Source organism: Trachypithecus francoisi, unplaced genomic scaffold, assembly GCF_009764315.1.
Source record: "Trachypithecus francoisi isolate TF-2019V2 unplaced genomic scaffold, Tfra_2.0 Lachesis_group12, whole genome shotgun sequence".
NCBI classification, from domain to species: Eukaryota; Metazoa; Chordata; class Mammalia; order Primates; family Cercopithecidae; genus Trachypithecus; species Trachypithecus francoisi.
The window spans coordinates 54,433,812-54,505,900 of record NW_022681457.1 but is presented as its reverse complement, the minus strand read 5'-3'; the positions used below and the strand labels follow the sequence as shown (position 1 = coordinate 54,505,900).

Here is a 72,089-nt window from a genome sequence, read left to right as displayed (position 1 = left end):
CTACTTGGAGTGTCTGAGTCCCTGAATAGAATTGAGGCCCAGAGAACGTTGCTGCTTCAGTCACTAAATTATGCCAAAGTTCTAGAAAAGTGACTGCACAAAGTAAGTACTTAAGATATGTGTGTTGAATGAATGAACCACAACCAAAACATTGCTAGATATCTGAGTCAGCATGGAAACTCTCTTTCAGTGCCCTGATCTATCTATATCAAGGACAAACACCGGCTAAAAAAATATATCAAACCTCCTTACAAAATCTAAAAACAGATTTGCTTTTTATATGCTTTCAATACAAAAAGTAAAGGTTGTGGCAAAGTATTTAATTATTGTTTATACCTTAGTGCAGGGGCCCCAACTTTCAGGTTGTGAACCAGTACTGTTCCATGACCTGTTAGAAACCAGGCTGCACAGATTCTCATAGAAGCAAAAACTCTATTGTGAGCTGTCCATTCAGTGGATCTAGGTTGTGCACTGCTCATGACAATCTTGGTCCATGGAAAACTTGTCTTATAGGAAACCAGTCTCTGGTTCCAAAAAGTTTGAAGACTGCTGCCTTAGTAAACATCAGAGAGCTTATACTACAGAAACTCTGTACATGTAATGAATGTGGAAATAATTTTCTCCAAATTATACATCTAAAAACCCATGTTCACATTAAAAAAGGTTTAGAGATGTAATACATGTGAGGAAGTAGTAAAAAAAATCAAGTCTGTGGGATGCGGTGTCTCACGCCTGTAATTCCAGCACTTTGGGAGGCTGAGGCAGGCAGATCACCTGAGGCCAGGAGTTTCAGACCAGCCTGGCCAACATGGTGAAACCCTGTCTCTACTAAAAATGCAAAAATTAGCTGGGCACGGTGGCAGGTGCCTATAATCCCAGCTACTTGAAAGGCTGAGGCAGGAGAACTGCTTAAACCTGGGAGGCGGAGGTTGCAGTGAGCCGAGATCACACCATTGCACTCCAGCCTGGGCAACAGAGCAAGACTCCAGCTCAAAAATAAATACAAAAACATCAAGTCCAGTGTCTCTGCCTATAATTCTAGCATTTTGGCAGGATGAGGTAGAAAGATCACTTGAGGCCAGAATTTTGAGACCAGCCTAGGCATCATAGCAAAACACCCTTCTCTATAAAAAAGAAATAAAAACTCATTATAAAAAAAAGGAAATAAACATCAGAATATCACACAAAAAAGTACTAACACTTCAAAGTTTTATGCTAAACAAGAGTATTTAAGATAGGAAACAATCCAAAATCTAAACAATTAGAAAACTTGTTTGTATGTTTTAAAGAATTAAGACATTAATATTTGGACAGATATATTTATATTCAATGAATAGTTATTCTGTATTGACAGTACTTGAGATTTTTGAAAAGTAATGATTATTGATGTAGTTAAACTCTCACATCAGTGGATGTAATGCCTACATTTCTAGTGTTTATAAGAAAACATCTTGCTACATGTTTTGAGACCAGCCTGGCCAACATGGTGAAACGCTGTCTCTACTAAAAATACAAAAATTAGCTTACCCTACTGTTGCTGCTTCAGAACTATGAGAGGCCATTCAGTATTAGGGGGGCATCATTAGTATGATGGAAGCTTAGTGGGAAATGTAAAATTCATGAAGAAAATCTTTTTATTTTTGAGACGGAATCTCGCTTTACTACCCAGCCTGCAGTGAGTGGCACGGTGTCAGCTCACTGCAACCTCTGCCTCCTGGGTTCAAACGATTGTCTTACCTCAGCCCCCCAAGCAGCTGGGATTACAGGTGTGTGCCACCACGCCTGGGTAATTTTTGTATTTTTAGTAGAGACGGAGTTTTGCAATGTTGGCCAGGCTAGTCTTGAGCTCCTCGAACTCCTGACCTCAGGTGATCTGCCCGCCTCGGCCTCCCAAAATGCTGGGATTACAGGCATGAGCAACTGCGCCCAGCCTCATGAAGATAAATTTAAGGAAAGTTGCCCCTTGTTGTTGACTCATAACAGTGATGCAAGTCACCATGAGGTGGGTGTTCAGGGCATCATTTTTCTTTACTAATGTAAGAGAGAAACATTCTGAATGTTTGAAATACATAATTATATGAATTTCTCCTCATTAAAAAAAAAAACAACGGACCAATTTCCTAAAATACCAATGTCTTTTTTTTTTTTTTTTGAGACGGTGTCTCACTCTGTCACCCAGGCTGGAGTGCAGTGGCCGGATCTTGGCTCACTGCAAGCTCCGCCTCCCGGGTTTACGTCATTCTCCTGCCTCAGCCTCCCCAGTAGCTGGGACTACAGGCGCCTGCCACCTCGCCTGGCTAGTTTTTTTATTTTTATTTTTTAGTAGAGATGGGGTTTCACCAGGTTAGCCAGGATGGTCTCTATCTCCTGACCTCGTGATCCGCCCGTCTCGGCCTCCCAAAGTGCTGGGATTACAGGCTTGAGCCACCGTGCTGGCTTTTTTTTTTTTTTTTTTTTTTTTTTTTGAGATGGAGTCTCATTCTTTCACCCAGGCTGAAGTGCAGTGGCATGATCACTGCAACCTCTGCCTTCTGAGTTCAAGTGATTCTCCTGCCTCAGTCTCCTGAGTAGCTGGGACTACAGGCATATGCCATCACACCCGGCTAATTCTTGTATTTTTAGTAGAGATGGGGTTTCACCATATTGGCCAGGCTGGTCTCGAACTCCTGACCTCGTGATCCGCCCACCTCATCCTCCCAAAGTGTTGGGATTACAGGCATGAGCCACCACGATCGGCCAAAAATGTTTCTTATTGGCTGGGTCCAGGTATGAGAGTCATCATTGTGCCTGTGAGCTTGGTCCAAAAATGAATGACCATCCCACCTGTGTCAAGATTCACATAGGAGAGTCGCAATTCCAACGTCAAGTATGTTTGGCTATAAAATTGGGGACCTCACTAGTGAGCTATGTCCATGTGTAAGAGTAACAATCCTAACTTTCAGCTGGATGTGCATGAGAGCCACAATGTGTTAACTCTACCACTTGAGAGTTTTATGTGATATGCTTGAGAGTCACAAATCTCTCTGTGACTTTCATACAAGTATGAGATCCATGACCTTACCTATTTCCTTAAGGCTAGCTATGAGAGTCAGAATGTTTCCTGTTCGCTGGGTCCAGGTGTGAGAGTCATCACTGCCTGTGAGCAAGGTCCAGCTAAATCTCATGGTTCCCCCTGTGGGCTTGGCTCAGGCAGAAGAGCTACATCACCTGAAGTCTGGGCCCATGTATCTGTCACCATCTCTCCTATGGTCGAGGCCCAGCGGAAGAGTCACATCACCTAGGCGTGGGGCCCAGGTATATGACAATCCCCTGTTTGGTAGGTCCCAGGCAAGACAGCCACGTCACCTAGGTACTGGGCCCAGGTATGTGTCACATTCCCTCCTGTTGCTTGGGCTCATGTTGGAGATTCATATCACCTAGGTTCTGGAACTAGCCGTACATCACAATCCCACCTATGGCCTTGGCCCAGGCAGAAGAGTTACATCACCTAGGTACTGAGACCACGTGTATGCCACAATCCCCGCTATGGGCAGGTCCCAGGTGAGAGAGCCACATCGTCTAGGTGCTTAACCCTGGTATCTTGTCCAGTCTCTTCCGTCAGCTTGGCCCAGGTTAGATATATACCTCCCATAGGTGCCGAGTCCGGGTATGTGTCACAATACTCCCTGTGGGCTGGGATCAGGCTAAAGACTCACATTATCTAAGTGCTGGGCCCAGGTATGGTCACAATGCCCCTTGTGACTTTGGCCAGGCATGAGAGTCAGAACACATAGGTGCTTGGTTCAACTATATGTCACTATCCCATTTGTGGCCTTGGCCCAGGTGAGAGAGTCGCATGACCTGTGGGCTGGGCCCAGGTATATGTCACAATCTCCGCTGTGGATTGGGCCCATGCAGGACAGCCCCATCACCGTAATTCCCGAGCCCAGGTATATGTCAGCCCCCTGAGAACTTGACCTAAAAAAGGCTCAAATCACCTCAGTACTTGGCCCAGTTTTATGTAATCCCACTTGTGGCTTTAGCCTAGGCAGTGGAGGTGCTAAGAAATCTGTCAAAATCTTTTTTGTGTTTTAGGTCCGGGCAAAGTGTAACCATCATCTAGGTGCTGGGTCCAGGTACATACCACAATCTACCCTCTGGGCAGGATCCAGGAGGAAGAGCAACACGACTCAGAAGATGGGTTCAGGTATGTCACAATTACCTGGAGGCCGGGTCCAGGCAGGAGAGTCACATTACCTAGGTGCTGGAAGCAGGTGTATGTTACAATCCTCCATTTGGACAGGGACCGGGAAGGAGAGCTCCATCGCCTAGCTGATGGAAACAGACGTATGCCCCAATTTCAAATGTGGGCAGGGATCAAGCAGAAAAGTCACATCCACAGATGTGTCACGATACTTTCTTTGGGTAAAATCCAAGCAAGAGACTCACGTCACTTGGATGGTGAGCCCACCAATGTGTCACAATCTCCCCTGTGGGCAGGGCACAGACAGGAGACTCACATCACCTTGGTTCTGGGCCCACTGATATGTCACAATCCCACATGTGGGGAGAGACAGGGCACGAGAGTCACCTAACCTGGATGCTGGGCCAGGAATCTGTCACAATCCTTTATGTGGGCAAAGCTGAGGCAAAAGAATTATACCACCTTGGTTCTGGGCCCAGAAATATGTTACAATTTCTGCCCCAGAAATTCTGTGGGCGGGGCCCAGGAAGACGTGTCCCATCACCTGGGTGCTTGGCCCAGCAAGAAGTTACAAATTTCTTTGAGAGTAGGACCAAGGAAGAAAAGGAGATGCATGGCATAGGTATTGGCCCCCGTAATGTGTCACAGTCCCCACTGTGGGCAGAGCCCTGGCAGGAGAGGCATATCACCTGAGTGCTGAGCCCAGCAATATGTTACAATATCTCCTATGGGCAAGACCGTAGGCAGGAGATTTACATCAACCGTGTGCTAGATCCAGTGATAGATCACCATGCACCCTGAGGACAAGGCCCAGAAAAGAGTCACATCACCTGGGTGTTGGGCCCAGCAATATACCATAATGCCCTGTGTGGGCAGGGCCCAGGCAGCAGAGTTATATCACGTAGGTGCTGGGCTCAGCGATGTATCACAATCTCCCCTGTAAGTACAGCCCAGATAGGAAAGGAGAGTCACATCACCTAGATACTACGTCCAGCAGTATAGCAAAATCCCCCATTGTGACAGGGCCCACACAGGAGAGTCATATCACCTGAGAGCTTGGGTCCAGGTATATCTCACAATCCTATTTAGGAGCCGGACCCAGGCAGGAGAGGCACCTCACTCAGGTGCTGGGCAAAGGTATATATCACAACCACATCTGTGGAAAGGCCCAGAGAAGAGCTTAACAATCCCACACATGTCTTGGCTTCAGGTATGAGAGTTGATGCCTGTGAGTTTGGTCCAAGTACATGAGTCAAAGTCTCAAGTGTTAACTGGATTTGTGCATAAGATCCCCAATCCTGCCTGCAGGGGACTGTTTCAGTAAAGGAGTCACAGCTTCACCAGCAATAAGTTCTAAATCCTGGTCTGAGAGTCATTATCCAACCTGTGGAGAAGATTCACGTAGGAGAGTCACAATTTCAACTTTTGACTGAATCCAGGTTTCTCCATGTTGGTCAGGCTGGTCTCGAACTCCCGACCTCAGGTTATCTGCCCACCTTGGCCTCTCAAAGGGCTGGGATTACAGGTGTGAGCCACCGCACCCGGCCACATGACAGTATTTTAAAACTAAAAACAAGAAATTGATATATTTTTAATAGTTTTTCAATTGTTTATAAAAATTTATAGTTTTTGAATGATATAAGTTAAACAACTTGAACATGCAGATAACTGTTTCATCTGGATATTATTAATAATTTATTTATTTTATTTTTATTATTTATTTATTTATTTTGAGACTGTGAAGTCTCGCTCTGTTGCCCAGGCTGGAGTGCAAGAGCACAAACTTGGCTCACTGCAACCTCCGCCTCCCGGGTTCAAGCGATTCTCCTGCCTCAGCCTCCTGAGTAGCTGGGACGACAGGCACATGCCACCATGCCTTGCTAATTTTGTAATTTTGTCAGAGACAAGGTTTCACCGTGTTGGCCAGGCTGGTCTTGGACTCTCTACCTCAGGTGATTCACCTGCCTTGGCCTCCCAAAGTGTTGGGATTACAGGCATGAGCCACTGCATCCAGTCTGTTATTTTACTCTGTTTGTTTTAAAAATTGTAATTCATTTATCCTGAATATATCACTGGGCCCAGAACCTAGGTGATGTGACTCTCCTGCATCGTCTCTGCCCATAGATGGGATTATTAAATATACCTGAGCCCATATAGGTATACACATGCTACAATGACTTGTATACCTGGATGCAGCCAAGAGAAGAGATTTTCACTCTCATAGGTTAGCTCACAACAATGGATAAGGTCCTGGGTCTCCTACTTGTACCAAAGTCAAAGAGAATGACAACATTCACACATAACATATAAATTCCTCAAGTGACACTGAAAGTGTCAATAGGGACAACCATGCTGAAGAGATTGTGACTCTCCCATGCACACCCAGCTGACTGTAAGGATTGTCACCCTTCCAGATGGACACAGACCACTGTTGAGGTTTTGACTGTCACACCAAGAGTGAGTCAAAGGTTGGAATTGTGACTCTTACACATGGATCTGGTCCACAGGTGGAATAATGACTCTTGGACATCAGGTAGAATTGGGGCTCTCATGCAGGGATTCAGTCCAGCACTGAGACTGCTTTGCATTCTTGGACCCAACCCACAGGAGATATTGGCTCTCATACATAACCCGGGACATGTGCAGGATCGTAAATGTCATCCCTGGACCTTTCTGCGAGTGTAATTGTGAAAGATACTTTTGCCCAGAATCTGAATGATTTGACTCTCCTGCCTGGGCCAAGCCCACAAATGGGATTGTGACATATACTCAGTCCAAGCACCTAGGTTATGTGACTCTCCTGCTTGAGCCCTGCCCTCAAGGGAATTTGACATATCATTGAACCCAGCACCTAGGTGATGTGGCTCTCCTCTCCTGCCTGGGCCGTGCCTACAGAGAAAATTGTGACATATTCCTCGACCCAGCACCAGGTAATGTGATTCTCCTGCCTGTGCGCTGCCTACAGAGGACATTGTGACATGTCGCTGGGCCCATCAACCATGTGATATGAATCTCCTCTCTGCCTGAGCCCCGCCCTCAGGATTGTAAAATATTGCTGGGCTCAGCACCCAGGTAATGTAACCCTCTTGCTTTAGCACTACCCAAAGGAGAAATTGTGACATCTCTCTGGGCCAATCCTCTAGATGATGTGAACCTCCTCTCCTGCCCCCTCCCTGCTCTGGGACTGTGACACATTACCAGACTCAGCACCCAGGTGATGTGACTCTCCTCTCCTGTCTAGGACCTGCCCAATTGGTGATTGTGACACATCACTGGGCCTAGCACCTAGGTAATGTGACTCTTCTCTTTTGCCTGGCCCCAGGTTGCATTGTGACATATCACTGGGCCCAGCACCCAGATGTTACTCTTCTTCTCCCTGGATTTGCTCACAGCTGGGATTCTGACGTGTACCTGAGCCCGGCATCTAGGTGGTGTTAGTCTCCTCTCCTGCTTAATACCTGCCCTGGGTACTGGGCAAGGCGATAGGTCACAATGCCCCCTGAGATCAGGACCCAGGCAAAAAAAAGTCACATCACCTGTGTGCTGTGCCCAGTGATGTGTCACAATGTCCCTTGGGGACAGAGTTCAGGAAGGAGAGTGACATCACCTACATGCTGCATCCAGTGATATATCACTTTCCTGCCTAGGCTCTGCCCACAGAAGGCTTTGTGACAGATCTATGGGCCTAAAATCTAGGTCGTTTCACTTATTTTTGGGGGCCTTTATGCACAAAAGATTGTGACATATTTCTGGGCACAGTATACAGGTGAGATGACACTCCTGCCTGGGCCTGGGCCACAGAAGGAATTATATCACTGGTTCCATCCCCTAGGTGAGGTAACTCACCTCTCCTGCCTGGGCCCTGCCTACAGGAGGAATTGTGACATAACACTGGGCCCAGTACCTAGGTGATGTGACTCTTTTGCCTTGTTCCTTCCCACAGGTGAGAGTGTGACATACCTGGGCTCAACTCACAGCTGTGAAAATAACTCTCATTTGTGTACCCAGCCAATAGGAGGGATTTTGACTCTCATAGATACGTTTAGGGCAACTGGTAAGGTCCTGGGTCTCCTACTTTTATGAAGATAACAGAGGATTATCACACTCACACATATCATATAAAGCCCTTGAGTGCTACAGAAAGTGTCATAACAACACAGGAGCAGGCTCACACCTGTAATCCCAGTACTTTGGGGGCCGAAGCAGGCAGATCACCTGAGGTCAGGAGTTTGAGACCAGTCTGGCCAACATGGTGAAACCCCATCTCTACTAAAAACACAAAAATTAGCCAGGTGTGGTGGCACATGACTGTAATCCCAGCTACTTGGGAGGCTGAGGCAGGAGAATCACTTGAACCCGGGAGGCGGAGGTTGCAGTGAGTCAAGATTGCGCCATTGCACATCTCGGCAATGACACATTGTCATCCAGCCTGAGTGACAGAGCAAGACTCTGTCTCAGAAAACAAAAAAAAAACAGCACTCAGATGATATTATGACTCTCATATTCACACTCAGCTGCCAGAATTGTCGCCCTCAAACATGGACACAGCCCACTGGTGAGGTCCTGGATCTCACAGGAGTACACAGTTGGAATTGTGACTGTCGTACATAGGCCTGGCCACAGGTGTGATGCTGACTCATTTCTGGAGACAGCACACAGGGACAATGAGGACTTTCATACCTGAACCCAGCCAATAGGAGAGATGTTGACTCTTGTACCTAGGGCAATGAGTAAGATCCTGACTCTATACCAGCACAAGTTTCCAGAGCACACAGCAACTGTCTTGCACACTGTACAGAGCCCTTGGGTTATACAGAGTTTCATAACGTGGCCCAGGACACAGAAGCTACTGTGACTCTCATGTGCACACCCAACCAACAGTAAGGATTGTCACCCTCTTTCATAAACCCACCCCACTGCTGAAGTTCTTAATCTCACACTCCAGCCTGGGCAACAAACGTGAAACTCTATTTCTAAATAAATAAAATAAAATAAAAAGTACTGTCATTACTTCTAGTTGACATAACACAAGAATTCAGCTGTTGTTGCTGTAGAAACTAGAAGTCACGGTTGATTCCACTTTACTTCCGGTCTATTTTACACAATCAAAGTAGCACACCAAAGCCGGGAATGCTACACCTTGATTGCAAACACACCAGTGACCTTCTAGTAAGAATATATGTGTGAGGATATTAACTTGAAATTCTTGACATCTTTTGTTGAAGTACAGACTTCTATATGACAAATAATAATAATAATAAAAAAGAATTTAACACTGCAATGGAATCAGAAAAGTATTCTAACAGTACCTTCTAATCAATTATTATTTTTTCATCACCAGAATGGTTGTGATAGAGTGGTTGCAGTAGTGTAGTCATAAATAACCCATACTGTGTATTTCATCATTTTTGGTATACGACCATAAGACTTTTATGCTTAAAAAAAAATGTTTCCTTGCTAGGCAGAGTGGCTCATACCTGTAATTCTAGCACTTTGGGAGGAGGCAGACAGATCACCTGAAGTCAGGAGTTTGAGACCAGCCTGGCCAACATGGCAAAACCCCATCTCTACTAAAAATACAAAAATTAACTGAGCGGGTGGCAGATATCTGTAATTCTAGCTACTCAAAAGGCTGAGGCAGGAGATTTGCTTGAACCTGGGAGGCGGAGGTTGCAGTGAGCAGAGTTCATGCCACTGCACTCAAGCCTGGGTGACAGAGTCAGACTCCTCCAAAAAAAAAAAAAAATTTCTTTTCCTAATTCAGGAATTTAACATGATTTTCACAGCCTCACATTTTCAAAAATGGTTTATTCTAAAAAAGAAATGTGATTAAACCACATTTTCCCCCAAAAAGAGTAGAGTAACAAATTATAGCGTACAGTCAATAAATAAAATATAAAGATGTATGCATTTATTTTAGCTGCACACTTGGGGATAAAACACTTTTTGGGCTATAAACCAAGAGCTTTCAGAGACATTAGCTCATAAAACTTGGGGGTACCTGGCATAAAAACATTCACCTATATACCTAAAAGAGACATAATTCTGTGTCTTTCACTCCTAATTTCAACTGTTAACCCAAAACTGGAGAAATGTAACATGCCATTATACCACAAAGCATTTTATTATTTTTATTTTAGATTCATGGGGGTACATGGGCAGATTTGTAACATAAGTATACTGCATGATGTCGAGGTTTGGACACTTAATAATCCCATTGTCCAAGTAATGTACCTCATACCTGATAAGTAGTTTTTCAATGCTTGTCTTGGCATTTTTTTTGTTTTAGAATTCCCAGCGTTTGTTTCCATGTTCACCCAATGTTTAGCACCCACTTATAAATGAGAACATGTAGCATGTGAAATACTTATATACCGTGCAATACTAAGAAACCACAGAAAAAGACGTTCTTTGCAGCAACATGGATGCAGCAGAAGGCCTTTATTCTTTTTTTTTTTTTTGACCTCTGAACTTTTTATTGGCCTCCTGTTCCCCAAAGGGTACCCTGCTTCTGCTGACTCAGACAGCACTTTGTTGATCTCAGACAGCTCTTTGCCATCAACTCTCTGGTGGGTGGTTTTCTTTTGGATGATTTGCATGGAGTTGCTGCTGTCCAGGGCATCACCAAGATTGAAGTTCTCGCCATCTTCCAGCAGGCGGCCGTAGGTGGCGATCTCAGCCTCCAGCTTGACTTTGATGTTCAGCAGGGTCTCCTACTCCTGGGCCTGGCGCTGTCTCTCTGCCTGGGTTTCTGCCAGCTCTGACTACAGGTGCAGCAGGATCCCATTGAGCTGCTCCATCTGCAGGGCTTAGAGGGCTTCCACGTTCCTCAGGCTGTCCTCCAAGCTGGTAGAAGGTCTTTATTCTAAGCAAATTAACAAAGAACATGAATCTAAGATTCACGGGTACCTAGTTTAATTCTGTCTTTTCTATGGTGAATAGCGCCACAGTAAACATGTGAGTGCCAGTGTCTTTTTGGTAAAATAATTTCTTATTCTATGGGTATATACCCATTAATGCGATTAATGGGTCAAATAGCAATTCTATTTTAGTTATTTGAGAAATCTTCAAACTGTGTTCTACAGGGGTTGAATTAATTTGCATTTCCACCAACAGTGTATATAGATTCCCTTTTCTCCACAACTTCAACATTTTTATTTTTGTTTCTTTAACTTCTAAGGTGTTAGTTATAATTTTTTTTCTAGAGCCCTGTGTCTAGAAGGGTGCTTTCTACATGTTCTTCTAGGGGTTTTAATAGCTCAAAGTCTTGCAGTTAAGTCTTTCAACTATATTGTGATATATTGTTTACATCGTGAGAGGTAGGGTATTTTTTTTTCTTCTGCATATGACTAACGAGTTTTCCCAGTATCATTTCTTAGACAGGGAGTTATTTTCTTTCTATTTCTGTTGACTTTATCAAAAGTACGTTGTGCGAGTGTAGCTTTATATCAGGGCTCTATCTTCTGTTCCATATGGTTTGGCTCTGTGTCCCCACCCAAATCTCACCTTGAATTGTAATAATCCCCACATGTCATGGGAGGGTCTGGGTGGGAGGTGATTAAATCATCGGGGTAGGTTTTCCCATGCAGCTCTCTGGGTAGTGAATAAGTCTCTTAAGATCCGATGATTTTATAAAAGGGAGTTCTTCTGCACATGCTCGCTCTTGCCTGCTGCCATGTCTTGCTATCCCTTTGACTTCCATCATGAATGTGAGACCTCAGCAGTCACATTGAACTGTGAGTCAATTAAACCTTTCTTTTATAAATTACCCAGTCTCAGGTTTGTCTTTATTAGCAGCATAAAAATGGACCAATACAGTCTATGTGTCCATTTTTGTACCAGAACCATGTTATACTGATGACTGTAGCTTGTAGCACAGTTTGAAGTCAGGTAATTCGATGCCTCCTGGTTTTATTTTGTTTGTTTGTTTAATGTTGCATTGCCTATCTTGGCTTTTTTTTTTTCAATTTTATAACTTTATTTGATGTATTTGACAATCAGTGATTAGTTCTCATCCACATTGACTGTAGATTTTTGAAAGTGGTAACAGGTACATAGGTAACCAAAGTATAGAGCTTATTTGGTCAATCTTCATCCTCATTACGTTTTCTGGACAGCCACACACGGATTCGGTATGAGACATTCCTTATTCCTTTGGCCCAGACAGCTTTGTTGAGCCTGGTATCAATGCGCACATCTGGAGTTCCCATTTCCTTCATGGCAAATTTCCGAATCTCTTTGAGCGCCCTAGGGGCACGCTTCTTGAAGCCCACTCCATGGATGTGCTTGTAAATGTTGATGGTGTATTCTCGGGTCACCACCTCGTTGATGGCAGAAGGGCCCTTTTTCTTCTCATCACCATTCTTTGCGGGAGCCATTCTGCCGGGTCCAAGTTGGAAAGCTATTTTGGCTTTTAAAAAAATTCTCCCATATACATTTTAGAATAGTTTTTTTCCTAATTCTATAAAAATGGCATTGATAGTTTGATAGGAATAACAACCTGCAGGTTGCTTTAAGCGGCATGGACATGTTAATTATATTAAATCTTCAAATTCATGAGCATGAAATGTTTTTCCATTTATTTGTGTTTTGTCTGATTTCTTTCAGCAGTGTTTTGTTGTTTTCTTTGTAGAGATATTTTACCTCATTCGTTTAATGTATTCTCAAGTACGTTATATTTTCTTTGTGGCTATTGTAAACAGAACTGTGTTCTTTTATTTACTTATTTTTACCTGTGAACTTTTTATTGGCCTCCTGCTCCCCAAAGGGTATCCTCCTTCTGCTGGCTTAATGTCTCAGAACTTTGGTGTCGTTGGTCTCAGACACCACTTTGCCTTACACTATCTGGCCGGTGGTGGTCTTTTGGATGATTTGCATGGAGTTGCTGCTGTCCAGGGCATCACTGGGATTGAAGTCTTCACCATCTTCCAGCAGGGGGCAGTAGATGGTGATCTCAGTCTCCAGCTTGATCTTGATGTTCAGCAGGGTCTTGTACTCCTGGGCCTGGCACTGCCCCTCTGCCCAGGTCTGTGCCAGCTCTGACTCCAGGTGCAGCAGGATCCCATTGATCTGCTCCATCTGCAGGGTGTAGCAGGCCTCCACCTCCCTCAGGCTGTTCTCCAAGCTAGCCTTCAGATTTCTCATTGAGTCCAGGTCAATCTCCAAGGACTGGACTGTACATCTAAGATCTGTGAACATCATCTCAGCAGCTACAACCTTGGCGGACTGCGTGGTGACCACTGTAGTGCTCTCCTCAATCTGCTGAGACTAGTACTTGTCCAACTCCTCTCGGTTCTTCTGAGTCAGCTCGTTGTATTGGGCCCGGATGTCTGCCATGATCTTGGCAGGGTCCTGAGCCTTGGGGCAACTACCTCCATGGCCAACCCAGAGCTATCAACCTGGGCTTACAGTCCTTTTACTTCCCCTTCATGGTTCTTCTTCATAAAGAGCAGCTCCTCCATGAGAGCCTTGATCTCTGTCTCCAGCTGCAGCCAAGTGACATAGGTGTCATCAATGACTTTGCAAAGCCCATAGATGTCGCTCTCCACAGACTGGCGCATGGCCAGCTCTGTCTTATACTTGACTCTAAAGTCATCAGCAACAAGATGGACATTGTTGATCTGCAGAACGATGAGGACATTGTCCACAATATTTGTGAAGATCTGAGCCTTCAGGTCCTCGATGGTCTTGAAGTAATGGCTTGTCTCTGACCTGGGGTCCCATCTTCTGCAGGTGCTCCCGGATTTTGCCTTCCACTTTCTGGTTCTCGGTCCTCAGGCTCCTCATTCTGTCCAGGTAGGAGACCAGGCAGTAGTTCAGGTTTTGCATGGTCTTCTCATTCTGGAGGCCTCCCATTCCTGTCAGACCACCGGCCATCCCTGCAGTCAGGACCCTGGACCCCATGCTGCCTTGGAAGCTGGTGAAGCAGGACACAGAGATCTGGGAACCAGAGCCCCCCATGCCTGCATAGACGCTGGCTGCGCTGCTGGCCATCCAGGTGCGTGGACAGAGCCCAGGGACCGGTAGTTGGTGAAGAAGGTGGAGCGAGTGGTGAAACTCATGCTGTCCGGGGAGGAGAGCGAGAGGACAGGACTCAGGCTCTGTTAACGACCATAACTGTTTTTGATTTTGTTCTCAGCTTGAATGTTATTCATGTACAGAAAAGCTAGTCATTTGTGTATGTTAATTTTGTATCCTGAGACTTTGCTTAAGTCATTTTTTAGGCTTAGGGGTCTTTTTGCGACATCTCCAGTTTCCCAGGTAGAGAATTATATAATCTGTGAGGATAATTTGACTTTCTCTTTTATTTAGATCCCTTTTATTTCTTTATCTTGTTTAATCGCTCTAGCTAGGACTTCCAGAACTATGTTGAAACTATGTGTTTAGAGTGGATATTCTTGTCTTATTTTTATTCGTATGGAGAGTTCACCCAGCTGTTTCCTGTTCAGTATGATTTCAGCTGAAGATTTGTCACAGATGGCTTTACTATTTTGAGATGTTTCTTTAATGCCTAGTTTGTTGAGAATATTTTTATAAATATTGGATTTTTTGAATGCTTTTTCTGCATCTATTGTAATAATCATGTTTGCTTTTAATCTTTACTTGATGAATCACATTTATTGACTTGCATATGATGAAACATTCTTGCATTCATGAATTAAAGCTCCTATGATTGTGAGAAAATTTTTTTATTTGATTATGAACTCAGCTTGCTAATACTTTATGGAGGATTTTTGTTTTAATGATCACCCGAAATATTGGCCTACAGTTGATGTTGTTGTTGTGTCTTCACTAGATTTTGGTATCAAGATGATACTGGTTTTATATAGAGTTAGGAAGAAATCCCACCTTGATTTTTTGGAGTACAGAGGATTAGTACTGGCTTGTCTTTGTATATGTGGTAGAATTTGGTTGTGAATTCATCCGATCTAGGGCTATTCACGGTTGGTGGGTTTTCTAATACCAATGTATATATTTCTATTACTATTCTATAATGTATAATTTCTACTGCTAAATGTATAATTTCATTATACATTTTATTAATTTTTGCTGTGTTCAAGATTTTTGCTTCTTTCTGGTTCAATCTTGAGAGGTTGTGTGTATCCAGGAGTTTATTTTCTCTAAATTTTTTAGTTTGCCTGTGTGGAGATGTTCATGGTAGTCTCTGAGGATGTTTTGTATTTATGTGGAGTTAGTTGTGATTTCACAACTCTAACATTTCAATAGATGCAGAATAAAAGTTTGACACATTCCCTAATGATAAATCTCTGAAAAAATTAAGTATAGGACAAATGCACCTCAAGCCAATAAATGCCACATATAACAAAAAAGTGCACAGTAAACAGCATACTAAACAGGGAAATGTAAGCTTTTACTCTGAAAGCTAGAACAAGACAAGGATGACCACTCTCTTCAGTCTTACTAAACATAGTATGAAATGCCCAAGACAGAGAAATTAGAGAATAAAATCAAAGGCATCCAGATTGGAAAAAAAGTTAAATTATTATTATTTGCAGAAAACATAATCTTAAGTATAGAAAAGCCTAAGACTTTACTAAGAACTACTAGAAACTAACAAACAAATTCATTAAATTTACAGAATACAAAATCCACATGCAAAAGTCAGTAGCATTTTTGTAAACAATTAACTATCTCAAAATAAAATTGAAAAACAATCCTATCTGCAATAACTATAGTAACTATACTTTGAGATAAATGTAACCAAAAAGTCAAAACACCTTACATTATAATCTCAATAATATTAAAGTAATACATAATACACAAACGAAAAATATGAATTGGCATTAATATTGTTATATATCTGCATTACACAAAATGATTTACAAATATAATGCAACCTCTATCAAAATACCAGTGACAAACTTCATAGGAACTTAAAAATATATATCTAAAATTTATATGGTACCATAGAAGACCCTGAATAGCAAAAGCAATCAAGCAAAACAAAAAAGGCCGAAGGTAGGTATTAACCTACCTGGATTTGAAATATGCTACAAACCTATAGTAACCAAAACTGTATGATAGTTCAATTAAAAAAGACACATAGGCTAATGGAGCAGGAGAGAAATGAGAAATATATTCATATACTTACAGCTGATTATATTAATAGGTGACAATCTTTTAGGGAAATGACAGTATCTTCAATAAATGGCATTAAGAAAACTTTATAGCCATATGCAGAGCAATAAAATTAGACCCTCATCTCACACCATATAAAAAAACAACTTAAAATAAATTAGATATTTAAATGTAAGGCTTGAAATTCTGAAACTAGTACAAAAAATATACAGTCAAAGCCCCATAACATTAGTATGGGCAGTGGCTTTCTAAAATTTAACCTCAGAATCCCAGGGAACCAAAGGAAAAATAGAGGAGTCAGATTACTTCAAATTAAAAAGTTGCTGCACAGAATCTGATACAATCAACAGGATGAGACAACTAAAAAATGGGTGAAAATATGTGCAAATTATACATGTGACCGGGGCTTAATATCAAAATATATAAGAAACTCAATTATAGAACAAAAAACAAATAATACTAAAAACGAGTTAAAGGTTTATTTTTCAAAAAAGACATAGGCAAGAGATATAAAAAATGTTCAATATCAATTATTACCAGGAAAAGAAAAGCAAAAAATAAATAAATAAAACTATGATTATCGACTCACTTCTGTTTGAATGACTTATTAAAAAGAAGAAAATATTAGTACAGGTGTGAAGAAAAAGGAATGCTTACACATTGTTGGTTTGAATGTAAATGAAAACAGCCATTATAAAAAACAAAATAGGCTGGGCACAGTGGCTCAGGCCTGTAATCCCAGCACTTTGGGAGGCCGAAGCAGGTGGATCACCTGAGGTCCGGAGTTCGAGACCAACCTGACCAACACGGAGAAACCGTGTCTCTACTAAAAATACAAAATTAGCCAAGTGTGGTAGCGCATGCCTGTAATCCCAGCTACTCGGGAGGCTGAGGGAGGAGAACCGCTTGAATCTGGGAGGCAGAGGTTGCGGTGAGCCAAGATCACGCCATTGCACTCCAGCCTGGCAACAAGAGTGAAACTCCATCTCAAAACAAACACACAAAAATAAATAAAAAATAGAGACATCTCAAAAAATTTAAAATAAAACTATCATATAATACAGCAATTGTAATATTGGATATATATCCAAAACAAAACAGGAGAATTGCTTGAACTTGGGAGGTGGAGGCTGCAGTGAGCCGAGATGGCACTACTGCACTCCAACCTGGGCTACAGAGCAAGACTCCGTCTCAAAAAGAAAAAAAAAAAAAAAAAGACAATATGATATACATAAACAATGGACTACTACTTATCTTCAAAAAAGAAAATTCTATTATTTTCAATCACATGGATTAACCTGGAGGACATCACATTACCTGAAATAGGCCAGGCACATAAAGATTATTATTATTTTTGTGACAGAGTCTTGCTCTGTCGCCCAGGCTGGAGTGCAGTGGCGCGATCTTGGCTTACTGCAACCTCTGCCTCCCAGGTTCAAGAGATGCTCCTGCCTCAGCTGGGACTACAGGCGCCCGCCTCCATGCCCAGCTAATTTTTCTGTTTTCAGTAGAGGGGGTTTCACCACATTGGCCAGGCTAGTCTGAAACTCCTGACTTTGTGATCTGTCCGCCTCGGCCTCCCAAAGAGCTAAGATTACAGACGTGAGCCATGGCGTCCGTGACAGAAAGATTATTTCATAATTTTACTTACACATTGATCCTAAAAAAACGTAATCTCATTGAAGTAGAAAGTAAAATGGTGACCACCAGATACCAAGGTATTTAGAAGGGGGTTTTGGAAAGATGTCAGCAAAAAATACTTAATTATACTTGAATAGGAGAAATAATTTCAAAAGATTTTTTGTACAGTATGGTGACTATAGTTCATAACAACATATTTGTATTTTTGAAAAGTGCTACGACTATGTCACATGCTCTCACCACAAAAATGTTAACTATGAGAGGTAAAGCATTAATTATCTAGAATTAAACATCTGACAATGTATACACACTTCCAAAGTCATGTTTTACAGAATAAATATTTATTTATTACAGATAATAACTGCATAAAAGATACTAAAAGGGCAGTTATTGTTTATGGTCTCATGACTGGCCACTCTTTGTACACAGTAAACAAGTTTGTGAGCAAACTAATAGGATATGTTTCAATCAAAAGTTGCCATGATCTCCAAGTTCTCCAGAGAAAATGATCAATAAGTTGGCTACAGTTAGGTGACTAAGAATAGAAACTCTAGACTGAACTTCACCCACTAAAGAAACTATATAAGACTGAGAAATGTTTTCAAATTGTAATATCAATATAAAAAAGAAACATTCCACATTTTAGATCCACAGAGGTCATTTTATTATTTTACAAACTTTAACATTCACACTTAAAAACAGAAGATTATGCATGGAAACATTAAGTTGTGCTATATCACAGAAAATTCAATTTTAAAAATTTCACTTACCATTAGCTCTCCTAAAAATTTAATTTCTGAGATATATTTTTTAGCAAATATTTGCCACACTTTGTGTAAGAATTTAATATTTTTCTTTTACAAGCAGAGAAAAAGAACACTAACTGACTTAATCCTCTCACCTGTGGATACTGAATGCATTTTATCTTAATTAACTGATCTGAAAGTTGTATTGATAAGCAAACTCTCCAGTTAATACTAATTGTTTAGTACATAAAAAAAAAAAAAAAACAACTTTCTCATCAAAACCTACAAAGTGCCGTGTAAAATGACATGGCATAAAGACAACAATGAGAAAACCATAGCTATAATACAGAAAAAGAAGAAGGGCTGTGATGCATACATAGCTGGAATACACATAATAAAACAAAAGATACTTAGAAAATAAAGGAAGCATAATAATAGGAGACTTTAACATCCCACTGTCAACATTAGACAGATCAACGAGACAGAAAGTTAACAAGGATATCCAGGAATTGAACTCAACTCTGCACCAAGTGGGCCTAATAGACATCTACAGAACTCTCCACCCCAAATCAACAGATTATACATTCTTCTCAGCACCACATCGCACGTATTCCAAAATTGACCACATAGTTGGAAGTAAAGCACTCCTCGGCAAATGTAAAAGAATAGAAATTATAACAGACTATCTCTCAGACCACAGTGCAATCGAACTAGAACTCAGGACTAAGAAACTCAATCAAAACTGCTCAACTACATGGAAACTGAACAACCTGCTCCTGAATGACTACTGGGTACATAACAAAATGAAGACAGAAATAAAGATGTTCTTTGAAACCAATGAGAACAAAGATACAACATACCAGAATCTCTGGGACACATTTAAAGCAGTGTATAAAGGGAAATTTATAGCACTAAATGCTCACAAGAGAAAGCAGGAAAGATCTAAAATTGACACCCTAACATCACAATGAAAAGAACTAGAGAAGTAAGAGTAAACACATTCAAAAGCTAGCAGAAGGCAAGAAATAACTAAGATCAGAGCAGAACTGAAGGAGATAGAGACACAAAAAACCCTCCAAAAAATCAATGAATCCAGGAGCTGGTTTTTTGAAAAGATCAACAAAATTGATAGACCGCTAGCAAGACAAATAGAGAAGAAAAGAGAGAAGAATCAAATAGACGCAATAAAAAATGATAAAGGGGATATCACCACCGACACCACAAAAATACAAACTACCATCAGAGAATATTATAAACACCTCCACGCAAATAAAAAGAAATGGATAATTTCCTGGACACTTACACTCTCCCAAGACTAAACCAGGAAGAAGTTGAATCCCTGAATAGACCAATAGCAGGCTCTGAAATTGAGGCAATAATCAATAGCCTACCAATCAAAAAAAGTCCAGGACCAGATGGATTCATAGCCGAATTCTACCAGAGGTACAAGGAGGAGTTGGTACCATTCCTTCTGAAACTATTCCAATCAATAGAAAAAGAGGGAATCCTCCCTAACTCATTTTATGAGGCCAGCATCATCCTGATACCAAAGCCTGACAGAGATACAACAAAAAAAGAGAATTTTAGACCAATATCCCTGATGAACATTGATGCAAAAATCCTCAATAAAATACTGGCAAACCGAATCCAGCAGCACATCAAAAAGTGTATCCACCATGATTAAGTGGGCTTCATCCCTCGGATGCAAGGCTGGTTCAACATATGCAAATCAATAAACGTAATCTAGCATATAAACAGAACCAAAGACAAAAACCACGTGATTATCTCAATAGACGCAGAAAATGCCTTTGACAAAATTCAACAGCCCTTCATGCTAAAAACTCTCAATAAATTTGGTATTGATGGAACATATCTCAAAATAATAAGAGCTATTTATGACAAACCCACAGCCAATATCATACTGAATGGGCAAAAACTGGAAAAATTCCCTTTAAAAACTGGCACAAGACAGGGATGCTCTCTCTCACCACTCCTATTCAACATACTGTTGGAAGTTCTGGCTAGGGCAATCAGGCAAGAGAAAGAAATCAAGGGTATTCAGTTAGGAAAAGAAGAAGTCAAATTGTCCCTGTTTGCATATGACATGACTGTATATTTAGAAAACCCCATCATCTCAACCCAAAATCTCCTTAAGCTGATAAGCAACTTCAGCAAAGTCTCAGGATACAAAATCAATGTGCAAAAATCACAAGCATTCTTATACACCAGTAACAAACAGAGAGCCAAATCATGAATGAACTCCCATTCACAATTGCTTCAAAGAGAATAAAATACCTAGGAATCCAACTTACAAGGGATGTAAAGGACCTCTTCAAGGAGAACTACAAACCACTGCTCAATGAAATAAAAGAGGACACAAACAAATGGAAGAACATACCATGCTCATGGATAGGAAGAATCAATATTGTGAAAATGACCATACTGCCCAAGGTAATTTATAGATTCAATGCCATCCCCATTAAGCTACCAATGACTTTCTTCACAGAATTGGAAAAAACTGCTTAAAGTTCATATGGAACCAAAAAAGAGCCCACATTGCCAAGACAATCCTAAGCCAAAAGAACAAAGCTGGAGGCATCATGCTACCTGACTTCAAACTATACTACAAGGCTACAGTAACCAAAACAGCATGGTACTGGTACCAAAACAGAGATATAGACCAATGGAACAGAACAGAGCCCTCAGAAATAATACCACACATCTACAGCCATCTGATCTTTGACAAACCTGACAAAAACAAGAAATGGGGAAAGAATTCCCTATTTAATAAATGGTGCTGGGAAAGTTGGCTAGCCATAAGTAGAAAGCTGAAACTGGATCTTTTCCTTACTCCTCATCCAAAAATTAATTCAAGATGGATTAGAGACTTAAATGTTAGACCTAAAACCATAAAAACCCTAGAAGAAAAGATCCAATTTGTCAATTTTGGCTTTTATTACCATTCAGGACATAGTCATGGGCAAGGACTTCATGTCTAAAACACCAAAAGCAATGGCAACAAAAGCCAAAATTGACAAATTGGATCTAATTAACTAAAGAGCTTCTGCTCAGCAAAAGAAACTACCATCAGAGTGAACAGGCAACCTACAGAATGGGAGAAAATTTTTGCAATCTACTCATCTGACAAAGGGCTAATATCCAGAACCTATAAAGAACTCAATCAAATTTACAAGAAAAAAAAAAAAAACCAACCCCATCAAAAAGTGGGCAAAGGATATGAACAGACACTTTTCAAAAGAAGACATTCATACAGCCAACAGACACATGAAAAAATGCTCATCATCACTCGCCATCAGAGAGATGCAAATCAAAACCACAATGAGATACTATCTCACACCAGTTAGAATGGCAATCATTAAAAAATCAGGAAACAACAGGTGCTGGAGAGGATGTGGAGAAATAGGTACACTTTTACACTCTTGGTGGGACTGTAAACTAGTTCAACCATTGTGGAAAACACTGTGGCAATTCCTCAAGGATGTAGAACTAGAAACACCATTTGACCAGCCATCCCATTACTGGGGATATACCTAAAGGATTATAAGTCATGCTGCTATAAAGACACATGCACATGTATGTTTATTGTGGCACTATTCACAATAGGAAAGACTTGGAATCAACCCAAATGTCCATCAGTGACAGACTTGATTAAGAAAATGTGGCACATATACACCATGGAATACTATGCAGCCATAAAAAAGGATGAGTTCATGTCCTTTGTAGGGACATGGATGCAGCTGGAAATCATCATTCTCAGCAAACTATCACAAGAACAGAAAACCAAATACCACATGTTCTCACTCACAGGTGGGAATTGAACAATGAGATCACTTGGACACAGGAAGGGGATCATCACACACCGGGTCCTATTGTGTGTGGGGAGGAGGGATAGCATTAGGAGATATACCTAACGTAAATGACGAGTTAATGGGTGCAGCACACCAACATGGCACATGTATACATATGTAACAAACCTGCATGTTGTGCACATGTACCCTAGAACTTAAAGTATAATAATAATAAAAAAAAGAAAAGAAAGGAAGCAGAATTTCTCTTTAAATTCAGCAAGAGTCAGCTCTGTAACCTGGAAAAAACGTCTTCTTAACATGAAGAATCAATATTATTTTTTCACCATTGATATTTTCCATCTCTGACTTAAAGCTATAAACTAACTTCAGCAGGAATATTTATAGCTTGCTATGGAGCATCTGTTACACAGCAAGCACTGTCATGTCTGTTTGCTATATTTATATATAAAAACATCCTCATGACTTATAAAGCATCCTTAGTACTTACCTGAAAAAAAATTGGCTCAATAAATAAATATAGTTATTTCAATTATAAAAAGTGAAAAGAACAACTAAAGAAAAGCAGGTTAAATAGAGTTCTTCAATTAAAAGAAGAAATGAAATGTTCTAAGAACATAAAATATAACTTAATACACTAATTTTGGAATTACATCTAAAAGTTATTTTGTGTGCACTACTAAATTTTATAAAAGCATTATAATCCCTGACAAACTCACATAATGCCTCAGCAACTATAAAAAAATTATAAAAAACAAGAAAATTATAGGTCCAGCATGCGTACCAGGCAAGTCAAAACAAAAATATTTGCATGAGAAGATTCTGAACCATGAGCCATGATATATTACAGTAATATATTCAACATAAAGCAGACAGTATACATTTGTTTTCAGCATTTTTGAGATATTCAGTTTTCTAGTAAACTAGTTAGCTTATTATTATTATCATTTTTTGGAGATTGAGTCTTACTCTTTCCCCCAGGCGGGAGTGCATTGGCATAATCTCAGTTCACTGCAAACTCCACCTCCTGGGTTCAAGCAATTCTCCTGTCTCAGCCTCTTGAGTAACTGGGACTAGAGGTGCACACCACCACACCCAGCTAATTTTTGTAGTTTTAGTAGAGATGGGGTTTCACCATAGTGGTCAGGCTGGTCTCAAACTCCTGACCTCAGGTGATCCACCTGCCTCAGCCTCCCAAAGTGATGGGATTACAGGCGTGAGCCATGGCACACAGCCAATTATTTACCTTATTAACATGATTTGTTTTGCTCCAATATTGCTGTTGTCTTCTGAATATAGGTACAAATTCATATTCACAAAACACATATACTTTATAATTTTCTTACCCCTAAGGTTTATCTTTAGAGTAATATATGTGTATTTTACCTCTATGTCAATAAAAATTAAGAGTCTGTATGTTTGCAGGCAGAAAGGCCACATGTTTAAAGAAAAATATTAACAAATTTTTAAATGTTTATTCAGAATTCAGAAATGTATGGATTTTATTAATACTTCTATACAATTCTTATTATGACCATAAAATGACCCTGTAACCAAAAACAATTGCACATTTCAAAATAACTAAATGTGTAGAATAGGTTTGTAATACAAAGGATAAATGCTGGAAGTGATGGATACTTCACTTACCCTGATGTGTTTATTACATATTATACACCTGTATCAAAATATTCTATATATGCCATAAATATATACACATACTATGTACCCACAAAAATTTTAAAAAATAAGTTCATGTAAGAAAAAAAGAATAAAAATTTAACCTACAAGAACAATATTCTTTAACCAGTTTGCAGTTTAAAGTCACTGGCAAAAGAGATGTTAGTTCATTATGTTACCAAATTGAACACTGTAACCATCTTTTAACTACATTCTTGAGTAAGCTAGATAGGTTAAACTTAGTGGCATAATAACGCATTACTGAATGTACAATGGTCATAATATGTTAAAAAAGTTTAATTAAAAAGCTAAGTTTACATGTAATCTGAAAAATTTAAAATGTACTACATTTTATTAGAGAAATATAATTAGTAAAATATTACTAATTTTAACTAAAACTAAAAATGTTTTTCATTCACTATAATGCAGAAGAATATTACTCTGAACAACTACCTCATATATCACTCAATATTATGTTAATCACAAAGAGCCCCACCACTTAGATTTTCATCATGCATCTTACATTTTAATATTCTTGTTCCTTTTTTTTTTTGAGATGGAGTCTCGCCCTGTCACCCAGGCTGGAGTGTACATAAGAATAGTGTATTTTTTTTTTTTTTTTTTTTTGAGACTGAGTCTTGCTCTGTCGCCCAGGTTACAGCGGAGTGGTGCGATCTCGGCTCACTGCAACCTCCGCCTTTTGGGTTCAAGTGATTCTCCTGCCTCAACTTCCCCAGTAGCTGGGATTATAGGTGTGCGCCAGAGTGCACAGCTAATTTTTGTAGTTTTTAGTAGATGGGGTTTCACCATACTGGCTAGGTTGGTCTCAAACTCCTGACCTCATGATCTGCCCATCTCAGCTTCCCAAAGTGCTGGGATTACAGGCATGAGCCACCGCACCCAGCTTAATGTTCTTATTCTTTAATAGAAAAGGTCATAAATAATGACCACCTAATAAAAAAAAGTCTCATGTCTTTGATGCAGCAACTGATCACATGCTTTCATATGTGAATATAATAGCAATGAAGAAGAAAGAGCATGAAATAATTTGAAAATTGAATTACGTGATTATTTGGTTTTCAAAAAACCTGTAATTTTTTTAAGGAAAAAAAGTATACTTTGAATTGTAATGAAAATGTTCTACTTCTTTTAAAGTTATATACAAATAATTTATCCACCAAATTTAGTTTTGGATTCTTTTCTAGACTCAGCACTCTGATTTAGTGTAGCATCTGAAGTGACAGCGCCTTAGATATTTCTACTGTGACTCCTCTGATATTTACATAAACTTTGGATTAAATATATTTTTATATCTACTGCATCTGCAGAAATATATTTTAGTATGAATTATCTGCTGCTTTTTAAGCTGTAGTTTTTGAAAAGGTCTTTCAAAATTTGTTACATTTGCAGGGTTTTTCTCAAATATAAATTCTCTGATGTTGGCCAGGTGTGGTGGCTCACACCTGTAATCCCAGCACTTTGAGAGGCTGAGGTGGGCGGATCACCTGAGATCAGGAGTTTGAGATGAGCCTGACCAACATGGAGAAACCCCGTCTCTTCCAAAAATTATCCAGGCATGGTGGCACATGCCTGTAATCCCAGTTACTCGGGAGGCTGGAGCAGGAGAATCGCTTGAACCCGGGAGGCAGAGGTTGCGGGGAGCCGAGATCACGCCATTGCACTCCAGCCTGGATAACAAGCGAAACTGCGTCTCAAAAAAAAAAAAAAATCTCTGATGTTAAATAAAGTTTAAGCGACTGCTTCAGGGGTTTCCTCTAGTACAAAATCAGTACAATAAGATTTGTGATACAAGGTACTACAACCCTCTTTATATTTGCAATGTTTGTCTTCAAAATGATTACTCTCTTTCACATTAAAGACATATTTTCTGAATGCTTTTTGGACAGTAATTGCATTTATAATGCTTTTATTAAGTACTAACTTTCTGATGCTGAATAAGATGTGAGCAGATATTAATGGCTTTTCCACACTCTTTATATTTGTATATTTTTTCTCAACTATAAATTCTTTTCTGTGCAATAAGGTGTGAGCATAAATTAAGCTTTGCTACATTGTTCGCACTTGTAGTTTGTTCCAGTATGAATTATCTTACCTAAAATAAAGTGTGACAACCATTTAAAGACTGCCACATTCTTCACATTTTTAGAATTTCTCACCAGTATGATTGCTTTTACGCTTGTAAGTTTGAGGTGGTGTCAAAATTACTGTCACATCTTTCAGGTTAGTAGGGTTTCTCTCCAGTATAAATTTTCTTGTTTAATAAGACTTGTGAATTGCTTAAAAGCTTTGCCATAATTTTCACGTTTGTAATTTTTCTCCGGTGTGAATTATCTTATGTTTAGCAAGGACTGAGGACCATTTAAAAGCTTTGTCACATTCTTTACATTTGTAAGGTTTTTCTCCAGTATGAATTCTCTTATGTTTGGTAAGGTTTGAGGACTGGTTAAAGGCTTTGCCACATTCTTCACATGTGTAGGGTTTCTCTCCAGTATGAATTTTCTTATGTTTAGTAAGTTTTGAGGATTGGTTAAAAGCTTTGCCACATTCTTCGCATTTGTATGGTTTCTCTCCAGTATGAATTACCTTATGGATAGTAAGGGTTGAGGGCCATTTAAAACCTTTGCCGCATTCTTCACATTTGTAAGGTTTCTCTTCAGTATGAATTTTCTTATGTCTAGTAAGATTTGAGGACTGGTTAAAAGCTTTGCCACATTTTTCACATTCATAGGGTTTCTCTCCAGTATGAATTTTCTTATGTTCAGTAAGTTTTGAGGATTGGTTGAAAGCTTTTCCACATTCTTTACATTTGTAGGGCTTCTCTCCAGTATGAATTATCTTATGTTTAGTAAGGGTTGAAGAGTGTTTAAAAGCTTTACCACATTCTTTACATTTGTAAGGTTTCTCTGCAGTATGAATTATCTTATGTGTAGTAAGGTGTGAGAAATGATTAAAGGCTTTTCCACATTTTTCACATTTGTAGGGTTTCTCTCCAGTATGAATTATCTTATGTGTAGTAAGGTGTGCAGACTGGTTAAAGGCTTTTCCACATTTTTTACATTTGTAGGGTTTCTCTCCAGTATGAATTATCTTATGTGTAGTGAGGTTTGAGGACTGCTTAAAGGCTTTGCCACATTCTTCACACTTGTAGGGTTTCTCTCCAGTATGAATTTTTCTGTGGGAAGTAAGGGTTGAAGATCGGTTAAAAGCTTTACCACATTCTTTACATTTGTAGGGTTTCTCTCCAGTATGAATTATCTTATGGGTAGTAAGAGTTGAGGATCGGTTAAAAGCTTTGCCACATTCTTCACATTTGTAGGGTTTCTCTCCAGTATGAATTTTCTTATGTTTAATAAGGTTTGAGGACTGGTTAAAAGCTTTACCACATTCTTCACATTTATAGGGTTTCTCTCCCGTATGAATTCTCTTATGTTTAGTAAGAGTTGAGGACCAGTTAAAGGCTTTTCCACATTCTTCACATTTGTAGGAATTTACTCTAGTATGAATTTTGCTATGTTGAGTTAGGCATGAAATCATGCGAAATGATTTGCCACATTCTCTACATTTGAAAGGTTTCTTTTTAGTATGTCTTATCTTATATCTGTTTGAATTTGAAAATTTATGAATGACTTTTACATATTTATCACATTGAAATATTTTGCTCTGGGTAGCCGTGAGACATTGGTTAAGTCCATTATAACCTCTTTTGTGCATCTTACACTCATCCACACTTTCACAGCCTTTTCTTAAAGGTAAATTCTCATGTCTACATGTTCCATATCTTTTCAGTGTTGCTTTTTGGAAAGAATCTTTTATATTCTGCTCTGGCCAAAGGTCTTGGGCAAAATGAGAACACATAACTGAAAGAAATAAAAATGACAAATTACTCCACTTGCTAGACTTAGATGAAGATAGTTTACTAATGTAACATATAAAACTAAACAAACTACATTAAGTAAGATGGCATAGGAAAACACCATAGGCCCTAAATGCTTCATAGACATATAAATGTAACAAAAACATACTGACCAAAATACATTTGTGGAAAATTTATAAATGAGTTAAGTGTGTGCAGTGCCCCAGGTGAGCATAATGCAAAGAGCCACATAGGAAAAAAACAGTTTATTACATTTACAACACAGCTCTTTCTGCTGCCCAATGTAACAGAGTGCCTTTAGAAGTAAATTGGCAACTCCTGGTTTCTTTTATAAAAGACAAAAAAAAAAGTGGCAAAAACATTTTTATTTCTGATTTCCAGGGACTTTTCCAGACACTGGTTTCTGTACTGAAATAAATGGTATATACATTGGAATGGCAGTTTGAGTCTGGTGAGATCAAAGGTAAATGCTACAGCAGCAAAGAGATTGCAATACTATAGGCAGGAAATAGTTGTAGCAAATGATTCCTGACTATTAAGAAGAAACATACAAACTCCTTTAACTAAAAAAACCTAAAAAATTCCAGACAAGATACATCCTAAGAACATGTTAGAGATTTCAGAATCTGAAATCAGAATCTGAGAGTTCAGAATCTCTATCCAAGACCATTGGTTTCAGACTATGCCAGGACAAAGCTATATTATGAAGATTGTTACAGGTAGTTTGCTTTTAATGTCTAAATTTCAACGAAAGATTACAATGTATACAAAATGTTAGGGCAACATAGCCCCATCAGAAATATAAAAATTTCAGAAAGCTACCATTAAAAATAAACATATACAAATTAGTTTTAAAAACCTGAATAATATTCAATGAGGAAAGTAGAAACACAGACAACTATTGAAAATTGGAAGAATGAGGATAACAACAAAATATTAAAAATGTAAAAAAACAGAAATTGTGGAAGTGAAAAATACAAAAAAAAATTTAATATAAGAAAAAATGATGTAAAAACAAAGAAGCTCAACAAACTAGAATACACACAAAGATATTTTTAACAAACACATACATGAGTTCAATTTCAAGTCACAAACAAGTAGAGAATCCTGAAAGCTGCAAGATAAAAGTGATGTGTCATTTATAAGCATAGTCGTATGAGATAACCAGTAAATTTGTCATGAAAATTTTGCAAGCCAGAAGGGAACTGTGTGATTTTGTAATAGTCCTGCAATTAGTTAAAAAAGTATACTGGCACTGCATATGCCCTATAAATCAAAGATGCTTAAAATAACATAATGTAAGAAACAACATATTATATAAAAATGCATAACTTTCTGGGAAAGATATGCACATATCCAAAATTAGAATTCCTTAGTATTATCACAATGGTGCAGAAAACATTTTTAGTTATTCTCTAAAAGTTGAAAAATAAAAACACTAATTATTATAAACACCCATTAATGTACTTACAACATAAAAACATAATTAGCAACATCAATAAGTTGAGGCAGATATAATGAGAAAGATTTTTTGTATATAATTAAAGTTCATTTTTTGCCAGAATTAAATATACTGTTGCATCTTTTAGAGATTTTATGTAATCCCCAAGGTACCACAAAAAAATCTGTATAGAGATATAAAATAAAACTTTAAAAAGTGAAAGCATATTAGTACAAAAATAAAAGAGACACAAAGAAAGAAAGAGAGAAAATTGGGAACAAAGATACAAGAATCAAACAATAAAATAACATTAAGTCTTTTTGTTTCAGAAAATTAAATATATAAAAAATTAATTTTAATTAAAAGACATACTTTCAATAAAGGGTATTAAAAAAAATTAAAAACCAGGATTCAACTTGCCTTTCTACAAGAGTCAGTTGAGATCTAACGATAAAGAAAGACTGAAAGTGGCAAGATGGAAGTAGACATTCCATGCAAATTTTAACCAAATGAGAGCAGAAGAGGTCAAAGTAACATTACACAAGCTACACCTTAAGTTAAAACTGTCATATTTTATAAAATGTACTTTAAAATCAAAACTCCAAAGAGACAAAGAAGGACATTAAACAATAATAGATTCACTCACTGGGAACCTCTGACAAATTTCTATATACATTTTGTGGTGTGTGTATCTCACATTAAGGTTCCAAATATATAAAGCAAATATTGACAGAACTGATGAAACACATAGAGTGCAATATAATTACAGTAGGATATTTCAATACCTACTATCTATAATAAAAATAAAACAAGACAGAATATTAGAAGAGAACAGATAACTTTAAGGTAATATAAAACAATTACTTCTAACAGGTATAGAGAACACTTCTCAGTAACATCAGGATATACACCTTTCTCAATAGCTCATACAACATTCTTTTTGACAGGCCACCTGTTAGGACAAAAAATAAATCTTAACAAATTTTTTAAAACTAAAATTTTATAAATTACTCTTTATGATAAAAATGGAATCGGGGTATAATTAATGTTGTAAAGATATTCATACTGCTCGATGTAATCTACAGATTTAAGGCAATGTTTTTAAAACTTCTCATTGCATTTTTGAAGAAATAGAAACAGCAACCTCAGAAGTATATGGAATCTCAAAAGACAATAAAGTACCCAACATTCTTCAAAAAAAGAAACAATGTTTGAGGCATTATAGTTCCTGATTTCAAACACAGTACAAAGCTATAAAATTAAAACAACTTGGTATAAGTATAAAGCTGAAAAGGTACACTAATAAGAGAATGCAGTACACACGTAATGTATATGTCATATAAAGAGTCATTTGCCTACCCATAATCATTGCAGCATTGTTACTGCAAGTCAATGGGTGAAAGCAATGCAAATTTCTGTCACTAAACCATTCAGCAGATTTAATTTGAAATATAAAAATACTGGAGTAGGTCGGGTATGGTGGCTCAAACCTGTAATCCCAGCACTTTGGGAGGCCAAGGCGGGTGGATCACTTGAGGTCAGGAGTTCGAGACCAGTGTGTCCAGCATGATGAAACGCCGCCTCCACTGAAAATACAAAAATTAGCCAGGCATGGTGGTGCATGCCTGTAATCTCAGCTACTTGAGAGGCTGAGGCAGGAGAATTGCTTGAACCCAGGAGGTGGAGGTTGCAGTGAGCTGAGATTGCGTCAATGCACTCTGCACTACAACCTGGGTGACAGAGTGAAACTCCATCTCAAAAAAACAAAAAACAAAATACTGGAATATCCCTCAGTTTTCAAAAAGCAGGAAATATTCTAACAACTGTAAAGATAAGTCTTGATGACTATGCCAAATAAAATGAGCTAGCCACAGAAAGACAGAGATTGTATAAGATACTTAAAGCAGTTACAATCTTAGACAAGGAAAACAGAGTGGTGTTTGAAAAGTGTCACAAACTGGGAAAAATTGGTAGTTGTTTAATGTGTATTCAGATTCCTCTTTGCAAGATAAAAACATTTTGATGATATGTTGCATAACAATGTCAATATAATTAAGATGACTAAATTGAATATTTAAAAATATTTTATTATAAATTTTGTTGCTTTTGATACATAAAAATAAACAGAAATACCTAAAAAAGATACAGGGTAATGATAGTTTTTATATTATCTTCAAATTCAAAAGTGTTTCTCCCACATAGAAATAATATACATTCACAAATAAATAAGATGATAAAAGTAGAAGAATTTTTTTTTTTTTTTTTTTTTTTTTTTTTTTTTTTGAGGCGGAGTCTCGCTCTGTCGCCCGGACTGGAGTGCAGTGGCCAGATCTCAGCTCACTGCAAGCTCCGCCTCCCGGGTTTCCGCCATTCTCCTGCCTCAGCCTCCCGAGTAGCTGGGACTACAGGCGCCCGCCACCTCGCCCGGCTAGTTTTTGTATTTTTAGTAGAGACGGGGTTTCACCGTATTAGCCAGGATGGTCTCGATCTCCCGACCTTGTGATCCGCCCGTCTCGGCCTCCCAAAGTGCTGGGATTACAGGCTTGAGCCACCTCGCCCGGCCAGAAGAATTTTTATGACTACTCACCTACACAAGATTAAACAACCATTCACAACCAAACTATACAACAAATAAGTTATAGGAAAACAGAAATAATATTTTTACAGACAAACATAAACACATTAGCAATAGACGTATGGCTGATTCATATTTGATTTTGCTTCACAGTGTCATAAATTGCAGGGTTAAATATTTTCATACATGATTATAATATAAACTAAAACATCAAAACACAATTAACTAATGTGAGCTGGAATACTCTTAAATATGAAACACAAAAATATAAAAGTGCAAAACAAAATTAAAACATGAAATGTAAAACTTATTGGACACTATCAAGTAGAACAACATATTCATGAAAAAGATCATAGAAGAATATAGCAAAAAAGTAATACAGAGGTTACTTGAAGATTAAAAAAAGCTGAGATCTTTCCAAATTCTGATGTAATAAAAATTTCTTAAACAATACTACTTGAAAGTATGTTTATAATTATATATTAATATATAAATATATAAAAATATATAATTATTACACTACTAATTATTTTACTGCAAAAACAAGATAAAAATAAAGACTTTTCAAAATAAAAGGTGAGGGTATTCATCACCCCTAGCACAGTCCTACAAAAACTGCTACATGGTTGCCAGGCACAATGGCTCATGCCTGTAAATCCTACAGTTTTAAGAGGCCAAGGCAGTCAGATCACTTGAGACTAGGAGTTGAAGATCAGCCTGAGCAACATAGTGAGACACTGCATAGAAAATAAAACAGAAAAAAAAAAGAAAAAGAAAATAAAACAGAAAGGCTAAATGAGTCCATTATGTTAAAAAATAAAATGATGCTGAAAAGCGTCATAGAAATATATATAAATAAAAAACTCTTTATTAAATATATCAACATATATAACATTATTTATTATCATAATAATGGTGCATAAAACTCTTAAATTCTCTGTAGAATATGAAAAACAAAATATAAATCTGTTAATAGAGACACAAAATAATATTTAATACCAATAACAAACTGGAAAATATAGAGTCAAATAAGCTGAAAGTAACAGAACAGAAAAACTTTTTATTCCATGCAAATATAACCACAATTGAGTGAGACATTCATAATTATATTAGACATAATATGCTTTAAGTACTAGCATGAGACAAAGATTGATATTATAGTAAAATGGGTCAATTTACCAGGAATCTGTAACTATTATGCCTATTTATGTGTATATGTATATACAACATTAGGGCTCCAAAGTATATAAAGCAAATACTGACAAAAGTGACGCAAGAAATACATAGCAACATAATAATTGTAGACATCAAGACCCCATTTTTAATAATAAATAGAAAATTCAGAGAAAAGATCTGTAAGAAAACAGAAAACTTAGACAACATTAGAGAATATATTATTTTGCACATAGAGGAATACCTGAGAGTGGATAATTTATAAATAAAAAAGGTTCGTTTGGCTCCTGGTTCAGCAGACTGTACAAGAAGTGTGTGCCACCATCTGCCTCTGGTGGAAGGTTTCAGTAAGCTTCCACAACGGTGCAAGGCCAAGAGTAACTGGACATATCACATAGTAAAAGACAGAGCAAATGTGAGGTGAAGGAGCCAGGTTCGTTTAATGAGGCAGCTCTCATTTGAAATAACAGAGTGTAAACTTTTTGATTACCAAGAGGATGGTACAAAACCATTCATGAGAAATTTGCCCCATGATCCAAACATCTCCCACCAGGTCCAATATCCAACACTGAGGATTACATTGCAGCATGAGATTTGAAGAACATGAACATCTAAACCATATCACAGACCAACTAGGATTAACAGACATGTACAAAAGTTTCCAGTCAAAAGCAAGAGAATGCACAATATTCTTATTTGCACCTTGTACACATAACAAATCTTACTAAATTTAAGAATACTGGCTGGGTGAAGAGGCTCATTCCTATAATCCCAGCATTTTGGGAGACCAGGGTGGGAGGATCATTTGGAGCCAGAAGTTTGAGACTAGACTGGGCAACAAAGTGAGACCCTGCCTCTACAAATAATCAAAAAATCAGCCAGGCATAGCACTGCATGTCCGTAGTCCAAGCTGCTCGGGAGGCTGAGGTGGAAGAATCACTTGACCCCAGAAGGCGAAGGCCTCAGTGGGTCAAAATCATGCTACTGCATTCCAGGCTGGGTGACAGAGTAAGATTCTGTGTCAAAATAACAATGACAACAACAACAAATAAATTTAAGAAGACAAAAATTATACACTGTGTGTTTTCTGACCAAAACTGAATGCAACTAGGAATTAAAAGCAAAAGTAAAACTGGAAAATCCAAAATTATGTAAAAATAAAACACACCATTCAACATATTCTTGCTCAAGGTTCAAAAAATTTAATTTTTCAAAAATGTCAATACAACCTACAGTGTCAAACAAATTCAATATAATCTAACCAGAAATTCCAATACCACAATTTTTTACAGAAATATTGTTTAAAATTTGATTATAGCTTTCCGGCGGTGACGACCTACCCACATGAGAACATGCCTCTCGCAAAGGATCTCCTTCATCCCTCCCCAGAAGAGGAGAAGAGGAAACACAAGAAGAAACGCCTGGTGCAGAGCCCCAATTCCTACTTCATGGATGTGAAATGCCCAGGATGCTATAAAATCACCACGGTCTTTAGCCATGCACAAACGGTAGTTTTGTGTGTTGGCTGCTCCACTGTTCTCTGCCAGCCTACAGGAGGAAAAGCAAGGCTTACAGAAGGATGTTCCTTTAGGAGGAAGCAGCACTAAAGGCACTCTGAATCAAGATGAGTGGGAAACCATCTCAATAAACACATTTTGGATTAAAAAAAAAATTTGATTATAAACTATAGCCAAACACCCATGAAAAAGAACAGAGGCATGATACTTCCTGATTTTAAAACATAATAGGCCGGCATGGTGGCTCACGTCTGTAATCCCAGCACTTTGGGAGGCCAAGGCAGGTGGATCATGAGGTCAGGAGTTCAAGACCAGTCTGGCCAACATACTGCAACCCCATCTCTACTAAGAATACAAAAAATTAGCTGGGTGTGGTAGTGGGTGCCTGTAATCCCAGCTACTCAGGAAGCTGAGGCAGAAGAATTACTTGAACCTGAAAGGCAGAGGTTGCAGTGAGCCAAGATTATGCCATTGCACTCCAGCACGGGACACAGTGAGAGACTCCATCTCAGAAAAAAAAAATAAAAAAATAAAAGCTATAATAACAAAAACAATGTGGTACTGACACAAAAACAGATAAACAGATGAAAGAACAGAATAGAGAGCACAGAAATAAACTCTTCTGTATATGATCAAATGATCTTTGTAAAGTGGCCATGAGCTCACAATAGAAAAAAAAAATCTCTTCAAGACATAATGTTGAAAACTGGATATCAACATGGATAAAATGAAGTTGGATTATTTCCTTGAACCACCTATGAAAAATGTTTTTTAATAAAATACCCAGATATAAAAATAAAGGGGGGAAGACATGACATTGGTCTTGGCACTGTTTTCCTAGATACGACATTAAATGCATGAGCAAAAAAGAAAAGAACAGTAAAATTTAACTGCACTATACTTCAAAGTTTCTGCACATCAAAGAAAACATTCAACAGAGTGACAATGCCTCCAAGGAAATAGGTAAAACTATTTGCAAATCACATGTCATAGAAGTTAACATTGAGAATATATAAACAACTTGTAAAACTGAACAATAAAGTTGAATAATTTTACTTAGAAATGAATAATTGAACTAAATTTTTCTCAAAAAGAATATATGAATGGGAAAAAGCATTTGAAAGGAAATGTGGCCAGGTACGGTGGCTCATGCCTGTAATCCCAGCACTTTGGGAGGCTGAGACAGGTGGATCACTTGAGGTCAGGTTTTTGAGACCAGTGTAGCCAACATGGCAAAACCCTGTCTCTACTAAAAATACAAAAATTAGCCAGGTGTGGTGGCATGTGCCTGTAATCCCAACTACTTGGGGGGCTGGGGAGAACTGCTTGAACCCTGGAGGTGGAGGTTGCAGTGAGCTGAGATCATGCCACTGCACACCAGCCTGGAGCAAGACTCCATCTGGGGTGGGGGCGAAGCACGGGGAGGGAAGAAGGAAATGCAAAATTTCTAATTTATAGAGAAATGTATAAAAATCACAATGAAAAACAAAATCACCTCACACCCATTAGAATGGCCACTATGAAAAAGAAAAAAAACAAAAAAACCCCCACCAAATCTGTTGCTGATGCAATGAAAATAAAACCCATATTAATTGGTGGAAAACAAAGATGCAGCCATTATTTTAAAATGTCATAAATGTTCCTCAGATAATTAAAACTGGAATTATTAAGTACAGCAATCACATTTATGAATGTATATCCAAAGTATGCAACATAGAACCTGAGAGACATATTTGAGCATCCATGTTTATTGTACCAGTATTCACACAAGCCAAAAAACTGAAGCAACCCAGATGTCCCTTGATTTATAAACACATCAAAAAAGTAACATATACATACAATGAAATGTTTTTTCAGACTTAAAACAGATTATCTTGTAACAATTTAACCTTTCAGAGTATTATGTCACTTAAACTAAGCTAGCAATAAAATGGTAGATACAATATTATTCCACTTATATGAGATATCTTAAGTGGTCACACTCATAAAAACAGAAAGTGGAAGGGTGTTTGTCAAAGGCACCAGAGAGGGTAAAATGAGTTGTTGTTACTTAATGGGTATTGAGTTTTAGTTTTACAAGATGTAAAATTTCTAGAAGTCTTTTGCATAACAATGTGAATATACTTAACATTACTGAAATATAGAGCTATTTTTTTTTTGAGACAGGGTCTCACTTTGTCACCTAAGCTGGAGTGCAGTGGCACAATTATGGTTGATGATAGCCTGAAATTCCCAGGCTCAAGTAATCCTCTTTCTTCAGTCTTCCAAAGATCTGGGACCACAGGTGCACACCAAAATGCCAGGCCATTTTAAAGAAATTTTTTGTAGAGAAGGAGTCTCCATATGTTGCCCAGGGTAGTCTCAAACTTTTGGGTTCAAGTGATCCTCCTGTCTTGGCCTCTCCAAATCTCTGGGATTACAGATGTGAGCCACAACCATGCGTGGCCCTAAAATGTACACTTCAATAGACTTAAGATGACAACTTTTATGTGTTTTAAAAACATTTTTTCTAAAAAAAACCTGAAAACAATATAGAATTATAAATATTTTCAGGAATTACCTTCATATTACAAAAGCATTTTTTTCACACAAAAGAAATATATATTCATCATTAAACACACGGTGAAAATAAGACGATCTCCGTGACTACTCACATAAACAAGATGAAACAACCACTGAAAATCAGCTAAGAGGTCGGGCATGGTAGCTCACGCCTGTAATCCCAGCACTTTGGGAGGCTGAGGTGGGCAGATCACCTGAGGTCAGGAGTTTGAGACAAGCCTGACCAACATGGAGAAACCCCATCTCCACTAAAAATACAAAATTACCTGGGTGTGGTGGTGAATGCCTGTAATCCCAGAAACTCAGGAGGCTGAGGCAGGAGAATCCCTTGAACCCAGAGGCGGAGGTTGTGGTGAGCTGAGATTGTGCCATTGCACTCCAGACTAGGGGTCATATTTATAGATAAGCACACATACCTATATAATTAGATTGTTATAGACATATGGCTGATTTATGTCTTAATGAAACCTCACATTGACTTAACGTGTACAAACAGAATTGCAAGTTATCTAAAATTATAACGCATAAGTAAAACCAAAAAAACACAATAAACTGATGTTAAGAAACCTACACTACCCGGGCGTGGTGGTTCAGGCCTGTAATCTCAGCACTTTGGGAGGCCGAGGTGGGCAGATCACGAGGTCAGGAGTTCGAGACCAGCCTGGCTAATATAGTGAAACCCCATCTCTACTAAAAATACAAAAATTAGCCAGGTGTGCTGGTGTGCATCTGTAGTCCCAGCTACTTGAGAGGCTGAGGCAGAAGAATTGCTTGAACCGGGAGGCAGAGGTTGCAGTGAGCTGAGATTGTGCCACTGCACTCCAGCCTGGGTGACAGAGCGAGACTCCGTCTCAAAAAACAAAACAAAAAACAAAAAACAAACCGACACTGAAAAAACACACTAATATGGAACTGCAAGAGAGTAATAAATGTTTACTCATAAACTCTGGTTTGCAATATTGATGTACCATTAAGAAATAATGTGTCTAGACAACAATATTTGACTGTGTACTCATGGAAAGCAGGTATTTTGAATCATTGGCAGGCACCATATGGCAGTAAAATTTCAGAGAAAATGCAGTATAAGCATAAATAGAATATTGTAATGAGAAACTTTTTATAATCATTTAAAAGAAACCAGAGATAAATTTTGTTTTAAATATATGCATTTTTACACAAAACGAAACTGCTGCAATCCAAATTTAGAAGCAAATAGCCTTACACTGCTAAATAAAATACACACACACACACATATATATGTATACACACACACATATATAGCAGAAGATGGTTATAGCCTCTGATATATAAAACAAATATTTGGGAATAAATTATGCTATTATTTAGATTTAGGCTGAAGAAAGTGGTTGAATATCCTATAATTCCGTTTTACCTGCAGCAAACTTAAATTTATAAGTAACTATTTTAGTAAATATGGAGTGCCTACAAATTGTCTAATTTACTTCAGACATAACATGTAAATTCTAGCATATTGTTCTAAATGTCTGAATCTAAAATTACAGACAAGTTTGAAATGGAATCTAGAAAGTAAAAATGTATAGAGAGTAACATCAGCAAGATGGAAAAATAAAAGGTGCCCTACTTTCTTATGCTCCAACAGCAAGAAAATTTTTCAGCCTTTCCTGACAAAAATGCCCTTATGAGAGAGCCAGGCATCATGGCTCACCCGTGTAATGACAGCTACATGGTACACTGAGGTTGTAGAATTGCTTCAGGCCAGGATTTCAAGAGCATCCTAGGACAAATGTGGTGGCTCATGCCTGTAATTCCAGCACTTTAGAAGGTTGAGGTGGGCAGATCACATAAGGTCAGAAGTTTGAGATCAGCTTATCCAACACGGCAAAACCATGTCTCTACTAAAAATACAAAAATTAGCCCCGTGTGGTTGTGTGTGCCTGTCACTTGAACCCAGGAGGAGATGGGAGTGAGCCAAGATCATGCCACTGTACCAAAGCCTGTGTGACAGAGTGAGACTCCATCTCAATAATAAAAACCAAGACTAGCCTAGGGTCTGAAGCAAGACCCTATCTCTAAAATAAGTGCCTGTAAGAGAGTTTTGAGATTCAGGGAGGCACTTGTGAAACTGCTAAAGCCCAAGATTGAGGAGTATCCTTTTCAGAAGGTAGGGCCTCATTCAGGTGGCAAACTACAGAAACTCTGTTCTTGACTACAGACCAAAGAAATGGCCCACCCAGCTTGGTCCAACTGACAATTCTGAACTTACTTTGTAATCATCCCAAACACCTCCCAGCCACAGTATGAAAGGCCCTGCCCTTCCAGAGGCCTGAAGGAAGACACCAATTTATAGACATGCAGACAAGCCTGCAGACCTTGGTCTTTACTGTGGTCCCCAAAGCAGTTTAATGACTCAGTTCCAGCTCCCTAAGTCACAGTTCATGGCCAGTTCTGCCTACACAGAAACCCACAGTGTCCTGGAGAAATGCTCTCTGGTATTCAGTGAAAACCATACTCATCCACATCTGATATAAGCCCTGCCATTATTAGACTCGACTGCAGAAACCTGCCCTATATATAGAAGTCCTGAAGGATATTCAGTCTGTCCAAAAATAAAATGGGAGTTACAGCTACCCAAGCCTCTTATAACAAACCAACTAAAGGTAGACCCTAGTGCAGACCCAGAAGCCTTGTGATTAAGCTACAGCTCCTCTGCACTATAAACCCAGAGGGCATCCCATCACCCTGGGGGCCCAACAGAAGATCTTAACCTTCTGAAACCGGTTTATAAAAACTTGAAGAGGGCCAGGTGCAGAGGCTCATGCCTATAATCCAAGCACTTTGGGAGGCTGAGGCAGGTGGATCACGAGGTCAGGAGTTTGAGACCCGCCTGGCCAATACGGTGAAACTCCATCTCAGATACAAAAAAAATTGTCCAGGTGTGGTGGTGCACACCTGTAGTCACAGCTACTTGGGAGGCTGAGGCAGGGGAATGGTCTGAACCCAGGAGGCAGAGGTTGCAGTGAGACGAGATCATGCCACTGCACTCCAGCCTGGTGACAGAGCGAGACTCCGTCTCAAAAACAAAACAAAACAAAACAAAACCTTGAAGAGCTGTTTGCTCATTCAAATTCATACACACCAATGCAAAACTATATTGTGCTCATTGTAAAATGTGAAATAGAGGTTCCTCTTCAAAGGGACTTTCCTCCTCATCTAATTAGGAATAAATAGTAACTTTTCTTAGAAGCAAAATGTATTCAAAGACCTATGCTAACATTCTTAGATATCTGCTAGCTGTAATAAAGTAATCAATGTACTTTGTGTTCTTAGCTCCCACATTTTAGCCTAAATATTTGCCCTGGCATGCTTATACTGGTCCAAGGAAGCATTAGATCATAGCCTGTTCCTATTCCTTATTTGGAGGTGTTTTTACCTTTCTCAGCATTCCACAAGTTGCTCCCTCCTTCCTTTGTTCTCCTCTGCCTTTGCCTCTTTTAGAAAGTTCTAAGTTGCTAGCCAATTGAAACAAATACAGAATGTGAGGTCCTGTTGTAGCCAGTGGAAACCAGACACAGCAGTAGGGTGGACACATCAGGTTATAAGTGACCCTGTCTCCTTTGTTCAGTGCATTCTTGTGGCAAAACTGCTGGCGAATGTACTCTTTCTGCAGAAAGTAAACTAGCCTTGCTGAGACATCCTTTGTCTCTCAAAGGATTTTTGTGACATCAAGCACCCGTTGCCAATACTGTTGTCAATGCTTCTATTTTAATATAGCACTGGAAGTATGTGGCAGAAGAATTAGCCAAAAAAAATGTTTAAAGCCATTGAAATTGAAGTCAAATAAGTAAAAGTTGCTGGTTGTAGATCATATAATCTTATATATAGAAAACCATCAATAGTACATTAAAACCTGTCTAAACTAATAAATACACTCAGTAAATTAGCAAAATATAAAATTAACATACAAGTATAAATTATGGTTCCATATATTTAAAACAAACTATCTGATAAAGAAAACAATCTATTTATAATAGCATCAAATTAATAAATTTCTGAGAACAAATTTAACCAAAGAGGTAAAACATTTTTACACTGGAAGATATGAGATATCATAGAAAGAAACTAGAGAAGACACAAATAAATTTTAAAATATTTTATGTCTATGGATTGAAAGAATAAATATTGTTAAAGTGTCATGTTACACAAAGTAACCTATAGATTCAATAAACTCCCTATCAAAATTCTAGTGGTGGCCAGGCATGGTGGATCACACCTATAATCCTAGCACTTTGAGAAGCCATGGCAGGTGGATCACCTGAGGTCAGGAGTTTGAGACCAGCCTGACCAACATGGAGAAACCCTGAGGTGGAGGTTGCAGTGAGCCGAGATCACACCATTGCACTTCAGCCTGGGTAACAAGAGCAAAAAAAAAATAAAAAAAAATCTAGTGGCAGTTTTTACAGTAATGGAAAATACAATTCTAAAACATACATGAAACTATGATAAACTTTGAATAGCCAAAGCAATCTTGAGGTAAAAGAACAAAGCATAGGGGCATCATACTTTATAATTTCAAACTATATTTCAAGACTGTAGTAATACAAACAGGATGGAATGTGCAGAAAAATGAACCAAAAAACCCCTCAATGGAACAGAAACCACTATTCACACATTTCAAACATGATGCAAAAATAGAATTAAAAAAATTGTTTAACAGAGAGTTTTTCAAAATTATGCAGATATTTGTGTGTCCCCCAAAACAATGAAAAAGCAGTCAGACTGTGCAGTCTCTTATATGCCACAAAGAGGACTTTGGCTCTAACTGTAAACTTGAAGATCAACGAAGAGAAAGTAGAATCCTTAGAGAATTTAAAAGCATAAGACAGAAGATGCCCCCATGTGAGGGAAAAAAAAAAAGAAGAAAGAAAGAGAAAGAAAAGAAAAGAAAAGAAAAGAAAGAAACCTCAGGCTTCCGAGAAACTATTTTCTTTGGAACACAGCTTCCCAAATCACATTTTAAGGACTGGCTTTCTCCTTGACTTTTGGACCTCTCATCTCTGTCGTCTACTGTATTCATTTTCACTTTCACCTACCTGGGGGTTTGGCCACCATGATCTCATGTCTCTTCATACTCCAGGCCTCCTTTCCTTGCTCTAGACAAGCGATCAGGTCTGGCTTAGAAACAGCAATACCTGTTTTATTAAAAATAAATAATATAAATCCTGCTCATATTCTCTAATGACCAATTTAGTAATGTGCTTAATAGTAAGTTAATCCCCAAATACTAATTTATAACAGACATTTCCAAATATTTAAAAATATTTTTGATTTGTAGGTTCTTAATTTTACTATCCAGTACTATTGAATCAAAAATTGGTGTTGGCAATTACGTTTTAAGGTATGGGCAAGAGTATTTTATGCCATGAAATTTGTGGAATTTAGTAATCTAGAGTGAAGGATACAGATCAGCTCGGGAATTTGGAAAGTTAAGTTAAAAATGAAACATCTTGAATAAATTCTTTTCTACATGTATAATCCCCAAGGTTTTCTTGAAAACAGGGATCTGAAACTAATTTATGCAAAGCACACTTTACCAAAAAGAATTCCACAAAGAAAAGAAATAAAACCTTTAGGGTATATTAGAAATTGTGTATTGAAGTTATCCTCACCCAGGAAGACCAGGTTTCTGTAGTTCTCTAACATCACATTTCTATATAAATTCCGCTGTGCAGTGTCCAGGCATTGCCACTCCTTCAGAGAGAATTCTATGGCCACATCCCTAAATGTCAATGGTCCCTGAAAAATACACACACACAACGCGCGCACGCGAGCACACACACATACACACACATACACACAATTACCAAGTGGTTATGAAAAGCATTTTTAATTTGACTCAAGGTGAAATGAGAGAGTAAAGATAATTTTCTGACTTACAGGAGGAACTAAAATTATAAAATAATTTTTTTAACACAGCAATATTCTCTAATGTATTTTATAACTCTAAGAAAAGAGAGTGGCATAATATCTACAATATCAGAGTATATATGATACTTTTCTGGATGATATAGTATAAAATTAAGGGCATAAAAATGTATATTTTTTGAGTGCTCTATATGCATTGTACAGAATGAGTTATGTTTTTCAGATGGAAAAGACAGGTTGAATTAGAAGGTACTTTTTAAATTTTAATGTGTACAATAAACTGGAGAACTTGTTAGCGCAGGTTGTTTTTTCAGATGATCTGGAATAAAGTCTGATTGTCTGAATTTCTTTTTTTTTTTTCTTTTTTTTGAGACGGAGTCTCGCTCTGCCACCCAGGCTGGAGTGCAGTGGCCGGATCTCAGCTCACTGCAAGCTCCGCCTCCCGGGTTTACGCCATTCTCCTGCCTCAGCCTCCCGAGTAGCTGGGACTACAGGCGCCCGCCTCGTCGCCCGGCTAGTTTTTTTTTGTATTTTTAAGTAGAGACAGGGTTTCACCGTATTAGCCAGGATGGTCTCGATCTCCTGACCTCGTGATCCGCCCGTCTCGGCCTCCCAAAGTGCTGGGATTACAGGCTTGAGCCACCGCGCCCGGCTGATTGTCTGAATTTCTAACAAGCTCACCAGTAAGGTCAGTGTTTTCAGTCAAGAAGAGTATTTTGTCAAACATCCAGTAAGGGAAAGAGCCCTGTGTTTTTCCTAATTTTTCTGGCCTGTAAACAAAGATAAGAGCTTTGACTTTCCAAAGACAGATATATGCAAAAAAACAAAACAAAACAAAACAAAACAAAACACCTAAGAAAAAAGGGCAGCTGCTGGATTAACTGTGATGGTTTATGTACATTAGCTGCATTAAGATAATAATGAAGAGAAAAATAATTAACTCTATAGTGACAAAATCTGTCAGAGAACTCTTTAACCAAGTGAATCATTAACATGAACTGCACTAGGACAAATTTTTATGATGTGTTGATGCACACGGAATGACACAGCATCACAGCTGTGATACTGCCCCTCCAAAACTAAATTACAGTCTGAATTTTAACATTAAAAAAATCAGTTTTATGCAAAGTTCAGGATACAGATATCTTCCCTGTTCTATAATTTGTAATAGCAATTTTAAGTCATCTTTCTTAAGCACCCTAGAGAGCAGGTATCTCCTGACAATTTTTTTTTTAGAACTTTCTGGGTAATAAATGTCATCTTGTTTAACTAAGCATTTCCTTGATCCTGTTTTGCATAGAGGTAATGGAGAATATAGATGGAACCTCAACATTACATGTTTTCCATCTTTACAAATGACTCCAGCTTTCCGCCAACAGAAATCTTGAGTATCCACACCTTTTCATGTTCAACAGTGACAAAGGGAACATTTTTAATAGTGCAGATTATAAATTCGTGGTAGGAATTCTGCATGGCATATAAGAAGCCACAATGTAAAGAATGTAGAAAGGGCTCTGGTATATAGAAACAAATATTTTTCAGACACCCTTGACTAACATAAATTTTTTTTAAAGTAGTTAAACTCTTTAGGGAGGAATAATACAATAGAGAAGTAATGATCTGCATGGCATTCTAGGAGGCACAGTGGACACAGCTCTTGATCTCAGACACGTTTTGCTTAAAAAAAAAAAGCCATTTTTTCCTCTTTCTCCTCCTTTTCTGGGAATCCTTTACAGATGAGATTCTTTGAACAAATTACAGCTGCATGTTGAGAAGATGTCTTTAAAGATGTCAGCATCACCTGCTTATCTGCTACCACGAGACCCACAGGCAGAAGGATCAAGACCGGCAGAAAAAGCTCACTCATTTCTGTCCTTTATAATGGAAGAGATTCAGGAACAATGAGCTGCTCCATGGAGATCAAAATACGTTTCACTTTTCCTGTTCTCAGGTGCCCTCCCCCTGTCACAGACACCAGCAATTTCTGTTACAATAATGAAAATATGGGCCATGGCTGGGCTTGGTGGCTCACTCTTGTAATCCCAGTACTTTGGGAGGCTGAGGCAGGCAGATCATGAGGTCGGAAGATCGAGACCATCCTGGCTAACACAATGAAACACCGTTTCTACTAAAAATACAAAAAATTAGCCAGGCGTAGGGGCATGCGCCTGTAGTCCCAACTACTAGGGAGGCTGAAGCAGGAGAATCGCTTGAACCCAGGAGGCAGAGGTTGCAGTGAGCTGAGATCGCACCACTGCACTCCAGTGTTTTAAACTCCATCTCAAAAAAAAAAAAAGAAAAGGAAAGGAAAAGAAAATACGGGCCATACCGGGCCCAAACAGAAACAGTCCTGTGGCCACCCTTCAGTGCAAAGGTAGAACTTAACACATCAATGTACCTGGAACACCTCATACTTGATTCTGGCCTCAACTTAGAGTCATATGAAGCACTTCATTACTACAATATGGATGCTTCCCCCCAGAACAATAAACAGAATCCATGGAAAGGGCACAAGTAAAGAGATTTCTGCAAATTGGCCATGGAATCCTAATGAGAAGCCTGGGCTGATAACCACTTAGCTAAGCATTGCCTCTCAAGCCTTAATGAGCTTATAAATCACTTGGTAATTTTGACTTCATTCTATGTAATGTGATTCTGCAGGTTTGGAAAGAGTCCATGAATGGGATTTTAAACAAGTCCCCTGTCAATGCGATGTTGCTCCCCCTGGGCTCATTATTAGCATTAGAGAAAGCAGACACAGCACAGGGTCCCTTACACTCAGCACTCTTGTCACAACCAAATACTTCTGGTACAAATAAAGACAACACATCTCTGCCAGGTGTGGTGGCTCATGCCTGTAATCTCAGCACTTTGGGAGGCCGAGGCAGGTGGATCACGTGAGGTTGAGAGTTTGAGACCAGCCTGACCAACATGGAGAAACCCAGTCTCTACTAAAAATACAAAAAAATTAGCCAGATGTGGTGGTGATTGCCTGTAATCCCAGCTACTCGGGAGGCTGAGGCAGGAGAATCACTTGAACCCGGGAGGCAGAGGTTGTGGTGGGCTGAGATCATGCCATTGCACTCCAGCCTGGGCAGCAAGAGTGAAACCCTGTCTCTAAATAAATAAATAAATAAAACCCATCTCCATCCTAAAGTATCATATTCTTTGCTGGCTCATTAAAGTTTACAGAGGAAACAGAAGGCAGCAATGTCTGAATAAGCCTGCATTTGGCAACAACATGTACACATGTACTAATGCAAGATACATTAAGCGGGAACTATGTATGCAAAAGGATGTTAAAGAGCACTGTGTTGGCAATAACACATTACGTGATTTCATCATCATAACACACTGAAAGCTGTTATTGTTCAATAATTCTTAGGATTTAAATAAAGAGCCCAGCCTTTCTATTTCTTCTTGTTTCTCTGTCATTGATTTTTTTTTTTAATTGCATAGAAGAAAAGCTAAATATAGACAGATGAGAAGAATACAGAAAGGAAGGTTTAATGTGTTTTAGAGAAGTTTTTACCATATTTATATTTAATTTTATGTGACTTGCAGAGCAAGTACTGGATTTGCAAAAGTAGAAAACAAGTTGTTAAACAGAATGTTTCTGCATGCACTGGTTTTAATAAAAAAATTAAAAATTAAGATCCTAAAATACATACTTTATTTTTACCATTTATCTGTTTTGGGGTTTTAGGAGATTGTGAGCACCAGCTCCAGAAAGGCAGCAGGATTCACCAGACAAAAACTCTGATCTCGTCTTCTTCTTTTTTTTTTTTTTGAGACGAGTCTTGCCCTGTCACCCAGGCTGGAGTGCAATGGCATGATCTCAGCTCACTGCAACCTCCACCTCCTGGGTTCAAGAGACTTTCCTGCCTCAGCCTCCCAAGTAACTGGGATTACAGGTGCATGCTAGCACACCAGGGTAATTTTTGTATTTTTTTTTTTTTAGTAGAGATTGGGTTTCACCATGTTGGTCAGGCTGGTCTCAAACTCCTGATGTTATGATCTGCCCAGCTTGGCCTCCCAAAGTGCTGGGATTATAGGCGTAAGCCAACCCACCTGGCCCAAAACTCTGATTTCTTCTAACAAATTGTGTGAGGCAAGACTCCAGAGTGGGGCCAGACCTAAATAAGGCCTCCAAATAGGTTAAATCTAAACAGAACTGGGGCACGGAGAGGACTCTGTGTAGAATTATGTTCTCTATGCCACTGGGGTATTTCCAGTTCTGTTTTTCCTAAGCTTACCTAACAGAAACTTAAATCCCAGAGTTTGTGTAATTTTAATCTTTTTAAGCCACTGCCCCCTCAATTTTATAACATATACTAATCAGAAATTTAAAGAAACATTTTAAGGTTTTCTAGGGTAATTTTATTATAAGATATGTAAGTAATCTTAGCAAGGTAAAAGAAATAGAAATAGGCTGGGTGTAGTGACTCATGCCTGTAATCCCAGCACTTTTGGAGGCTGAGGTGAGAGGATCACAAGGTCAGGAGTTCGAGACCAGCCTGGCCAAGATGGTGAGGCCCTGTCTCTACTAAAAATACAAAAATTAGCCAGGTGTGGTGGTGTGCACCTGTAGTCCCAGCTAGTTGGGAAGCTGAAGCAGAAGAATTGCTTGAACCTGGGAGGCAGAGGTTGCAGTGAGCTGAGATCATGTGAATGCACTCCAGCCTGTGTGACAGAGCAAGACTCTGTCTCAAAAAAAAAAAAGGCCGGGCGCGGTGGCTCAAGCCTGTAATCCCAGCACTTTGGGAGGCCGAGACGGGTGGATCGCAAGGTCAGGAGATCGAGACCATCCTGGCCAACACGGCGAAACCCCGTCTCTACTAAAAAATAGAAAAAACTAGCCAGGCGAGTTGGCGGGCGCCTGTAGTCCCAGCTACTCGGGAGGCTGGGGCAGGAGAATGGCGTAAACCCGGGAGGCGGAGCTTGCAGTGAGCTGAGATCCGGCCACTGCACTCCAGCCTGGGTGGCAGAACGAGACTCCGTCTCAAAAAAAAAAAAAAAAAAAAGAGAGATCAGAGTTTTTGTCTGGTGAATCCTGTCACTGTACTCCAGCCTGGGCGACAGAGCAAGGCTCTATCTCAAAAAAAAAAAAAGTAAGAGCTCAATAAGAACATGTACACAAAAAAGAAACAACAGACACTGAGGCCTGGTAAGGGTGGAGGCTGAGATGACAAGGAGAATTTGAATATATAAATATTTGTTTGGTTTTATGCTTAGTACCTCTGTGACAAAATAATCGACACCAAACCCCCGTGACACAATTTTACCTATATAAGAAACTTGCACATGTACCCTTGAACCAAAATCAAAAGTTAAAAGAAAAAAACTTCATGGGTGGGGAAAAGTGCAATGTAGGTGGAAGGATTGTAGGTTTTTGCTACATATAGATAGCAGTCCCGGTGGGGCTGTACTCTGATTTATTTATGCCTGTGCAGGCAGATGAGATTATGAACAGGTGGTCCAGAACCCTAGCTTGGTGGAGAAAACAGTTTGCTGCTGCAGATTCAGTGTCTGGGGGTTGGGATATGCCAGGAGACTTGTAGACACTCTTGTGGGATTTTGGCAAGAAACACTAGGATCAACAATGATGTGGTAAAATTCCTGAGGATGATGACTACTCTTGAGAGGGATGTGGATACGTCAATGTCTAGTGTGTGTTTGTGAGTGGGTGGGACTCCTGTGGTGGCAGCTGCAAGAAAAGGGGGTCTGTCATCAGAGGTCCTTTCCTCCAAGTTTTCAGTCCACAGTCACCCTGGGAGGAGACTTGGAATCACAAGACAATGGGCAGTGTGACAGCCTGTGTACCGGACAGCAGAGCCTCCCATTTCCAGACACCCAGAGTTCCATTTGAGGTCAGGCCTCTGTGATATCTTTTTTCTGGTATCAAATCTGTAGAGTTTGCTGAACACTAAGCAATTCTCTAATACCTACTAATTATCTGAAATTTGAATTCTGACACCACCCAGAGTCAGCACAGACCCTGATTCAGGGTTCAGTCCCACAACATTGTCCTCATTACAGATGCCAGTCACAAAACCCATAGGCCCATCTATGCTTCTGAGCTACTAGTAGTTTAAAATTTGGGGATTCCCATAACCTCCCTCTAGTTCAATAATTTGATAGAGCTACTTGCAGAACTCAGCAAACACCGTTGTTATGTTTACTGGTTTATTATAAAAGATACAACCCAGAAAAAGTCAAATGAAAGAAATGTAGACGACAAAGAAAAGGGGGGGAAAATGAAACACACACATAATCCTGGAAAACAGCTGTGATTAATAACATTCATCCTTCCTATGCTCCAGCAACAGTTTATGAAAAGTAACTTTTTTCCCCCCTCAGATGGAGTCTTGCTCTGTTGCCAGGGTGGAGTGTAGTGGCACGATCTCGGCTCACTGCAACCTCTGTCTCCCACTTCAAGTGACTCTTCTGCCTCAGCCTCCCAAGTAGCTGGGACTACAGGCACATACCACCACGCCTGGCTGATTTCTGTAATTTTAGTAGAGACAGGGTTTCACCATATTGGCCAGGCTGGTCTTGAACTCCTGACATCGTGATCCTCACGCCTCGGCCTCCCAAAGTGTTGGGATTACAGGCGTGAGCCACCACACCTGGCCAGAAACACCCTTCTTATTATGACTTAGAAGGTGCTCCCTTTTCTTACCTATCACATAGCCAGATACATACTCTACACATTTTCTTCCTTTTCTCATTAAAAAATCAGCTGAATTTTTGAGTAGGTGTTGGAATTTGTCTTCACTGGTCTAAATAAAATACTTTATTTTTTTAATTTTTATTTTTTTGAGACAGAGTGCAATGGCACGGTATTGGCTCACCACAACCTCCGCCTCCTGGGTTCAAGGGATTCTCCTGCCTCAGCCTCCCGAGTAGCTGGGATTACACGCATGTACCACCATGCCCGGCTAATTTTGTATTTTTAGTAGAGACAGGGTTTCTTTGTGTTGGTCAGGCTGATCTCAAACTCCTGACCTCAGGTGAAATGCCCACCTCAGCCTCTCAAAGTGCTAGGATTACAGGCATGAGCCACCATGCACAGAAATAAAATACTTCTTAATCAAACTTCACTTAACTTTATTTTTTTTCCCATAGGCTGCTGAACTTTGAGCTACCCTGAGTGTGAGTCAACATACAACTCCATTTTATGTCCCTCCTACAAACATGCTGACTTCAGTCAGGGTAAAACATTCTCTGATCTAAAATCTGATTTTTTTTCCCTCTCCATTTGCCATTCCCCTCCCACCTTTTTTCTAATCTTTTATGCTCCTCCCTAGGAAACAAAGCCTTTGTCTGCCTAAAGTTTGCAAGCCATAAAGATTCCTCCTGTTGCAATATTCCTCTGGAATTCATTTTTTTTTACACAAATCTAACTTTGTTTTATTTTACAAAGTCTAGAAAGTGCCTCAAAACAATAAAAAAGTTTCTCATCAGTAAGACCCTCCCAGTTTCCTTTCATCTTAACCTTAACTGCATTTGCCTGTGGGGCCCCAGCTTTCTAAGGCTTTGAAGATTCTCTTAGGATAAAGACTTCTTCCATCACTGGGGTGAGCAGGCTGGGACATCTGCAGGGGAGGCTCCCCAGAAACAACTAACTGGGCCTTTAATAACCTTTTATTGTAGGCTTAATGTTAGCCTTAGGTTGCAGTCACTGGGTTCAAGCTTTAATTTCCACATCAGATTTATTCCCTTGGTTTTTGAAACTGAAAACTCCAATGAAATCACTCAGAGTGTTTATATAAAAAAAGAAAGTTTTTGGTGCTTACATTTTATACCTCAATTAGAAAAGCAAAAGCACCTATTCCTTTTCAACAATAAACATATTATTTTATTATTCCTACAAAAAATCATGTAGTAAACAATTAGTCATGGGAATACTTCTAAGAGGTACCTTCTAAGAGGTACCAAGTTTCATCTCATAAAATTTAGCATGAAACTTAAAAATCAAGATAACAGGATATGGGACAGAAATATTAACTGTCATAACTTTACCCTGCAAAAAGAGAAATTGATGTTTTCATGAATCTATGTAACTCACCAATTATACACCACATTCTCTTGTGGAAATCTATTTATTTTCTACAGCCAAAATGGAAGAGAGATTTTTCCTAATTTTCTCCTTGATAACATTCTAAAAGCTAAGACTTGGAATTCTGTTTAGAATCACCTAGCCATAAGCACACCTGAGAAAAATTTTAAACTCACACTGACAAAGGAAAAGGTAAATGAGAATTCTTTTTTTTTTTTGAGACGGAGTCTCGCTCTGTCGCCCAGGCTGGAGTGCAGTGGCCGGATCTCAGCTCACTGCAAGCTCCGCCTCCCGGGTTTACGCCATTCTCCTGTCTCAGCCTCCGGAGTAGCTGGGACTACAGGCGCCAGCCACCTCGCCCGGCTAGTTTTTTGTATTTTTTAGTAGAGATGAGGTTTCACCGTGTTCGCCAGGATGGTCTCGATCTCCTGACCTCGTGATCCGTCCGTCTCGGCCTCCCAAAGTGCTGGGATTACAGGCTTGAGCCACCGCGCCCGGCCAAGAATTCTTAACAAATGGAATATATGATTAGATTTTAATTTTTTTCCCTAAAACCCACTTCTTTTATGCCCTGTGCAAATATTTTTGTGCCTTTTAAACCTCATTAATTAAATGCAATTTACAATTAAAAGAAGCTGAAGTCAAAATAAGTGAACAAATCTTTTCGAGGTGACAAACCCACGGAGTGACAGTGCTGATTAGAAAACACATGTGTCTGACCTATGTGTCAAGTCAGGCCACTCAATCACTTGATTCTCCCACCCACTCCTGCTCACTAAAGTTCTCAATGACCAGCCTCTCAAGAACCACTGCACTATACCCCAGTGACTGCCCCAAGTGCATTTTACTTTGCAAGTTCTTGCACCATCTCACTGGGGTGACTTTTTTCTGTCTTTTGGGATACTATTTTTTCTTTCACAAATCTTAGAGAATCCAGGGGGTAAAAATTATTTCTGCATTTTTCTCTCAATACCAATATCTGACTGGCTGACCAGCAATGTGTCTCCAAGAAATAGAAGCTGGGTTGGGTGAAGTCAATCTTTTTTTTTTTTTTTTTTTTGATACAGAGTCTCGCTCTTTTGCCCAGGCTAGAGTGCAGTGGTGTGATCTCGGCTCACTGCAACCTCTGCCTCCCAGGTTCAAGCAATTCTTCTGCCTCAGCCTCCCTAGTAGCTGGGATTACAGGTGTGTGCCTGGCTAATTTTTGTATTTTTAGTAGAGATGGGGTTTCACTATATTGGCCATGCTGGTCTCAAACTCCTGACCTCGTGATCCGCCCGCCTTGGCCTCCCAAAGTGCTGGGATTACAGGTGTGAGCCACTGTGCCCAGCCAGGTGAAGTCAATCTTAATGTCTCAAGGAGTTACCTTTTCAAAGGAAGAGTACACCAGGAGACTGCCCTCAGGCCCAGGGTATCTACCTGCTCCCTTGATGGGATACACTTCATACCTCAGGTTGTCCTATGAGAGAAAATGACCCAGGAGCTGATATTCGCTAGACACTCTAGCCAACAGAGCCACCATAGTGGGCATCTTGGTTTATCCCCAGACAGTACTGAAAACCCAGGACCAGGAAAAAACTGAAGAGTGGCTGATGATCCATCACCCCATAAAGTTTCCAAATGGAAACCTTGACCCAACACCATTCTGATAGGAACTCTGTGCCTAGGGAAGATAAAAGGAAAAGAGACATAGAGATTTTTTTTACCATATGGTGTCAGGGATTATTATTTGCTTTCTTCTCATAGGAAATATTTACAAACAGAAGACAACGTTTTAAATAGTGCCATCCAATGGTTTGTCAAAGAATTTTTAATTGAAATATAATAAAATGTACAATAAAGGACAAATAATTGATAATTGTGTATCAGGGAGAGGAAGGTGGCATTTGGGAATGTCAATGATACTGGAAATTTAGTATTTTACTGTAAATCAGAGTTAATCTGGAAGAACAGGGAATAAGAACTAGACTTAAGACCCTGCTTGAGACACGTGTGAAAAATGCAGGGGAAAAGAAGTACCCTGTGAACTGTGCAAATAATTCAGTGGCAGGCAATTAGACTGAGGTGGCTGTAGTCCCTGGGGTCCTCCTTTTTAAAAAAATCTAACCAATAATGTATTTTTTAGTAAATTACCACATTGGGGAAAACAAAATTCAGGCTTAACCAACTTTATAAACTGCCAATTAAACTCTGATTACATAATCTGAAAATTGCCAACACGATCGTACAAATTAAGAGACTACATAACTGTACCTAACTAATTACTAAATTTGATGTTCTTCATCATGTACCTTATAAAAGTCTTTTATTCAAGCCTCCCATGGACCACAAACTACAAGCCATAGCTGAGTGCTCTACAATACTTGAACCACTTTTTAAGTTCTTTAATACTTTTGCGGTGACTCCTATAGTTTTTTTTTTTTTTTTTGAGACGCAGTTTCGCTCCTGTTGCCCAGGCTGGAGTGCAGTAGCGCGATCTCGGCTCACTGAGTACTCAGGCTCCTGAGTAGCTGGGATTGCAGGCGCACGCCATGACGCCCGGCTAATTTTTGTTTTTTATTTTTTTACATTGAGACGGGGTTTCACCATGTTGGCCAGGATGGTCTTGAACTCCTGACCTCAGATGATCCGCCCGCCTCGGCTTCCCAAAGTGCTGAAATTACAGGCGTGAGCCACAGCGCCCGTCCCCCCATACATTTTTAATAGAAACAAGGAACTGGGAGCCCCAAAGACCAAAGCTCTTCCCATTCATGAACCCGCACCCCGAGTCAGGATTCTCTCCCTGAGGACCCTCCCGCGGTCCCTGCTCAATCAGGGAGAGACGCGGTACTGCAGATGCAGAGCTGCCCAGAGAGGGCTCCAGTACAGGGCACAGTCACTGTGCAGGGAGAGACAGGACGCCCGGGCAGGGCAGTCAGCGCAGCCGCCATCTTATGGCTGAAGGGGACTAGGGCCGAGCTGGGCAAAAAGAACTCCGAGCACAGATTGTGGAGCTGACTACAGGGAGGCCCGAGTCCCGCCACAGCCGCTTCCCACCGGTTTCAACCAACCCCTTTCCCCTCTCGGGATGGCGCACCCGGCACTCTCACCATTTCTAGGCTTCCAGGGGGTCCCGGCGTCTTAGTTGTGGATCTCCCAATACCTGCAGGTCACAGGAACACAGAGGCTGGGCCTCTAGGAGCAGAGGACACAGAGCAGAGAAGACAAGACCTGGAGCTGAGGCTGCAGGGAGAGACAAAGGCCCCGCCACATCCCGGAAGCCGCCCTGTCTGCTTCAGCTGCGTTCCTGATTGGACGGTTCCTAGCCCAGCGTCTCTGATTGGATAATATTTAAGGCACGTCTTTTCAGGCCGTGAGTGACAGAAGATGTGATTAGATGCCGGGCTGAAAGAAGAAAGAGTGACAGCCTAGGCTGCAGCCTTCTCAGACAGGGCTTCCTTCCTGAGCTGAGCCAGGCCCACACCAGAGGGTATTTGCCCTTAACCTCTTGTATCAAGTTATATGCATTCAAAAATAATATATTGTATGACTATTCACCAATGAACAAAGTAATAACAATTGTTCTAAAATTTTAGATTTTGTGACCTCCCTGTATTCTGGTCCTTCGATCAGGCAATCCTCTGAAATAAAATGTGAGTCACATGTGAATTAAAAAATTTCTAGTAGCCAAACTTTAACAAGAAAGAAGAAACAAGTGGAATTGATTGTAACAATTTAATTAACCCAATATATGAAAAATATTTTCAGTTTAATATGTGAGCAATATGAAGTATATATACATTTGAAACAAATCTTTGAAACTAATTCTGTATTTAACTTTCCAGCACATTGCAGTTCAGACCAGCCACATTCCAGGCATCCAGTAGCCACACATGGCCAATAGCTGCCACATTGAAGTACAGCTGTGATGTCAGTGGGGGTGGAGGGCCTGAACACCCCTTTTTTGCCACAGGTGAGGGGACAGCCTCTATTTATCAACATCTCTTTTCAGTTCCGAGGGTGAAACAAATAGTGGTTATAGAAAAAACTGTTAGCAGCAGGAATAAACCACAGGTAAACCACTGCTTACCACCTGTTGCCCACCTTTCTTTCAGAGATCAGACAGTGAACAAAGGATGATGGGGCCACAGAAGAAAAAAAACTATGTCTTCAGATCTGTTGACAGTCTTGACCTTTAATGTTTACATAGGAAGAAAATAGATTAAAGGCACACTTATTTTGCTATTTGACTATGACCCTAATGGTCAGGCTGTGGTTAGCTGTTTTCTCCTGTGGTGTGGGAAACCGAGTGAATATAAGCACCAATCACACGCATACATGTCCACATGTCCACGTGTATTTCGGCATTTCTTTTTTTTTGAGATGGAGTTTCACTCTTTTTGCCCAGGCTAAAGTGCAATGGCGAGGTCTTGGCTCACTGCAATGTCTGCCTCCCGGGTTCAAGCGATTCTCCTACCTCAGCCTCACGAGTAGCTGGGATTAGAGGCATGTGCCACCATGCCTGGCTAATTTTTTTGTATTTTTAGTAGAGACAGGATTTCTCCATGTTGGTCAGGCTGGTCTTGAACTCCCGACCTCAGGTGATCCAACCGCCTCAGCCTCCCAAAGTGCAGGGAGTATAGGTGTGAGCCACCACCCCTGCCATATTTCTGCATTTCTCAACATTATCTTACTAGATATCTAACTTTAAATGGGAAAAAATATCAGTACTTTTATGGTGCCCAATGTTAGAAGGTAACTAGTAATCAACCTGTCATTAAATCTTAGCATTCTGTGTGCACTAGGTGCATGCATTAGTTGGCTATGGCAGCATAATAAACCATCCAAAACTGATTAGTTCATAATTGAAATGCTCAGTCATTTAGGCTGGGCTCAGTGGGGCCATTCTTCTGTTCTCAGCTAAGCTCCTTCAGACATGTATCTATCATGAGCTGCTCATTGACTAGGAAAGCAGCTGTGCTTGTAGAGGTGAGCTTCTGCTTCTGGGACTGTCAACAGGGTTACCTTGCTTCTCTTCCTCATAGTATCTTATACTCCAGTTGGCTAATATGGTTTTTTTTTCTTTCTTTTTTTGAGATGGAGTCTTGTTCTGTCACCCAGGGTGGTGTGCAGTGGTGCGATATCTGTTCACTGCAAGCTCCACCTCCTGGGTTCAAGTGATTCTCATGACTCAGCCTCCTGAGTAGCTGGGATTACAGGCGACCACTACCATGCCCGGCTAATTTTTTTGTATTTTTAGTAAAGACGGTGTTTCACCGTGTTAGCCAGGATGGTCTCCATCTCCTGACCTCGTGATCTGCCCACGTTGGCCTCCCAAAGTGCTGGGATTACAGGTGTGAGCTACCGCGCCTGGCCTAATATGGGCTTTTTTTCATGAAGATGGCAGCATTCTGAAAGAAAAACAGAAGCATGCCAGGCATGCTGGCTCATGCCTGTAATTCCAGAACTTTAGTAGGCCAAGGTGGGAGGATCACGTTAGGTCAGGAGTTTGAAACCAGTCTGGTCAACATGGTGAAACCTCACGTCCACTAAAAATACAAAAATTAGCTGGGTGTGGTGGCACACACCTGTAGTCTCAGCTACTCAGGAGGCTGAGTTAGGAGAATTGCCTGAATCTGAGAGGTAGAAGTTGCAGTGAGCTGAGATCATGCCACTGCCCTCCAGCCTGGGTGACAGAGAGAAATACTCCTTCTCAAAAAAGGAAAATAACAGAGAAAAGAAAAGAAAAGCATAAGCAGTCAAAACTGTTTGAGCCTAGGCTCCAAACCAACACATTGTCACGTTCTCAGGTTTCTACTGCCATGAGCAAATAAGATCAAGCGTTTGGAAAATAGATTCTGAATCTTCATGGGAATGGCGGTAAAAGCACCTGTCAATGTACATGGATACAGGAGGGATGAAAAATTGCTACCATATTTGCAATCAGTATCCTTCTGCTTGTTTTTTTTTGTTGTTGTTGTTGTTGGTTTTTTTTTTTTTTTGAGAGAGAGTCTCACTCTGTCACCAGGCTGGAGTGCAGTGGCGCGATCTTGGCTCACTGCAACCTCCGCCTCCTGCATTCAAGTGATTCTTGTGCCTCAGTCTCCTGAGTAGCTGAGATTACAGGCCTGCACCACCACACCCAGCTAATTTTTTTTTTTTTTTGATACAGAGTCTCGTTCTGTCGCCCAGGTTGGAGTGCAGTGGCCGGATCTCAGCTCACTGCAAGCTCCGCCTCCCGGGTTCACGCCATTCTCCTGCCTCAGCCTCCTGAGTACCTGGGACTGCAGGCGCCTGCCACCTCGCCTGGCTAGTTTTTTGTATTTTTTAGTAGAGATGGGGTTTCACTGTGTTAGTCAGGATGGTCTCGATCTCCTGACCTCGTGATCCGCCTGTCTCGGCCTCCCAAAGTGCTGGGATTACAGGCTTGAGCCACCGTGCCCGGCCAATTTCTGTATTTTTAGTAGAGATGGAGTTTCTCCATGTTGGCCAGGATGGTCTCCATCATCTGAGGTCCTGATCTGCCCAATTCAGCTTCCCAAAGTGCTGGACTTACAGGCATGAGCCACTGTGCGCAGTCCATTCTGCTTTTTCTGCATATGCGGTCTGTAGAACTCTTCAACATCAAAAAATTGTCCAAACACCCACAGCTACTGAGTGGCTTGGGCCAGGACTCAGGATCAACTCTTTCTAACTCCAAAGCCTATATACCTCCATGGATCACACTACTCAAGTAGCTGTCATAGACTCTTAAAATCCTGGAGAGTGACATTTCTAAAATAAAAGCCAGATTGCTTGTAGATGTGTGCCCATAAAGTACTGTTTATTATTGGGAAAAATCTCAAGAAATTACTGAAGTGCATGTTGGCCCAAATCTGTAATTCCAACACTTTGGGTGGCTGAGATGGGAGAATCATTGAAGCTCAGGAGCTCAAGTGCAGCCTGGACAACATAATAAGATCCTGTCTCAATAAAAGAAATTTAAAAAATTAACCAGGCATGATGATACTCAGGTGTCCAGGGCAGGAGGATTGTTTAAGCCTGGAAGATGGAAGCTGGATTAAGCCATGGTTGATTACACTACTGCACTCCAGCCTGGTTGATAGAGTGAGACTCTGTCTCAAACAAAATGGAACAAAAACAAAAAAGAAATTGCAAACGCATTTTGAAAGAACATAGAATAATTTGGAAAAAATAGCTGACATAGCTGATATAGAGTAATTTGGAAAACAACTTGTTTTAGATAATCAAAGCCCAACAACACACCGCTTATTTTTTATCATCGAACAAATTTGAGGCCAGGTGCGGTGGCTCACACCTGTGATCCCAGCACTTTCGGATGCCGAGATGGCAGATCACGTGATGTTGGGAGTTCAAGACCAGCCTGACCAACATGGTAAAACCCCGTCTCTACTCGAAATACAAAATTAGTCGAGTGTGGTGTCTCGCACCTGTAATCCCAGCTACTCAGGAGGCTGAGGCATGATAATCATTTGAACCCAGCAGGCAGAGGTTGCAGTGAGCCGAGATCGTGCCACTGCGCTCCAGCCTGGGCAATGGAGCGAGACACTATCTCAATAATAATAATAATAATAGTAATAATGATGATGAAAACATGGAAACTTTGAAAAGAAAAATAACTTCAGAGAACTTAAATTTAACATAGTTTAATTGAGCGAAGAATAATTTGCAAATTAAGCAGCCTGTGGGTCCTGAGTAGCCTTAGAGAGACTCCAGTACAGCCACAGGGTAAAAAAGAGTTATGCACAGGGAAAGCATAGTGACATACAAAGAATAGAAGTGGTACAGAAACAGCCAGATTAATTACAGCTTGGGATTTGCCTTATTTGAATATGGTTTGAGCAGTTGATGTTCTTCTATTGGCACAAACATAGTGGTTGGTACAAGAATAGGTAAAAACCTATTTAGATATCCAGTTAGGTTTTAGTTGACTATGTACTGAAAAACCTATTGACCAAAATTAAACATTAAAGGAGTTAGCTTTAGGCCATAATTAATTTAACAATATCTCCCATTTGGTTAGTTTCTCAATTTTGAGAAATAACCCAAAACTTTAGACATTGATATTACCTTGTCACCATCAAAAATTTACTTATGACCGGGTGCAGTGGCTCATGCCTGTAATCCCAGCACTTTGGGAGGCCAAGGCAGGCAGATCACAAGGCCAGGAGTTCAAGACCAGCCTGGCCAATAAGGTGAAACCCCGTCTCTACTAAAAATACAAAAATTAGCCGAGTGTGGTGGTGGGCACCTGTAGTCCCAGCTACTTGGGAGGCTGAGGCAGGAGAATCCCTTGAACCTGAGAGGCAGAGGTTGCAGTGAGCTGAGATCATGCCACTGCACTCCAGCCTGGGTGATAGAGCAAGACTCTGTCTCAAAAAAAAAAAAAAAAAAAAAAGACGTATTTAGTCTCAATTTCCACTGTAAAATAGTAGAACTGTAGGTTTTGTAAAGTGAAAAAAGGGACTTCGGGTTACTATTGTTGAAAAGGATTATAGTAGAAGAGAGCTCCTTGTATTGAAATCTGCTGTTTACAAAAGAAAAACAGACCTTGTCAGTTTTAGAATCTACCTATTTCTTTAAATTTTCAGTTTGACTATGTCATATTTAGCATGCATGACTCCATTTTGGTTTGTTTTGGCCTATTTGGGCCTAGTGAACAAGCTCAGTCCAGAATGATGGCCTCGAATAATTTTGTTTTAAAAAATTCCCCTCTTTTGATTAAGTTTTCACATAGATGAGAGTGTCACCAAACCTCAGGGTTTTAGTGTCACTCTCAGTTTCCATTATTTTAGGTTTCTGTTCTTATCAGCTCATTCATAGGTTATGGTGTTCTCACGGTCAAATACATCTTCAAGTTTTCATCATTCCAGTTAAAGAGAGACCACTTGACATTCTAGAGATGACTGCATGTCCCGACCTGCAGGACAGTCGAACGGGCCCTGGAAGGGGGAGTGGGAATGGAGGAGACAAGAAAACACGAGAAATGGAGACAAGACAAATAGCCTGATCAAGTCTCGTTTATTGAATGCAGGGTCATGCCTTATATAGGGCTGGCAGAGGAAGAGGTTGGGCCAGGGTGGTGACGGGGGGGGGGGGGGCCGGGTCTTCTCAAATTACAATCGCGCATGCGCTGTGGGTTTGTACTTTTCCCGGGCGCCACCGGGATCGCACCTGTGCCCTAGGCTGCATATCTTCCTGGGCGGGAAAATGTTTGCGTGTGCGCGGGAAAGGTTGGCGCGCGCGGGAAAAACATAGGCGTGCATGGGAAAAACTTAGGCGCGCACGGGAAAAGCTTTGGGCGCGCGCGGGAACAGTTTAGGCGCGCGCGGGAAGGGTCCGCAATAAAGAACCCGGAAATGTGCCGTCTTGTCTCCGCTTTGCCGCGATCAAGCAACAGAGGTCGGCTAATTCCGGGCCTCATGGCTCCGGACAGTTCCCCCTTTTTTATATATAATTACGGCTAGAAGATTGTCCCTCGGGAACTGCGCCTGTCTTAGGTTGGAGTAATACATCTCATCACTGGTACCCGTCATGGGATTAGGCAGTAGCTTATGAAGGCCCTCCTGTCTTAGGTTAGTGAGAGATGACACTCTCTTACCCGTCATTGGCTGTCCAGTTCAGCGCATAGGGAAGGTGGTCATAATGGGTGTGAGTATGAACCACCGTGATCTTCTTGCTCTAGGAGATGATAATGGACCTGTATAGGTTTCGCTTGGATAGCCTCAACTTGTTGCTTAAGGAATGTTAGGAGCTTATTGAAGACCAAAGGTCCTACAGAGAGTAAGAGCAATAGGCAAAGCAGGGGGCCCAGGAATGGCATAAGATAGGGAAGGACTCCATGGAACCCAGTCCAAAACGGGTTATCGGTTATTTCTTTTCGTCGTTTTTCTAGGTCTTCTTGTAGACGCCTGATTTTATCCCTGATGATCCCGGATTTGTTGGCATAGAAACAGCACTTCTCCTGTAAAGCCAAGCAGATGCCTCCCTGTTCTGCAGTTAGTAAATCTAGGCCTCTTCTATTTTGGAGCACTACTTCTGCCAGAGAATCTACCTGATCTTGTAAATCTTGTATAGTACTTGAAATGGCCTGCATATCTGAGGTCAATTGGCGAGACAATTTGGTGTATTGAGTAACAGAAACCCCTAGGCCTGTAGCCCCAGTTGCTACGGCAGTAGTTATGCCTAATCCTGCAAGTAAGGGGATAAATTGTATTGCCCTTTTGTTTCTTCCTAAAAAGTGATCTATAGCTGGGATAGGTACAGGTTCATCTCCAGGGATAATGTCTATGTCTGGCAAAAGTGTGGCTAAGACACAGCGTCCTGTCCAGTTAGTAGGTAAATAGGTATAAGCCCTATTATTGCCACATATAAAAACCGAGCTTTTGGGGCACACAGCGATTGGGAAATATTTACTATGGTGGAACAATTATTGAATTGATTGAATCCTACATCAAGGTCGTAAGTGTTATTAAGGGGAGGGGAGTAGATGCAAGAGGAACTAGGAAATTCTAAAGGCTGTACTTTAAGGGGAGGAATTATGGTGCAAGGGGTATTGGATGTATAATTTAAGTCATTGCTGGGTATGGCAAGAGGAACGGGATCTCCTGATTGCAGACACAGCCAGCAGTCATTAGCTAGACTAGAGTTGGAATTGTTAAGCAGGTTATGAGTAGCCGTGAGGAGGGCAAAGGTCTGGGCATCAACTTTCTCTTTCCCTCGGGCTTTGGGCAAGGCCAAGGGGTAGTAGTGAATTTCTGGGTACAGGGACCTTTGCAACTCTTCAAGTTTTTTGTGTACCCTAATTTATCAGACCTTGTCTTGTGGTCCTCCTCTGTCAGAGATATGAAGAGGGGGGTGAATATTCCAGCAGACAGGCTGTCCTACAATTCCAGTACAGCCAGCTGATATAAGGTTATTGGTATTTCCTACAACTGTAGGGACACTACTGGCCCCTATAGTGGGGGTTCTAGATCTTGTTAAGATAGCAGTATAGTATGTTTTACCGCCAGAGGTACATTCTAAATAAGTAGTGTAGCAGGAACTATGCATAGCAGTCTCAAATGTGTCACAAGGGCAGGTTGTGGTATCCCCTCCACTAAATATTCTTGGGGTTGACACACACCTCCACTTAAGAGAGTCACTAGACAGGTATGCTGTGTAAGTGGAGCAGGACACAGCTGAGATGTACGTATTTGGAAGGGAGGTCACATATCCCCCCAAACAATCACAGGGCTTACCATCGTTGTCATATATATTTATGGGCCTCATGGGGATTACCAAAGCCGGCATATACCTGGAGTGCTTGGCAAATCAGCACCATGGTCCAGAGGGGCTTGTAGTTGAAGTTCATCTCTGCAATAGAGGAAAAGAGTACTCTCAGGGAGAAAATTACTCCCTGGATTGGTTATTGTTAGGTACCTGTCTTACCAGTCGCTCTGGTAGCCATCTGGCTGCATCATGAGTTGAGAAAAAACACAAACTGAGCCTCTTCCCCAGATTAACACTGGGTCTGGACCATGCCACGTGTTGTCTAAGGGGTCTTTCCATTAACCATGGCAAATTGTTTTTTGGACTCGGAATGCCAAAATCGATCGGCTGCTGATCTGTTCAGGTTATCCAAATTAAAAAATTTAAAATAAAAAGTGTGTGATTAAGGATATTTCTAGGGGTGCCCTTAGTAGGGTACCATTCTCCCTTTTTTATTTTGTCAATGGTGGTTTTTAAGGATAGGTGTGCTCTTTCAACTATTCCTTGTCCTTGAGGGTTATATGGAATTCCAGTAATGGGTTTTATTTGTAATTTGAGGCAGAAGTCTTGAAAGGCTTTGGATGTATAGCCAGGACCATTGTCTGTTTTTAGTTGTTTAGGCTTTCCAACTATGGAAAAACAGTGTAGTAAATGAGCTATAACATGTTTGGTAGCTTCTCCTGTTTGTAAGGTGGCTAGTATAAATCCACTAAATGTATCTATACATACATGGATGTATTTTAAGTTACCGAATTCTGAATAATGGGTGACATCCATTTGCCAGATCATTGGGAACTAGTCCTCTTGGGTTAATTCCTAAGTGAGGGACTGGCAGGTATGTTATACAGGTCTGACATTGTTTAACTATTTGTCTTGCTTGTTCTCTAGTTATTTTAAATATCAGTCTCAAAGTTTGAGCATTAAGATGGTGTAAGGCATGAGTAGCCTGTGCTTGGGCTAGGTTTGTATTTGTAGCTATGGCTACCGTCTTGGTTGCCATATCAGCCAGTTGGTTGCCCCGGGATAGAGCTCCTGGTAATCCTGAATGAGCTCTAATGTGTCCAAGAAAAAAGGGTGTTGTTCTATTACGTATTAATTTTGGCATTGTAAAAATAACTCGGCTATATGTGACACATGCTTAATTTGTGCTACTGTCTCAAGTAGAGGTATTGAGTGAACTAAGTATGCACTGTCGGTATAAATATTAAGAGGCTGATTAGGGAAGGCTAACAGCACCGCGATTAGGGCCTGCAATCTACTAGCTGAGCCGAAGTATGGCTGGTTTTGAATTTAACAGTGGTGTCAGCAAAGGTATATGCAGCAGTTCCTGTGGATGACCCATCAGTGAATACTAATAAGGCATTGTCTAAAGGTGTTTTACTGATGACATGAGGGAAGACAAAAGCATGTAGCTTACAAAATTGGATAGGCTTATTTGGCAGGTAATGGTTATCTAAGTTACCGGCATAAGAGGCGCAAGCAATCGGCCACGTTTCAGTGTTTTGCATCAACCAATGGATTTGTGGCTTAGAATAAGGTTGTATGATCGTAGAGGGTTCAATTCCAAAATTTTTTGCTATGTCTCTCCCTAGAATAATTAAATCTGCTGTGGCATCATAATAGGGGAGTAATACCTTTTTGGGTGATGAAGGCAAGTGGACCCACATAATAGGGTTATTTTGCCAGAATAAACCAGTAGGGGTAGTGTGGTGTTAAAGATTAAAAAGATTAATGACTGTGAATAGTCTATGTTAGTAACAAATTGTTCAGCAATGGCTGTCTCTACCCTATTAAGTGATAAAAGAGCTTCTTTTGATAACGACCTAAGGGACTTAGGGTTGGGGTCACCTCTCAGGGTGCCGAATAAAGGTTTTAAGTCTCCTGTGGTCAGTTTTAAGTATGGCCGGGGCCAACTTATGTCTCCAAGGAGCTTTTGGAAATCATTGAGGGTTTGTAACTGATCTTTACGGATAATGGCTTTTTGATTTGTAATTTTAGGTCCATTTATTTGAAAACCTAATATGTATAAGGGTCTTGTAGTTGTATTTTTCTGGAGCTATTTGTAACCCCGCTGTGGTTAGTTCTGTTTGAGTTGGGCAAAACACTGTAAGACTTGTTCTCCTACTTGTCCTGCTATAAGAATGTCATCCATATAGTGTATAATATACATTTGTTTCCATGCTCTCTGAGTGTATGGCTGTAGCCACATATTTTTGACACAAGGTGGGACTGTTGGCCATACCTTGAGGTACACTTTCCATTGGTATCGCTTCATTGGTTCTTGGAAATTTATAGATGGTAAGCTAAAGGCAATCATTTTTGATCACTAGGATGTAAAGGTATTGTAAAGAAACAGTCTTTAAGGTCTATGATATTTTAAAATATCTTTGAGGGATTGCTACCGGAGAGGGTAGCCCTGGCTGTAAGGCACCCATAAGGACCATAGTAGCATTTACTGCTCTTAAATCTTGTAAGAGTCTCCACTTTCTGGATTTCTTTTTTATGACAAATATGGGGGTGTTCCAAGGAGAGTTGCTTTCTGTAATGTGTCCTGCCTCTAATTGTTCCCGCACTAACTGTTGGGCAGCGGCAAGCTTCTCATTGGTTAATGGCCATTGATCAACCCAAACGGGTTCATCTGACTTCCAAGTGATTGGATCAGCAAATTTTTGGGGTGCAGGCATGTCAATGGCCACGGTTAAAAATTTCCAAGCCCCCTTTTATCCAATTTTCCTATGGCTGGGATTGGCTGTAAAATGCCATCTTCTCTTTTTCCTAACCCTTTCCCAGGGTGGTAGCCCTGAGCCAACATTTGTGCAGTGACTATATCATTTGGGCTACACATCATGACCCTCATTTGGGAGAGAAGATCTCTACCCCAAAGGTTAACTGGCAAATCAGGGATAACAAATGGCTTAATGAGACCGGAATTACTTTCTTGATCTCTCCAGGTGAGATATTTGGAACTTTGTCTAGGGTTATTACTTTGCCTGATTCCTCGTATATTTGTTATGGTCTCTGAAGTGGGCCAACTGGAGGGCCAATCTTGTTGTTTAATATTGTTACATCGGCCCCTGTGTCTATCAGTCCTGTAAATAACTTTCCGTCTAGCCATAAGGTGAGAGAGAGTTTTTGATTAGTAATGGGCTGTACCCAGTAGATGTCTGAGGATCCGAATCCTCCCTTTCCCCTTAGGGGCAATTGCACTTTATTAGCTGTTTTTAGCAATGGTAACAGGAGTAACTGTGCTATTCTATCCCCTTGAGGAATGATAATGATGTTGTCAATAGCCTTGGCCATGATTTTGATTTCTCCTATATAATCACTATCAACTATTCCCGGAAAGACCTGTAGGCCTTGCATGGTGACGCTGCTTCTCCCTAGGATTAATCCAAACATGTTTGAGGGTAGGGGTCCATATATACCCGTACTTAGGGCTTGGGGTCCCATTTCAGGGGTTAATACTGTCTGGGAGGTGGAACAGAGGTCCAATCCTGCGCTTCCTGGGGTTGCTCTACTAAGCTGTGAAATGGATTGTTGTTGGTTGGTACAAAACTGACCGTCCCATAAGCTTGTTTCGGGGCCTGGGGCCGGCCCCTCAATCCGTTTCCCTGTTGAGGTGTTAGGGGATTTCCTTGATTGTCAATTTTAGATTTACATTCGTTGGACCAATGTTTTCCTCTTTTACACCTAGGGCAGAGGCCTGGAGCTTTTGCCCCTAAGGTCTTAGCTAGCTCTCCCTTACAATCCCTAGCGAAGTGTCCCATTTTTCCACACTTAAAGCACCCCTTGCTATTCTTATTTTTACTGGGGAGGAAGTCTTTTATGGTTTGTCCACTAAAGGCAGCAGCCATAGCCAAACCCTGTTGATATGAGGGCCCTATGTCTGAACAGAGGCGGATGTAACCTGTTAAGTCTGTTTTCTTTCTATAAGGTCTGATTGCTGCCTGACAAGCCGGGTTAGCGTTTTCGTAAGCTAGCTGTTTTACATAATCCACCCCTGCCTCGGCATTTCCAAATATTCTGCTGGCCATGGTTAAAAGTCTATGTACAAAGTCTGCAAAAGGCTCATCAGGTCCTTGTTTGACCCCCGTGAGCGAGGCTCCTGGATCCCCCTTAACGGGAAGTTTTCTCCAGGCTTTGGTAGCCACTGCTTGGATTTGAGAAAACAGTCCAGGATCGTACTGCATCTGAGCATCGGTTTCTGTGTAATTACCCGAGCCAGTTAGCATATCAAAATCCCAACCATTTCCGGCTTGTTGGTTTATCTTGGCTGTATCTCTACAATTTTCATAAAATTCTGACTTCCAAATCAGATGGTCGCCTCCAGAAAGAACTGCTCTAACTAAGGTATTCCAATCTATGGGAGTGAGCCAATTTTCGGCCACAGATTTGACTATGGCCAGGGTGTACGGGGCAGTAGCTCCGTATTGCGAGACAGCAGTTTTCAGTTCTTTTATTACAGTAAATTCAAACCCACTGTGGTGTCTCCAGGCTTGACCCTGCGCATCTGTAGTTTCAGTTACTGGAAAAACGTCTCGAGGAGAGGAATCCTCCCTATCCCTACTACCAAGTGACCTTCCTTTTGGGACATGCTGTCCGGGTCTCTGAGGGTGAGAGTGTTTCTCTATTCCTTTAGGGTATTGAACGCTCTCACTTCCTGTCCTTAATTTCTGCAATCTAGTGATTAAAGACTGATGAAGTTCTTCGAGCTTTATTTGCTCTTCAAGTTGTGCAATTTTTTCTCTAAGCTCCTCTTTTGGGTCTATTACTGCCATAACTGCGGGGGCAGAAGCCTTATTATAGGGAGGGGGATAAGTAAGAGTTTGTGGCCAGTCAGAATTATGATATTTTGCTGCCCCTTCCTCTAAATTATCCCAGTTTACTTCTGAAGGGTTAAGGTTATTTTTACTTTTGCTTTCATTAGTTGTGGGTAAAACTGGGTATTTTTTAGCCTTTTCCTTATTTGATGTTTCTATATTTGTTATTGAGGGGACCCCAGCCTCTTCCTCATCGCTTTGTAGCGATATAAGCTCTATTTCTTTATTAGGTATGGATTTTTTGAGGTCGGTTTGGGAGTTGCCTCTTAATATTTCCTCAGTCTGAGTAACCACCGCCATTACCTCAGGATCTTTTTCTTTTTCCTTTTTATCTATTATATCTCTGATTAGATTCCAATAAGAAAAAGCTGTCACCGGAACCTTCTCTGGTCCAAAAGTACTATAATAATCTTGAAAACAATCTCCCACCCTACGCCACCTCTTTACGTCAATGGTCCCCTCTTGTGGAAACCAAGGGCAGGTTTCTTTTACAAAATCAAAAAATTTAAACAAATCATTACTTTTAACCTTTACTCCTCATGCTTTTAAAGCCTCTTTTAATTGCCCTACATAAATCTGATGCTGGCTTAATTCTTGTCCCATAATCAGACACTATTACTCACCTCTGGTTCCAACGCGGCAGGCTCCCGCGACGTCCGGAGGAATTTCTTCCACTTTTACTTTCGGCTGACTTTAGTGCCTTCTTCCTCACTTTTTCCCCCGTGTCCAGGTCCCTGTTCAGGCGCCAGGTGTTCCGACCCGCAGGACAGTCAAACGGGCCCTGGAAGGGGGAGTGGGAATGGAGGAGATAAGAAAACACGAGAAATGGAGACAAGACAAATAGCCTGATCAAGTCTCGTTTATTGAATGCAGGGTCATGCCTTATATAGGCTGGCAGAGGAAGAGGTTGGGCCAGGGTGGTGACGGGGTCCAGGTCTTCTCAAATTACAATCGCGCATGCACCGTGGGTTTGTACTTTTCCCGGGCGCGGGATCGCGCCTGCGCCCTAGGCTGCATATCTTCCTGGGAGGGAAAATGTTTGTGCACGCACGGGAAAGGTTGGCGTGCGCGGGAAAAACGTAGGCGCGCGCGGGAAAAACGTAGGCGCGCGCGGGAAAAGCTTTGGGCGCGCGTGGGAACAGTTTAGGCGCGCGCGGGAAGGGTCCGCAATAAAGAACCCGGAAATGTGCCGTCTTGTCTCCGCTTTGCAGAGATCAAGCAACAGAGGTCGGCTAATTCCGGGCCTCATGGCTCCGGACAACTGCATGCAAAGATTTTTAAGTTTTGAGAGAACAGAGTGCAGTAGGGAGACTATTATTTTGACTATCAGGAAAATAATATCAAGAGTTTGAAGTATGGTTTTATTTATTTATTTATTTTGGGATGAAGTCTTGCTCTTGCCACCCAGGCTGGAGTGCAATGGCGCGATCTTGGCTCACTGCAACCTCTACTTCTGGGATTCAAGGGATTCTCCTCCCTTGGCCTCCCAAGTTGCTGGGATTACAGGTGTGTATCACCACAGCTGGCTAATTTTTGTATTTTTAGTAGAGAAGGGGTTTCAACATGTTGGCCAGGTTGGTTTCAAACTTCTGACCTCAGGTGATCCACCTGCATTGGCCTCCCAAAGTGCTAGGATTTCAGGCATGAACCACCGTGCCCAGCCTGAAGTATGCTTTTTAACCAAGGTCGCCACTGAACTAACCAACTATGATTAAATAGATCAAATGATTAGCTAGATAAGTTGTCTCCTCATTTCAACCAAGCAGTGTGTTCATTAATCCCCTACAACTGAATCTCTGTAATACTCAATGTATTTCTCCATGTGTAACTACAAATACTAGCAACTGCACAGATACTTCTCTGTTTATCCAGTAAGTAAACTAGATACATTCTTTTATTTAGCATGTCTTTAGTAAAAAATTTTAAAGTCTATTGAGTAACCATAGCCTTTACGGTAGAATCTGCAATAGAGCATATTATGGAAGATAAATTTCTAACCATTGCCTCATTTACTCTAAACCTTTGAAAGAAAGACCTAATAAATCATGACCACTCAGAAGAGTAATGGCCTCCTGGCAATGCTCTCTAACTTATTCTGAATAAGTTTCTCTTTAAGTTAATGTTGCTCCAAGACCAGTGGATCAATATTCTGTTTCTTATATTATGAGGCAAAAAATTTCCCATGTCACATTTAGCAAGAATGTGAGAAATTTCCCATTTCTCACTGACAGTGGCCCTTCATCTTTTACCTATCCAGATGTAAGTTTGTTGATGTATTTGGCTGTAAAACCATGAGTGCACATAAGAGATCCCTTTTTTATTTCTGTTGTTTGTAGAGCCATAAAAAAGTGATCTAGGAGTGTCATGATAGCAGAGATGTCTTCATTTTTGATATTCTGGAAAAAGCTATCTATGTCAAGTTAAGCCATCTGCTTAGCTTTACCTAAAAATCTCCAATTAAGATCTCCAATATGATTGCAAGAGTTTAGAGGGCCCCTTGTGAGTTTAAAGATTATGAACCCAAAGTTTAAGGTCCCAAAGTCTTGATGCAGTGCAAGTGGCAAGCAGACTCAATTTCGTTGCTCTAGATTATAAAAGGTTTTCCTGTTCCCAGTCAATAGACTATTAAAAGCTTTTCTGGCCAGGTGCAAAGGCTGAACAGGTTCTCACTGTGTTGAATGAGTGGGTGACAGTGAATAGTTTCCCACTGTGATGATTGAGTGGGAGACAGTAACAGGTTCCCACTGTGGTGAATGAGTGGCTGACAGAGAACAGGTTCTCATTATGGTGAATAAGTGGCTGAGAGTGAACAGGTTCCACTGGGGTGAGTGAGTGACTGACAGTGAAGAGGTTCCCACTGTGGTGAATAGGTATCAGACAGTGAACACGTTCCCCCTGTGATTAATGAGTGGGAGACAGTGAACAGATTCTCACTGTGATGAATGAGTGTGTAACAGTGAACAGGTTAATCCTGTAATAAATGAGTGGGAGGCAATGAACAGGTTTCCAATATGATGATTGTGTGGGTGACAGTGAACAGGTTCCCACTGGGGTGAATGAGAAGCTGAAATTGAACAGGTTCATACTGTGGTGAATGAATGCCTGACAGTGAACAGGTTCCCACTGTGGTGAATGAAAAGCTGAAACTGAACAGGTTCCTACTGTGGTGAATGAATGCCTGACAGTGAACAGGTTCCCACTGTGATGAATGAGTGGTTGATTATGAAAACGTTCCCACTGTGATGAGTGAGTGGGTGTGAGTGAACAGGTTCTGGCTGTGGTGTATTAGTGGGTGAAAATAAAGTTTCCCACTGTGATGAGGGGCTGACAGTAAACAGGTTCCCACTGTGGTAACAGAGTGGCCAACAGTGAACAGGCTTCTATAGTGGTGAATGAGTGGGTGACAGTGAACTGGTTCCCACTGTGATGAATGAGCGGCTGAAGGGAAAAAGTTCCCACTGTGGTGAATGAGTGGGTGACAGTGAAAAAAATTCTAAGATGGTGAATCTGTGGATGACAGTGATCAGGTTTCTCCTGTAATTAATGAGTGGCTGACAGTAAACAGGTTTGCACTGTGATGAGTGAGTGGGTGACACTGAACAGGTTCTACTGTAATGAATGAGTGGATGACAGTGAACACATTCCCACAGTGATGAATGTGTTGGTGACAGTGAACAGGTTTCCACAGTGGTAAATGAGTGTGTGAGAGAGAAGAGGTACCCACTGTGATGAATGAGTGGGTGACAGTGAAGAGTTTCCCACTGTGGTGAAAGGGTGGTTGAGAATGAACAGATTTCCACTGTGATGAATGAGTGATTGACAGTGAACAGGTTCCTGCTGTGATGCATGAGTGGGTGTCAGTGAACAAGTTCTCCCAGAGATGAATGAATGGGTGACAGTGAACTGGTTTGCACTAGGCTGAATGAACGGCTGAAAGTAAACAAGTTCCCATTGTGGTGACTGAGTGGGTGACAGTGAACAGGTTCCCACTGCGATAAATTAGTGACTGACAGAGAATAGGTTTCCACTGTGGTGAATGAGTAAGTGACAGTGAACAGGTTCCCACTCTGGTGACTGAGTGACTGACAGTGCACAGGTTTCTACTGTGGTGATCGAGTGGGTGACAGTAAACTTGTTCCCACTGTGGTGAATGAGTGGCTGATGGGGAAAAGGTTTCCATTGTGATGAATGAGTGGCTGACACTGAACAGGTTCCTACTGTGGTGAATGAGTGTGTGGCTGTCAACAGGATTCTACTGTTTTGAACGAGGGGGTGACAGTGATCATGTTCCTCTGGTAACGAATGAGTGGGTGACAGTGAACAAGTTGCCACTGTGATTAGTGATTGGGTGAAAGTGAAAAGTTTTCTACTGTGGTGGACAAGTGGATGACAGTGAACAGTTCCTACTGTGGTGAATGAGTAGCTGAGAGTAAACAGGTTCCCACTATGATGAATGAGTGGGTGACAGTGAACAGGTTCCCGCTGTGATGAATGAGGGGGTGACAGTGAACAGGTTTCCAGTGGGTAAATGAGTGGGTGAGAGTCAATAGTTTAGCACTGTGATGAGTGAGTAGGTGACTGTGGACAGGTTCCCGCTGTGGTAAATGAGTGGCTGAGAGTGAACAGATTCCCACTGTGATAAATGGGTGGGTGACAGTTAACAGGTTCCCACTGTGGTGAGTGAGTGGCTGACAGTCAACAGGTTCCCACTGTGGTG

At 40.4% G+C, this 72,089-nt stretch overlaps 2 protein-coding genes and 1 pseudogene across 4 annotated transcripts; 1 reads left to right on the top strand and 2 right to left on the bottom strand.

The window, feature by feature from the left end:
* Positions 1-12,136: 12,136 nt before the first annotated feature.
* Positions 12,137-18,843, bottom strand: LOC117093519 (annotated as a pseudogene).
* A 7,240-nt stretch (positions 18,844-26,083) lies between these two features.
* Positions 26,084-54,950, bottom strand: ZNF85 (zinc finger protein 85). Of its 3 annotated transcripts, none has more exons than XM_033229242.1 (4): positions 54,392-54,943; positions 42,985-43,111; positions 42,409-42,507; positions 26,084-28,051 (listed from the first exon to the last, which is right to left on the bottom strand). In XM_033229242.1, the coding sequence occupies exons 1-4, from the start codon at positions 54,392-54,394 to the stop codon at positions 26,493-26,495; spliced, it is 1,788 nt and encodes a 595-aa protein (XP_033085133.1). In that variant the 5' UTR covers positions 54,395-54,943; the 3' UTR covers positions 26,084-26,492. The 3 variants fall into 3 exon arrangements, with proteins under 3 accessions (XP_033085133.1, XP_033085134.1, XP_033085135.1); XM_033229244.1 differs by lacking the exon at positions 26,084-28,051 and adding an exon at positions 33,195-34,273 and having other exon boundaries at positions 54,392-54,950; XM_033229243.1 differs by lacking the exon at positions 42,985-43,111.
* Positions 34,580-34,918, top strand: LOC117093748 (40S ribosomal protein S27). The gene has a single exon (XM_033229263.1). It carries the CDS (start codon positions 34,610-34,612, stop codon positions 34,862-34,864), a length of 255 nt encoding a protein of 84 aa, XP_033085154.1. The 5' UTR covers positions 34,580-34,609; the 3' UTR covers positions 34,865-34,918.
* Positions 54,951-72,089: the final 17,139 nt, after the last annotated feature.

What these genes read in the sequence shown, in the direction of transcription:
- ZNF85 (XM_033229242.1), bottom strand. An exon ending in CAGAAACCTGGTCTTCCTGG is followed by an intron (nt 42,508 to 42,984) that starts GTGAGGATAACT and finishes TTAATAAAACAG; the next exon opens with GTATTGCTGTTTCTAAGCCA. An exon ending in CATGGTGGCCAAACCCCCAG is followed by an intron (nt 28,052 to 42,408) that starts GTAGGTGAAAGT and finishes TATTTCTTTCAG; the next exon opens with TTATGTGTTCTCATTTTGCC.
- LOC117093748 (XM_033229263.1), top strand. Translation starts at nt 34,610, where the DNA reads ATGCCTCTCGCAAAGGATCTCCTTCATCCCTCCCCAGAAGAGGAGAAG.